Here is a 72,089-nt window from a genome sequence, read left to right on the forward strand (position 1 = left end):
GTGATTTTAGATTTCATAGGTCTTTGTAAACATCATTGGCTCATACTATTATTTTAGCCATAACAGTTTCATACCTTATAGGCATTTTAAAAATTAGACGAATTTATTTTACCTTTTTTAAAAATGGAAGAGTATGACTTTTGAAAATCTCAAAGCCTAAGACCTTTTTCATATTTGTAAGCGAAAATAACACAAATCCAAGATCACAGGAAAAACAGACTCGGTTTAGAAATCTGATAATTTGATGATGATTGGTGATTTGATGCACTCTTGGGAGTATCCACAACATACTTTGCTTGATTTGCTTTCAAAGTTTTTGTAAAATTTCTTCTAGAGACAGAGAATGGAAGAGAAAAGGATTACTGTAATTTTATGAGCGTAAAAATTATCTCCCAATGGAAGTTATGCTAATTAAATAAAGAGGGAGAGTGGCAGTTATCTTTAATAACAATCAAGGGCAAAAAAGGAAATTATCACATATTATGGGTTAATATTGTATTTGTAGCCCTAGTGGATCGGGTCAACCCATCATGGATGGATCGGATCTAATATCTGTCACTCACATATGATGGGGTGATCTGAATCACAATACTCTTCCACAGAAATCTTATAGAATAAAGCAATTCATACTGGTAAATGTGTCATACAACCTTGTAAGCAACCTATACTTGGGAGCTAATTTACTATGCATTGTTAGGAATAATATAGTCGCTTCAACCAATAATAAAAAATAAAGCATTAGTCTCGTAGTATCCTATACTTACTCGATAATACTAGCTCCCTTTAATCTCTCATTTATTATTGTGTTATATTCTTATGTATCAATGATCAAGTCCAATCTTCTATATGAGTGACATAATCGGCGACCAATGGACACACGTAATATATAAGTCTTTATCTTCTACTCGAAATTTTCAATTTAAACTTAGCTGCTTTTTTAGTCATGTTCTATAGACCAAATCATTTAAGGCCATAGGTTCCAAGTTAAGATAGCAACACTAAGAATAAACATCAAATAACAGCAAAGAGTCAAAGGGTCCCATTATGAGATAATCCTCATAAAGTCTTACACAATGAAGGAGTAGGGATTCATCCTTCCACTACTTTAAACGGTTGTCTTATTTATGCACATATGACATGAATTATGTGCTATAATATGTATCTTTTCAAAATGTCATTACCAATATTGTACATATTTTAGTTCAATCGTTGCACTCAGTGTCTAACCTGAATTCTTAATCATCTCTCCAATCTTGCAGATATATTTATTAATTAAGAACTCACATCTGACATTCACAAGTTATTTAGACATAGGGAATCCAAATCTGTCATTTTCAAGTTCATCAAGTCATGACCTTATCTTGATTAATCATCAAAGCGACATATCTAATAACTCGTTTCTTGAGCAATTCTCATATTCTAAGTGCGCTCTTTTAGCGGTCTCAATCTCAATAAACATGCCTCATCTTTGCATTCTCTCTTCAGCGTCAAAGGCGATTGCTCATGTGAGAGAGTCAATCAAACTTGTGTGACATTATCATCTTGTTGAGTTTTCAAAAAATAATATGTATATCTATAAACACTAAGAATTCAAACACATAAATAAAATAAATTCAAATTTTTGATGTTCTAACGTTGTGTTATGAGTATAATATATACTCAATAAGTCATCTATCATATTCTACACAAGCTAAGAGACTTAACATGTGTAAGATATATATTCTTTTGAGATCGGTTTAGTTAGAGGATCAACAATTATTTATGCGTAGAAATATATTGTACCATCACTTTCTTCTTCAAAATGATGTCTCAGACAGTTATATCTGGTGTCAATATGTTTGGTTCTATTTCGGAATTTAAGATCTTTTGTGAAAACTATCACAACTCGATTATCATAATGCATAACTATAGGACCAATTGTTGCGTCCAGTATATCCAAATTTTCAAAAAATCTTTTTAACCAAACAGCTTATTGCATATCAGCATAACATGCTACAAATTCTACTTTCATTGTGGATAAGGCTATACACGTTTGTTTCTTACTACTTCAAGATATGACATCATTTTGGAGTAAGAAAGTATAACCAAAAGTTGATTTACATTGGTCCAAATCACCATCTCAGTTGGCATTGGAATAGCTAACAATACGTAAATCTTTTCCTTGATAACATAAACAATAATCCACAGTGTCTTTCAAATATCTCAATATCTTTTTGATAGCCTTCCAATGTTCTCTTCCTAGATTTGATTGATATCGACTAACCAATCCGACAACGAAACATATGTTGGGGCGAGTACACATCATTATGTATATGAGACTCCCAATCGCACTTGAATAAGGTACTAGGGACATTTCAATGCTTTCGTTTTAAGTCTTTGGACACAAATCTTAGCTCAACAAATCACCTTTTGACATAGGATTATCTATGGGCTTACAGTTTGCCATGTTGAATCGTTCTAGAATCTTTTAGATATAATGCTCTTGTAAAAGAGCCAAAAGTCTCTTTGAATGATTCCTTTTGATTTTTATACCTAAAATATAATATGTTTCACCCATATTGTTCATGTCAAAATTTGAGGATAACCAATTTTTAATGATTATCACATATTCTAAATCACCTTCAACTATCAGTACATCATCCACATAAAGAGATAGAATTGCAAATTTGTCATCAGACTTTTTCACATAGACATAGTGATTTTGTTCTGACATCTTAAAATTATAAGATAATATCGCCTTATAAAATTTTAAGTACCATTGTCTTGATGATTGTTTTAGGCCATATATTGATTTTTGGAGCTTGCATACTTTGTGCTCTTGACCTTTTACTACAAAACCTATAGGCTGATCTATGTAGATTTCTTCATCAAGCTTTCTATTAAGAACATTTCTTTTGACATCCACCTGATGCAATTCTAGATCTAAGTATACTACTATAGCTAGAATGATACGGATTGAAGTAAACCTCATAATAGGAGAAAAAGTTTCTTTATAATCTATACTTCTTGTTGGATATAACCTTTTACTACTAGACGAACTTTATATCTATCTATTAAGTCATCTGCCTTTCGTTTAATTTTGAGAATCTATTTATTCCCAATAGGTTTTCGACCTGGCGCTAAGTCCACTAGACTCCAAACTTGGTTAAGTTCCATGGATTTCATTTCTTCCTCTAATGCTTCTTGACATTTTTCTTTATTAAGGGATAATAGAACTTCTTTGATATTTTTGCACTCATCATCTTTAGGAGGAGTAGTTATGAAAACTTCATTTTTAATTTCGAAACGTCTCTTAGGGATTCGAGAACATTTGCTTCTATGCAATTGAGAATCTTTGCTCCCACTATCCAAAATTAGTTGGAGCATAACCTTATTACTCTTACTATCTGTAACAAGTAAAAACATCGTCTTTTGTGACACAACTAATGGTCGTTAAGATGAACCTTCTCCATATTCCTTTTTCGTTTTATACAGATGAAGACTTTTATCAATATCACCCATTTTAAGAAATTCATCTTCTATGAATGTCGCATCTCTAGATTCTATTTCAGTCATTCTTTCATGAGAGTCCTCTCCTATGAACAGTATCCTTTGGAGTATTCAAAATATCTTATAAAGATACATTTCTTGCCTCTTGGTCCCAATTTTTCAGATTTATGGAATGTGTCCAATTTTTTGAATTTATGGAATGTGTCATGGATATATACAGTAGACCCCCAAGGGTGTATCATATTTAATTCATGTTTTCTAGCTGTCCATAACTCATAAGGAGTGGAAGTTACTAACTTAGTGGGCAAATGGTTAAACATATAAGTCACAGTCAATAAAGCATCTCCCTAATACGAAATTGAAAGATTCGTTTGCATCATCATAGACCTAACCATTTCCAACAGAGTTTGATTCTGTCTCTCTGCTATATCATTTTGTTGCGGAGTTTAAGGAATAGTTAATTGCCTTATAATTCCTTAAATTCGGTAGATAAATATTCACGACCTCAATTAGTTCTCAAGGCTTTTATTATTTTGTCTAACTAATTCTTAATCTCTTTCATATAATGTCTAAAACAATCTATTGCTTCTGACTTATGAGAGATCAAATAGACATAACCAAACGTGAATACTCATCTATTAAAGTGATGAAATAGAATGCTCATTTTCTAGCTCTAACATTCATAAAGCCATAAATATCTGAGTGTACAAGTTGCAGAGGAACTTCAGCTCTAACAGCTTTGCCATAAGGTTTTCTAGTAGTTTTTCCTGCTAGGCAATGCTCACAAATAGACAAATCTAATTTCACGATAGGTCTTAATAAACCTTCATGGCCTAGTCTGTTAATTCTCTCTAGGCCAATATGCCCTAGTCTAGTATGCCATTTATTTGCATCCATATCTAGACTATTAAGAGTTGCAAATAATGAAAAACTAACAGAATTATCATTAATACAATACAAGGTGTCCAACACCATAAAACTTTTAGAGAGAAATCCAGATCCATAAAACACATCATCATAATAAAGTTTAACCAAGTTTCCAAAGAAAATAAAACAATATCCTAGTTTCAATAAAACCATTATAGAGACCAAATTTTGTCAAATTTTTGGAGCATATAAAACATTATATAGGTACAAGGTTTGACCACCACGTAAAGCTAATTTGCATGTGTCTATTCCTTTTACTTCAACTTTGGTATTATTACCTACATATATCCACTGTGTTTCCTTTAGTATTTGACGAAACTCTACGAAAGCGTCTCTGTCATGAGCTACATGGTCTATGACTCCTGAGTCTACAGTTCATATAGGATGAGATTCAGTTAAGAAAACAATATTGGAAACATAAATCTCATAATTTGAGACAAGATAAGGTAATACCTTTTTCGGCTTCATGCATTCATGGGCGAAATGACCCTTGTTACCATAGTTATAACAGGTCAGTTTTGACTTATCTCTTTTCCTAGAGTGCTTGCCTCTTTTGCGCTTGAACCGTTTAAACTTGTTCACAGGTCCTTGTACAATCTCTTTCCCTTTTCTAGGTTTTTGCCATTTTCTTTTATAACCAGAAAACTTCTTTGAACTAGACTCAGCAACATATGTATGAGCATTTGGTCCAACAACCTCTAGGTGCTCAGCTTCCAGTTCAAGATGGCGAGCAATGTCATCAAAAGTCCTGATGTTGTCATTATAAGTCATATTCACTTTTATGTGCTCCTAACTATCAGACATAGATCATATAACAGCTTACACTTGTTGTTTATCAATCAGTTCATGCCCAACTTTCTTCAACTCAATTATCATGTTTGACATTTCCTTCAGATGTTACTTCATTAGCTTATTGGGAACTTTCTTATATGTATCGAACTTAATGGTCAACTACCTTAGTTGGAGATAGTCGTTCCTCCAAACTTTTCTTTCAATGCCAGCCACATAACATTTGTAGTTTCAAATTGCTTATATTGATAAACAATATCATCATTCATTGAGCTGATGAGTGTACCTTTAGCAGTCGAATCTTTCTTTTTCCAAGCGTGATAAACGTCCATATCACGCTTATGTTAGGCATTGTTAGGATTCTGCCTTTCAGCCAGTTGGGCTCTTCCATGACCTAATTAACAACTTCCAAGGCATCTTGTTCATCTACGATATAGTGCATTCTCATTCTCCATATTTTATAATTTTCCCCATTCAGTCTTTCTCCCTTATTCAAATTGGTAATTATGTTTTTTGAAACCATTTTCTATATATAACTACAGAAATACGCAACACAACACTAATAATAAGATATATACACATTTTATTATCGCAATTGTGTATTAAAAATTAAAATATTTCGCATAAGGCACAAGTCAAAAGTTCACTATATTCCCGATCATTGTCTATGACACAAATATTTTATATTTTAACAATTAATCAAATCGCGTCAATGTATATTCTAAACGAGAATAATTAAATTCTACCAGTCTCATAATTCTTACAAATAATTATAATATATATTATATTATATCAACATAGAGTTCAACATATTCATAATTCAAAAAAGTTCAATACCATAACATATTAATAAATGAACTAATAAACATGAAATTCAAACATTTTAATGACTAGGATTATTCTTGACTTGGACTAGAATCTGAACTCTCTTTGATATGTGGTTTATAATTGTTAAAACATGACATTTTAACAATCAATCGTTCTTCAACTCGATAGCAATTCCGGAGACAATAAACCTCTTCAGTTTTTTCAACAATCCTCGGAGTAACTTTATCCAATATAAAGTTTCTACACTGTTTGCGATAGCCAACATGCCATGCACTCGGCTGATTTGGGAAAACAAAAAGGGCTATTGATTTTCTTATATTCATAATAATGTTTTGCTCTTCTACCTTTTGTAACTCATATGAACAATCCCAAAAGTTCAATACATTCTTGTCATCCTAGATAATATTGGTGATTATATTGGTCCAATAATCAGACAACGACATCAATAGTCCATATCCTTTCATTATGAGTTAGGGATATGCCCTCATTTCTCAATTCTAATATTTTCCCAGTCATGGTCCAAATGCGAGTGAAGAGGTTATGCTCTAGATTCATCTTATAGTTCAGATAATAGTCCTTAGTCAACATATTCACTCTATATATGACTAACAAATGGACAATAATCAATTATACATGCATAACATAAATAACACATGTTCACATGTTTAGAAATGTATAATTCAAAACCATGATCAAAATAACACCTATAAGTGTTCAATTCATGTATAAACAGATCACATAGAATAAAATCTGAGTTAATATAAGCGACCAGACGTAAATAGAAGCATGCACGTGCTCCCACTTTCCAAAACACTAGCTCATGCACGACCACACACTGAAAGACACAATTCATGCGCTGTCACGTGCCTCTACACACCAGAACTAGGTCATCATACGCCACCACGTGCCTTCACACACTAGTGTAATTTCTCACGTATCAGTCAAACTTGACTGTTGATTGGTCAATTATTTGATCGTTAACTGGTTAACATTTAATCGGTTTACCCATGGGTTGGGACTTAGGTTGGGTCGACCCAATTGACTAAATCCATTAACCAATTGACCAATCGGGTTTTTCCAACCCGATGGTGACCCGCAATGCAGCATGAGCCCTAATTTTTCGACAGCAAAATTGATCGTCTTCTGGCCACCCAATGACGATGATTTCATAGGGCTTTTGAAGCCCGTGGTGCGCAGATGCATATCCATAAAATTTCCAGCGAGGACGTCACCGAATTTTGGCAAATTAAATGCAAGAAAGTTATGGTTTTTGGTGAAAAATAAGCCACTGAATTTCGTCCAATTTTATGCGAATTCGGTGCAATTTTTTCTAATGAAACATGCGTCTCATATCTAGAATCCTAACATGATTCTAGGCATCAATTTCACAAAATTGCAATGAATTCATCAATAATCAAAATACATCCATATGCATTATTTAAAAAAAAAATAGTGTTCATGCAAATTAGTTTCTAAACATGCTTCCTAATAATGTTTATATCACTAACATCACAATTGCACAAATATAATAAGGCTTTGATACCAATGTAAGTGAAAATAACACAAATCTAAGATCATAGGAAAAACATACCCGGTTTAGAAATCTGACAATTTGATGATAATTAGTGATTTGATGCACTCTTAGGAGTATCCACAACACACTTTGTTTGATTTGCTTTCAAGTTTTCTATAAAATTTTTTTCAAAGATAGAGAATGAAAGAGAAAAGGAGTACTGTAATTTTATGAGTGTAAAAATTATCTCCTAATGCAAGTTACACTAATTAAATAAAGAGAGAGAGTGACAGTTATCTTTAATAACTGTCAAGGGTAAAAAGGAAATTATCGCATATTATAGGTTAATATTGTATTTGCAGTCCTAATGGATCGGGTCAACACATCATGGGTGGACCGAATCCAATAATATTGGAGTTAATCACTTTAATAGCTTAATTGGGATAATAAATTCCTTTCTTTAGAATGGTTTAAAACTTTGAAGAAATCTTTGACATAGATTTACCAGGAAATTCATTTAGAACATACTCAGTCACGATTGCTTCTTATCATGGATTTAAAATTATGACTGAGTTTTACTGCAACGCCATTTTGGAATCCCAAAATCTTGGCAAAATATCCATTATGCGCATATTAATAACTTTAATGTCCACACAATTTCCAAACATAAACATGAACCCCACTTACCTAGCTTTTATCTATTGACCAACTTCACATCTGAAAACCTTAACTTTATTTGGGCAATCAAAACTAGTACTTTTTATTGTTATTCTTCCTTTAGAATTGGGCATCATTTGAACAACAAAACCTAACATTAAAACTTCTTAACTTTATGCTTCTCTTATTCAAGAACATTTAGGAATCAGATTAATAATATCTTATATCCAATTATAAACCATTTCTAGTATTGATTTGACTGAAGTCAAAAGAGGATCTTATGACGCCTACTTTAACATATATACTCATCAATCTTTGACTCTTTTAGGACTATCACACCTTTTCCAAGTCATATAACTCATTAAACTAATAATTTCAATATCATTTCAAGGTTTGACTAATCTTAGTGACAACCTTCTTAACACTTACGGGTTAAGATAAACCTCTAATGAGGTAATCAACAAGAGATTCTTTACGACAAATAACCTTAACTTGATAGATTTCTCTCACTCAACATAGAAATCCTTTTAGTCAATCAAACTTTTATCTTGAGCTTGGATCGTTCATCATCTTGTTGGGCCAAAGATATATCTTAATTAATAGTGAAAATTCAAACTTTATCTTTAACTCTTTAAAGTTAGAGCCAATCAGGACCTCAATTGTGGCTTTATTATAATTGTTTACAATAATGGAGTCTATCAAAGATGAGATGCAATAAGCAATATCATTAGCAATAAATAGCTTGAAAACCCCATAAGCTATTATCCACGAGGGTTCTAAGCGCATCATCATATAATCGCCTTTGGGAAGAAAATATGGCATACAATTAGAGCCCTCAAACATAGGGTTACAAATAAGAAGAACAAATAACTTTTGGAAAGTCTATCACCTTTAGGCAGATAAACCCCTTAGGTTACTGCTCCTTTTCACACTAATCAAAAAAATATATGTCAGTTGAAAAATCACAAGCACCTTTGGGTGAATTGAATTTTTCATGATCGATGTAATTCCACAGACACCTTATTTAACCAACAATTTTAACATATAATAACCATTTTTGGGTAGGAAATTGTATGTGTCAATTGAAGAATGTCTTTTTTACTGAATATAGAAATTTTGCAAGCTTCAATGAATGCATATCTCTGACAGTCTTAATTAAGTATTGCAACAAATCCATATTAGACAATAATTAAGGTACCTTTAAAATTGTATAAGCCATACTTTATATAGATTCTTGGTTCATCATCATTAAATCACCTTTGGGTAGAAAAATAGCATGCTATTAGGATTCCAAACATAAGGTTAAAGTCATATGAGGATCTTCAGAACATGTAGTTTTCGAAAGAAATATCATCTTTAGGTAAATAAAACTTTCTAAACCAAATTTCCTCCTTTATTTAATATGAAAGCACATGTCAATTGAATAAGCCCAACCACCGTATGCATTTCCAAATTAACCTTATGCATTAAAAACTGAAAAAATGTATCATTACTAAAGGGAAAATTTTGTAATTCTCAACAATGTATCCCTTCAGTGACTAATATCATGAAAACCCACAAAATATTCTAATGATATTAAATATGATTGCCCAAAATAAGATTTCATGAAACACAATACGTTATAGTCTTTGATAATCTTCCTTAAATTGTTTCATCTAACCCAATGAATAATAATCTTAACTTTAGGGGGTACTTTATGCCACAATACTTAATCTAAAATTCAAGCTACCTTCAAATAGAGACTTGCAAGATGTCTAATATGGCTTTATATGCCATCACAAGCCATTCAAGTGCTATCGTAAGTCCTTCACGCAGGTAATGGATTATTGCTTGTCTTTCACAAGTTCCAACATGTATCTTTAACCTTTAAACTACTTACGATCACATATCTTTATTGTGTTTCACACGCTATCTTAGACTTTTGCACACTCTAATGTGCTTAACTTACCTTCATGGCCTCACATGCGACCTATAAAACCTTTCATGTGCTTTTACGTACCCCAAGAAAACTTTAAAACCTTATTACACACTCTCATAAGACATTCACACACACTAGTATGTCTATATGATCCTTTTACACATGCACACACACACCTATTAGGAACTGATTACACACTATTATGGGTAGTCATTTGGTATAATTCACTATTTACATGCATTGGCATGCTTTCACAAAACTTTACATGTTATTTCACCTAACATAAACCTATATTTGCCTCTAGGGACTACCTAACATACCAAAAACCATTTTACAAGTCTCATGTGCCACCAAGAAAGGTTTCACACATTTCACGCACCTCAAAGACACCCTACATGCACCCGTATGTGCCTACAAAATCATTTCATGCGTCGTCAATCCATGCACCACCACGTGCTTCCAACTAATGAATACGCACTCTCATGCATGTTATAAGCCTTTTTAATAAGCATGGTATCACGTGCTATCTACTAGGCTAGATCATTAATCATATGTAGGTCAGATCACTAGGCTATGTCTAACTCAGTTTGATTCTACAAGGTTGACTTAACCCATTTGAGTTGGCAGGTCAAGTACATAGGTTTTCCCAACCCGGTATTGACCCACAATCTCTTGAAACCCTAACTTGCCAAATTCAATCACTTCACCATTGATTGCTTGAAATTTCATTAGGGATTAATGATTCTAGCTAGCAATAAACCCTAACAATATGCCATCTTTTGTTTATTTGGTCTCTTCGCTAGAAATCTCGTCGGAGAAAAGCAAAATAGGGCAACCATACTTGATCGACAATTGTAGCTTATCTACCCTATTCTGCCATTGATTCGTAATTTTGATTGAAGAAAGAGAGGGTGATAGCACGACCCAAGCTAGTGAAGGTTCAATCGCCTCCAATTTTGTTGATAATTAGTTAGAAATGGAAGCCTTGTACTATGGATTTCGGGTCAAATTTTGATTGGAAAACCATTTCTTGATCAGAAATCGAACACACCAAACTAAAATTTGACATTCCAAATATAAAATCAAGGTTTATCTAATTCTTATTTTAGATTTTAAAAATTCAATTTGAAACTTGATTTCAAAAAAAAAATTAAAACCTAAATTCCCTAATTTTCTTTTTTAATTTTAAAACCCTAATTTCAGAAACTTTAAATCTTAATAGGATTTCAATTAAACCGTAATATTGAAATTGAATTAAACACAATTTCAAAATTTCAATCCTTAATTTTGAAATTTAAAACCCTAACTCAAAATTAACAAAATCTTATTTCAATAAAGAAAATTCAAATTTTATAATCTAATGCGTACTTGCTCTAATATCACATATAAGATTTATTATGTACGAACAAACATAAAATCATGCAATTATAATTCATAGGATCAACGCATAAGTTATTAAATACTGAATTAAACTTTAGAGTTTTAGGAATACCTAGATTGCCATGTAAATTGAATTTATAAAGTTGCTTAAATTACCTATTGAGATCTCCTCTTGATGCGACTTGGTCTTTTACTTCATAAACATCCTTGAATGATAACTTTGTATGGGTAAGTTATACTACATTAAGTTTTGGAGCAAGGACCTAGTCAATTTATAATAGGTGAATTGACCCCCTATTAAGGTTCAATAAACCTTAAGAGCTATACTTATGTTATCCACACAAATCATAACTTTTAAGAATATTGAGTTTATCCTTATTGATCACTCAAACCTATCTGTAAACTGATATTAGACTATTCAATTACCTAGTTTTATTAAACTAAATCCATAATTAATGTTAGCCCATATCAAGAAATTTATAACAAAATTATGTAAACTTGAGTGAGTGTAAGGAAATCTACCATTAATCACATTCATTAAACATACGAATTCACCAATTATCTTATAATCCTTTTCTTCCAACACAAACTTCATTGTACTTTAATGCAAACTTCATCAACACAAATAAATCATCAACAACTATCATTTAACCAAAGTCACAAAATTCTCCAACAATCATAGATAACAAGTTACAACTTAAGGCAACAACAAAATAAACATATAAATAAGAGCCAAATAATTTTCCAAGATAAAGACTATGTCACCAACTTGGAATCCAGCACCAAACCTTTTAACAAAGTTTAGGGAAAGGAAGACAATTTCAAGAGAAAACTCTTAAGGACAAATTTCATTCAAATTTTCATCATAAACTACTTTTACATAAGAGAGAATGAACATTATATAAGTCTTACATGACAGGGGTTACTTACATAATATTCAAAAATAGATTACAATAGCATATTGCATAAGTTTTTTGAATTATTCTTAGCTATCCAATTTGTTGTAAGCTCATAATTGCATTAATTATGGAGTACAACAATTTTACTAACTATTCCTAAAAATTAGGGAATGTTATGTCATTGACTTTATCAACTTATATATTTATTTCCCTCTTAGTTAATTGGAGTAATACTATACATATTCATTTTGAGTATATAAATAGGTACACACTGTGTTATCACGTGATTGAGTATTATTTTATTCTTAATTCAAAATCATCCAATCATATGATGACAAAAATAAGTGTATACCCATTTTTTTGGCAAAAATAGATATGCATAGTTTTATTAAATTAATTGTATCCAAAGGAATAAAATAAGCTTTTTGGGCTACTTTTTTCATTAGTAGGGTAACTTTGGGCTTATGGGAAATGATTAAACTTGTTTGATCAAGTGGACAAAGAAACATCCAAACTTCATCTTTTGGGACTTTTTGGCATTTTGCTTGATTTTTTATAGAGATTTGATGAGTGCATATTTTCATATATGTATTTCCCTTTGCATTTGATATTTTGAGAGTATTTTATGCCCTATGGTGTTAGTTTAGGTTTATTTTTATGGTTAAGGCATGGTTGGATTGGTTAGAATGAATTGAGCTTTTAATTAGAAAATTCCAACATTTTAGTGATTTTAACCTTGTGTGCTTCTTGCAGGTGTTTAATTAACTTAGAGTTCCAAAATAAGGAAGAAGCCTCTAGAGTTTTCGTAGAAGACATCCTAAGCTTTCCAGTATGGTATTATGGGCAGGAAGTTGAGTTCTTTTATGTTACTAAATGTTGCTTCAAAGGTAAATCTGGAAATCTTAATTAAAGTAGGATTTCTGTCTGAGCACTAAATATTTAAAAAGGGCATATCTGAGGCTTCTGATGTCCAATTGAGTGATTCAAAAGCCCAAATTCGTCTATACATCCTAAGCTACAATACTTATGAAAAGGTCAAAGCCTAGAAAGATCATTTTTGTATCAAAACTAGATTGGAAGTTATGGTTGGAATTTAGGAGCCCTAATCCTTAGCTGAATTGGATTATTTCTGCATGGCTTACATAAAGACTTGGGCCAACGTCAAGTGGGAGTCGAATATAGGTCTGGAAGACTAGAAATACATGTGCCTTAGTTGGAAATTTATTTGCCCTAATTTTGGGAGTTGGTTAGGAAACCATTGTACTTTTTTTGGCCAATAAATATAAGGCCAAAGGACTTATCCCTTTCACCCAAAGTATGCTGTTTTCTCAAGTTTCCTCCCATTAACTTTGAAAATCTCATTTACCTACCTATAGGTAGTTAAAATTAACTGAGTTTGTTAGCTATATCATTTCCCCCCTAAACCCTAATAACTAACAATTTTCCTTCAATCCAAGTTTTCAAAAACAATATTTTTTTTCCTTAGGGTTTCTAATTTTTCAGATTCAATTTTTTGATAATGAAAAGACTTCTCCAATGATCTCCAGACAATGTCTCTTTCTCTTCGATGTGTCCTCCTTTCAGTCATCCTTATCAACATTATCGTCGATAAAGACAAGGTCTTCGCCGATGATGATGACTCTTTGTTGACAATGATACTAAGGAGCATGGTCAGAAGAAGGACACATCACAGAGGAAGAGACGTTACTTAGAGATCGCCAGAGAAGTCTCTTCATCGTCAAAAAAGTGAATATAAAAAATTTGAAACTCTAAGGGGGAAAGTGCTATTTCTGAAAACTTGGGTTAAAGGAAAATTGTTAGTTTTAGGGTTTAGGGGGGAAAAATGAAATCAAATTTAAGTTTATTTTTAATATTAAATATAAAATAACGATTTTACTATTAAAACTAACAAATTTAACAACCCATGAGTGGGTAAATGAGATTGTCAAAGTTAACAAAGAAAAATTTGAGATAATAGCACACTTAGGGTCCTTTGACTAAATATAACTATTAGGTTGCTAGGTTAAAGGCAGGAGGAGGTAGAACATAATTTTTATTTTCTTTCGTGCTCTTAATTCCATAATGTTTGGATAAATTATTTAGTTTGATTTAAGAAAATTTCATTTCGGTTGTCAAAACTATGAGACTCTGTTTGTAATCTTATTTACTTTTCTATTCAAATATCTATGTTTGTTTATTTTACATATTAATGATTGCATGATTTACTTAATTAAGAGACTTGTTAATTAATCAAATTGTGTGGTTTATAACTAAATTAAATCCATAATTTGTAATTGTTATGATGTTTAGTTGGAGTAGCAATTAAGTAAGAATTAGTATGATCCAAGTTTTTGGTGCTTGTTAAAAAAAGACATATAGTGAATTAAATAATTTGACGTTTATTAGATTTTTATTAGTCTTTAACTCCTTCTTGCTTCATAATGCTATCAGTAAATTCATGAGGATTGCTTAATACTAACTGGTTTATTGATAAAAATTAATTTGTGTATTGGACTCAAATTAACGAAATTAGAGAATGTATAGATTGTTTGGGTTTTGGTAATCTACGGTTAAATATTTGAATAGATAATAAAATTTATATGCTAGAGGTTAGTGATCAGTTTGCAACTGAGGTAATTTTTCTTAAATCGAGATTGCCTTTGATTGAATTTTTATTATTCAATTAAGTTTTTAGAAAATGTTTTTCTTGTCTATCAACCCTCTTTCTTTTCGTTAGTTATTTGTGAATTTGATTAATTAGTCTTTGTGGATCAACGTTTACTTACCTTTACTACTAATTGTAAATAGAAAATTTTAATTTTGGTTATACTCAACATGTATCAAGATTGACTGGTGTTAATAGACTAACATTCCCATAAAAAATCCATAACCTTCTTTTCTAATTTGTCGACTAAAAATAACATTCAAAAAACAAAGAATGAATATCAAATGATGAAAAAAGATGTGATGAATGATGAAAAAGGGTGATGAACAATGTGAAAAATGGCAAAATACAATAAAGAAAACCTTAAAATGCCTCGATATTTCTTCAAATCAAAGTATGAACTTCAAAATTGAATTGTAAAGCTTAGGTTAGTGGTCACAGATGTGGCATAGAATTTGATTAATGAGTTAATTATAAATAAAAAGATAATTTTGTTAAACTCCAAAAAAAAAAAAAATCTACTAATCAATTCTTTAATACTATTGCTACATTTTTTAGTTTGTTGACTAATAAAAAATTTCAACAATTTTTTATTATTAGGTGACAACTAAAGATTTCAAGAATTTTTTATATCAAATTGATGTAATAATTAATATTAGAGATAATTTGATTATTACTTTATTATAATTTTTATTTATTTATTAAATTTTTAAGATAATAATATTCTTGTTTTAAATTAAAATATCAAATAATATAAAAAAATATTTTAAAAAATATTGATAATAAAGCGCCAATTTAACAAAATAATTTAATTAAATAATTTTGATAATATAAATTTTTTTCATATATTATTAATATAAGAATATTTTAAAAATATATAAAACAATTTTTAAATATATTTAAAAAATAATATTATAATATTTTTTATTATAATAACTAAATACAATAATTATTTATATAAAATAATTTTCGAATAATTTACCATATTTAATTTTTTTAATAAATAAACTATACAAAACTTATATAACTATAAAAGTGGACGGTGTAGTTATTTTTGTATGAAAAGTATTATATGGATAAATAATATACATAATTTTATATATAAATAATAATACCTCATTATATAATTAAATAATATTAAAATAAAAAAATAATTCTTTATTATATAATAATATACTATTATTTTTATTATACATAATATTCAGACGGTTAGTTTTATTTGGTTTGTATTTTCCCTTAATTTTTTTTTGTCATTCTTAATATTCCAAAAAATTCCTACGGCAAAATTGAGCGAATCGTCCCGCCACTTGTGACCGCGCTATATTTTGAAAACCCCACTCTCCCCACACTTTCTCCGAACTTTCAAGTTCGTTCTCTCCACCGCCGTCAGACCATACCGCTGTAAAGCCACAACTAACAATTTAGGTCCGTCCAATTTCCATTCTCGTTCAATATCACTACTTCCTCCAAATTCATTTCTAGGGTTTGACACACTGTACTTGCGTCTCTACCGCTCCAGTGTCAATACCGTGAATGTAATTCAACTAATCTTTTATTAATTGCAAGTTTTATATATGATCAGTTTATTGTCTACTATGTTGTAGAAAAATTCCACTGGAATAAAACACCTTCGATGCCTAATAATGTGTTGCATTTTATAATTCTCGCATTTTTTGGGTATTGAAAGATATGTGTTATTTTGAAATTATGTTTCCGATTTTCGGTTTCTTTTTTTTAATGGGTTCTCGTTGATTAAAATGATTTCCAATTCATTGAATAGTGTGATGCGGTTAATCGGGGCAATGTTAATCATTACTTCATGCTTTTTCACATGGAAACTTGGATATGTTCTATTTACTTTAATTTTAATTTACTGTAGGATTATGTTTTTGTTTGTGATCTCTAATTCTTTACTTGTTTTCTTCGGTAGGTTAGATATTTTTTTTTTTTTAAATAAATTTTGAATTTACCATTTTATTTATTCATATTTATAAACCTTAGTCCTAATTCCTTCAATTCCTTTGCCGGGTAGCTTGAAATTCACCTTGGGCTTTAATTCCCTCATTTTCATGTTATACGTTGTGCTGAGTTGATTTTACATATCAGGTTATTATATTCAGTTATGAACTTTGAGTGTTGTCCATGAGCAGTAGAAGAATATTCTAGCCCATGAATGAGGAAACGTATATGAGGTAAGAACAATAATTATTTTATATCTATTTCTTTTCTTTTTCTTTTTTTTTTTAAATCTCAATTGGCTAATAGTTTGAGGTGGATTTGAAGTTGGAGTAATTGCAGTGAAGGTGACAAATGTGATAACAAACTTCCTAAAGTTAATTGGTTGCAACATGTCAATGCCCATGATAATTTTGTGCACCAGAATAAATTCTTGACCTCAGGTTTTCTTTATTCCTTGGAGACACAAAAACCTTGTGCTGAAGGAGCAATGGCTGCAAGGTGTGTTATATGTATTCATGGGTGCATTTTCATTATATGGGTGTAATAGATTTCTTCTTATTTTCATATTCTGAGATACTTATTTTGTTTTATATAATGTAGAATTTTATGGTGCTAAATAATAAAATTAAAGTTTAGAAACTTGGCTGGACACTTCTGGAAAATGAATTCAATCTAAATCTCTAAATGAAAAGATTTTGGTTGTTAGTGACTGTAGCTTAATGGGTTAGAGAGCTAATTGTCTGCTGTATTAATTAAGTATCATACATTGATACTCTTTTCTAGTTTTCTGTTACAAATATGGTGCTCACTTTGCTTCTTGCTAATAATTAGACTATGATGTTGACATATAAGAAATATGCAGATTTCCTTCCCTGGAATTCAATGTTCAGCTAGTTTTCTGAAGCTGTTGATTGAAAGATTTTAGGAAAAAAGGTTTTTTGCTTGATTTGTTATACATAAATAGATCTAATAGATGTTTTGAATGATCTGCACTCATACTTAACTGAGCTGTTGATTCTTCTGACAAAGATCTTTTCATGTCTTTTAGGTTAACAACCTGTCAAATCCAGAATTTTCAAAGAGTACACAGTGCTGAATTAGAAAAGGTAAAATTGTGCAGCAAAACTTATGAGTTGCTATTCGTACTTAATGTTGTTTAGTGGGTTTTTTTTTTTTTTTTTCCAGCCAGAATGTTTCTATATACTAGAAAATATGCTATCTATCCTTAGTTTCCCAAAACTTATAGTCTTTCCAATAACTTGCTCTGCCTTTCCTTTATCTTCATCAAATTTTATATTATGATTTAAATTTACTTATAGCTCAATTGCTTTTGGATGGAACACTTTTGGCAGGCTTGGCATACTCTTTCCTGCCTTCAGATATCCTGCAGGACTTACACAAGACCTGGAGTAAGTATTCCAGTTATGAATGCTGATAGTGATTCTTCACGTGATGTCAGCAGACAAGCTACCTTACAGAGCTCATATGACAGTAGTAAATATTCTGAACCTATGCACAAACATCGAAACCTCGGCCACAGCTATGTCAAAGTTAGTGAAACAGCAAGGGATACTGGCAGTGTATATTCATTGGATAAAGCTAGAGGAACTGAAGCTGGAAAGAGTCTTGGGGGGCAAAATGAGATCAAATTATCTGTAGTTAACAATAGTTATACCAAATTTTCAGAAGGATCATTCACAAATCAAACTGAGCATATTAGCCAAATGAATAAGTCTGCAGATTTTGTGTTTGATGACGTGGACGACGAGGAAATACTCAAGGTAACTAATTTTACTAGGTTTATGTATTGATCAAGAATTATTTGACTATATAAATCCATTTCATTCAATTTAATTAACTTAAAAATTCAATTTCCAGAGATTTTTTTGCTTTTGCATTAATTTGATGAGCCTTGGAAAAATACTATTTAGTGATTCTTTTGGATAAGTTGTGAATGAAATTCCACTCCTTTATCCTTCTAAAGTTAGCTTTATAGTTTATATTTTCCACCTAACGGGTGGATTGTTTGCATTTGTCTATCTCATGAATTGCTTTTGTTCTTTTTTCAGAGTATTGACGTGGATCAGATTGTAATGGAATACCAATCATCTTGCACCCCTCAACCATCTTTATCTAAGTTTCCTCCCATAACTCCAATTGCAGATAATGGTAAATTTGCAAGGCAAGAAGAGAATCCTTTGCCTCCTGAATTGTCCTTGAATTGTAATCACGGATTCAAGGTAATGTACTATTTTGCATTTCCTATTGTACTTCTATCTTGGTCTGGTATAATATTTGTTGCCTGATTTTTGGAGACTGATACAGCTAGGGCTTTGCCCAGAAGCCACCAATCATGTACAAGAAATGAAGGATATGTTGATTGCTATATCAAATGAACTGCTTGACAATACAGGCCTGAGTCCAGCACAGACACAAAAGCTTCGGCAAGACAGGTTCCTGGCCTGCTCCCTCTGCCCATACCCTTTATCATTAGTGCTTTTTTTCTCTTATATAAATATTCAATTTAGAATTTTACTGATTTAAAAACAAATTTATAGTGAAAGTACAACAGGAAAAAAAAAGTTGGCTGAAAAAAAAATGATATTTCAAAGGATTTTTTGGTTATTAAGACTTTCATCATTTTTGTTGCCTCATTTGTAAAATTTAGTTCCTTGAGGGATTATAATTATGGCACTGTTTGATTAGTGCTTTGTGCATGTTCATATGTCCATTTTTAGGTTGCATCTAAATAAGCAGATTCAACAGCTTGAGGGATATCTTCCTGATGTGGAAAGACAAAAGTCACATTTTTCTGCATCCACAACCTGCAGTTTTCAATATGAAACACCTCAAGCAGCTTCACTCAAGAGGTTTGATAGCCAGTTTCATATCCATAATGGAGGGGAAGGATATGAAAAGTGGAATTTATCATCATCAGTTCCATTCTCTTCTGTAGATAGGCTTGGGGTTTCATCATACCCTGTGGAGAGGCAACCATATGTCCCAAAGATTATTGAAGTTAATTATATTGAAGGTTCAAATGACCAAAAATGGAGCAGTGGGGATTTCCCATGGACTAAAAAGCTGGAGGTGTGTATCTAAATTAATTTGAATTTAGTATCTGCATTATTTCTTCCTATTGTACTTTGCCTTCTTTTAATTACAGGCCAACAATAAGAAAGTTTTTGGAAACCACTCTTTCCGCCCCAATCAGAGAGAGGTCATAAATGCTACAATGAGTGGGCATGATGTCTTTGTTCTAATGCCAACTGGAGGGGGAAAGAGTCTGACTTATCAGGTAAAGAATTTTTCTTATGTTTTGTTCTTTCTGTTTGGAAAGAAATTTTCTAACTTTGTAACTTGTTTCTATATAGCCTTTTTGTCTCAATCTATGGTCATGTTCAGTTGCATGCCTAGTTTTTTTGGCTGAGCCTGTGCGTATTACTAGTCTTCATACATCTTTTTTTGAACTATGGTAATAACATATTAAAATGTTTGGCAAAAGGCTTTCAAGTTCAGCTTCTTATTAGCAAACTTTGTTGAGAGTGTTCAAAATTTTGTTAATCTCATGAAATAAACTTTTTATTCTTCAAATTTAACGAGTTTCACATTTCTACTTTCTTGTGTTACAGCTTCCTGCACTTATATGTCCAGGGATAACGTTGGTAATTTCTCCTCTTGTATCACTTATCCAAGACCAAATAATGCATCTATTGCAGGTAATATTTGTCGTGTTATTAATCCAAACTTTTATATTAGTATTGATTATTTACCAGCTTCTTATCTAATGGCACATGCTTTTTGTCCTTTGGTTTGTGTCATAGGCAAATATACCGGCTGCATATCTAAGTGCCAATATGGAGTGGAGTGAGCAACAGGAGATTCTTAGGGAACTTAACTCTGATTATTGTAAATACAAGCTGTTATATGTCACCCCAGAGAAAGTTGCCAAGTGAGTGTTGCTTATATCAATTGTGTTGTTCAACCATCATTTGTCAGTATGTCCAATAAAATAACGTCTGCTGCTTTGCTTGCCTAGTATTGCTTTAAAGCCTGAAGCTCTAGATTTGGACAATTTTATTTTAAGTGACAAAATGTGGAGCAAATTGACATTTATAGTATTGCAAAACGACATGAGAAATATAATAATCTAAGTAAACATGAATAATAGATTGTATTTTAATTAAGGCAGTGCTGAGAATTAGTTTTTTGGTTTCTGGTTCAATTCATCATTTGAAGTGGCGGATTTAGTCTTTAGATGCTAACCTGTTTAACATATATGTCAGTGATAAATTTGAAGTACTTTAGTCAGTAAGGTCTCTGTAGTCTGATAAGAGTTTGTTTTGACTTGATTTGACCTTACGTAGGATTGGGATGAGTGATTTGGGTTTGAATTTGGGGTAAAAATTTTGTAATTTATGCAATCATATTTTAAAGTAATTTTTAGTCAATAACATTTATCAGCATGTGGAATGTGAAAGGACTGGAATCAAATAAAGCATGTACTATTTTTACAAACCAGTAATATAATGTGTTGATGAAAACTTGGCTATTGTAATGCTAGATGCTTTTTCTTTGCTAAATCATTTGGAAAATTCTGTTGTTTGTCTGCAGAAGTGATGTTCTGTTGAGACAATTGGAGAATTTAAGTGCCCGTCAGTTGCTTGCCAGGATTGTTATTGATGAAGCTCATTGTGTGAGTCAGTGGGGGCATGATTTTAGACCAGATTACCAGGTTGTGGCTTTTAACTTTATTTATTTTCCATTTGGTGCCGTAGATATTGTGGTTAACAGCAGCTGATTCTGTAAAATGTACAGGGCCTCGGTATCTTGAAACAGAAGTTTCCAAATACTCCAGTGTTAGCATTAACAGCTACTGCAACAGCCAGTGTGAAAGAAGATGTTGTGCAAGCTCTTGGTCTTGTCAACTGCATTATTTTTCGCCAAAGTTTTAATCGCCCTAATCTATGGTAAGTTGTGTATGAAGATAAATTTTTGCTGAGGAACCAATTCTCATGATTAAGATTGCAGGTATTCTGTTGTACCAAAAACAAAGAAATGTGTGGAAGACATTGACAAGTTGATTAAAGAAAACCATTTTGACGAATGTGGTATTATTTATTGTCTTTCAAGAATGGACTGTGAAAAGGTTGCTGAAAAGTTACAGGTTGGTCTTTTTTTATGGTCACTTTTTACTTGTTAAGGGGATTTACTTGCTATATCTGAAAGATGAGATATTATAAATTGGCTGGAATTTTGTGTGCTAATATTTATATACTTAACATATTATTGGTTCATTGAATTTTCTTTGATCTCATTGAAAATATATTTAATTTTAGTTTAAGCTTCTATTTCCTGCAACTATGCTTGCAATGTGAGATGCTAAAGAGGAAATTTCATTATAATTCACTGTATCTCAGATGTGATGGTTTCCACTACTGTTCCTTTTGTTGTGTTTTTATTTCACCGCTTGGAAACTGTAAATCATTTGCATTTTCATTGCTTCTATGGAAGATGTATTCTTGGTCCTCTAGATCTTATACCATGATGTTTAATTCTTTCTTCTTTTAAGTCCTTTTTTCTGGTTCCTAGGGTTAAACTGCTATATTTGTTAACTAGGAAAACATTTAGTTATGGCTTTGAAATCAGTTTTTCATTCATATTTCCAATTTGTATATGCTTAATATGATGCATTCATTGTTCAGGAATATGGACACAAAGCAGCTTTTTACCATGGTAACATGGATCCTGCACAACGTGCCTTTATTCAGAAGCAGTGGAGCAAAGACGAAATAAATATAATCTGTGCGACAGTTGCTTTTGGAATGGGTATGATTGATATTGTTGCTAATTGACATCTTTTTATTTGGTTTGTGAAAAACAATCATATATTTAGCACTGGTTGTTCCAGGTATCAACAAACCAGATGTCCGCTTTGTGATTCATCATTCTCTTCCAAAATCTATTGAAGGTTACCATCAGGTACTGAGAAGAATTTGTTACATTTTCAATTTGTCTCTGTTGAGTAAATAGTTTGAGAACTGATGTACAACTGAGTAAGAATAGCATAAAATTATAATCATTCCTTAAGGTTCTTTTTTGTCTTTTCCATGTCTTAGGAGTGTGGTCGTGCTGGTCGTGATGGTCAGCGTTCATCCTGTGTTTTGTATTACAGTTACAGTGACTATGTATGTTTCTCTTGTCAAACTAATGCATCTCATTCATTCCTGCTAACTCTACTTTGGAGAATGGAAGTTTGCATTTGGACATTTGATAAGCTGACAATGTTGAGCTTGATCACTTTTTCTCCCTATTTCCTTTTGTTTCTTTCCATTCTCTTATTCTTATTTGCTATTTAGATTCCTACTTTGATTTAGTGCTTGTGTATCTATTGTACATTCTTTTTCAGATACGAGTCAAGCATATGATTAGCCAAGGAGTTGCTGAGCAAAGTCCTTTTACAACTGGACATAATCGTATCAATATGACAAATTCGGGAAGGATACTGGAAACGAATACTGACAATCTTCTGCGTATGGTATTTGATATAGACTCTACTGACTGTTGTTACCATTAGTCCCATGTTACCTCCGCATTCAAATCGGATATATTATAATTTATGCTTTTCACTCTTTCAGGTCAGTTATTGTGAAAATGATGTTGATTGTCGCCGTCTTCTTCAGCTCATTCATTTTGGAGAAAAGTTTGATACTGGAAACTGCAAAAAAACATGTGACACCTGTTCCAAGATTAAAGGTTTTACTGAGAAGGATGTTACTGAGACTGCAAAGCAAATGGTTCGATGGTTTTTTTCCATCTCTCTTGATACATTATCTTGTCATGTTGGACCTATATGAATTTGAGTTTTACAATGTTAATGCACACTACTTACAATGTCTATCTTGTCGCCCCTCACAATTTCTATAAATGTGCTTAGGTTGAATTGGTGAAGTTAACAGGGCAGCAGTTTTCATCATCTCATATTTTAGAAGTCTACAGGGGTTCCTTGAGCCAGATTGTATGTCTAAACAATAAATTATTTTAGTACTTTGTTTGCCATTACCTTATATGTTGTCTTCATAAATTGCATACTTTTAATGCTAAATTTAGGTCAAGAAACACAGGCATGAGACTCTCAGCTTGCATGGAGCTGGAAAACATCTAGCCAAGGGTGAAGCCTCCCGTATATTGCGCCATCTGGTCACTGAGGATTTTCTCGTGGAGGAAGTTAAGAAAAGTGATATCTATGGATCTGTTTCATCAGTGTTGAAGGTATTTAAAGCTGTTCTATTTCTCAGTGCTAAGTTAGTAAATTTGATTGTTGTAGCTGAAAACAGGAAATAATTGCTTCTCTAATTTCTCTCTTTGTTTAACTATATACATTTTAAAATTTCCTTTCTTAATTTTATTTGATTTAGGTGAATGAATCCATGGCCCACAATCTCAGAGCTGGCAGGCAGACTATTGTTTTAAGGTTCAGCTTTCAGTACTTTTCTTGTTGAAATTACTATTTTACTAGTCCCATGCAAATTTCCTACTGGAATTATCTATTAGAAATCCTCCTGTATGTGGTTGCTTAGTTATTCTCTTTTAAGGAAATTTAGGTGTTTATAGTCCATCAAGATAACTGAAGGCTTTTGTTGACCAGAATATTAGGAGCTCAGATCTGAAGAACCAACCAGTTTTAGTTCTGTGCTTGGCTTGTTTGAATTCTTTGATTTATTTTCTTTGAATAAATGCATGGTCAGAGTGTGCAAGAATCTACTATTCCAGTCTGCTAGACAAGTCAAATATACCATTTCATGTTCATGCTGGTAACTTCTGTGCTTTGCAGATTCCCGTCCTCTGTAAAACCATCTAAACTGAACAAATTTGAAGTGACTTCTGCAAGAGGCTCGCTTATGGTCGGGAAGCTAAGTCCTCCACAAACTGACTCTGCTGCACAACCTCAAAATGAAATAGACTTGGTAAATTGATTTATCCATCTTCTTGATGTTTTATACTTGACAAGGTATATTTGCCCTGAATCAACCTTTCTCCTTTTCACTTGACAACAGAATCTCTCCGCCAAACTATATTCTGCTTTGAGGATGCTTCGAACTCTTCTTGTAAAAGAAGCTGGGGAGGGAGTCATGGCATACCATATCTTTGGGTGAGTTCAAAGAATCTTCATCTTTGTTTTTGAGATAATTTCAAATTTCTGACAAGATAAAGGAAAAGAAAATATACTTGAAAGTTCATGAGTTATATAGGGTGGAAAACTTTGTCGCTAGTAGACCTGTGTAAGTTTACTTTTCCATTTATATGTTCTGATAAGTTTATTTTTTTTCTTTTGTTTAGGAATGCTACGCTGCAGCATATAAGCAAAAGAGTTCCTAGAACAAAGGAAGAACTACTTGAGATAAATGGCATTGGAAAGTGAGTTTTGCAGTTGGGTAGTGTTTTAATTAGTAGACAAAGTTCTTACACATTTTGGCTTCATGCAGGGCCAAGGTAAGCAAATATGGGGATCGCCTATTGGAAACCATTGAATTGACCATCAAGGATTTCTATAATCCCAACAGAAACAGCAGTAGTAGCAATGACAGTAATGATTCCGTAAAGAGAAAAAGAGATGAAAACATGGTTCCAAATGCAAATAAGGAGGATGACGACTTTACAAAAAGCACTGCTCGATCGAAGAAAAGGGCAGCTAATTGGCAAAACAACAATGCCAAAGCTTTTCATTCTCAGGACACTGATTCTTATAACCAGTGCATAGATGATCCTGATTTTGATGATTGTTTCTATGATTGTGAAATGAATGGTGAAGCAACAAAACCTGATCAAAATATTGGAGGAAGAGTCCTACCTTCATGGCAATCCCCGGGACATGGGTAAACCCTATGACCATAATTTGTTTTAAGATATTCGCCTCAAATGATTATTATTTTTATGCAGCTTGTATGCCTAGCATCTTGTTGTTTCTTATATTGAAGAAAGACGCGCTTCCTAAGCAATCAGAATTAAGTTTTCACATAATCATCAAACATAAAAGTTGAGGCTCATTTTAGTTGATGTTTGTAAAACTGTTTATGTTGTCAATTGTTAAAAGGTTTCGTTTGTTCTTTAGATGTATCTTTCGGCAAGATTTTTTCAGTGAATTAATTAGAAGTCTGTTCAGTGGCTATAAATCATTATGAGAAGGGATGATATGTTATTTATTTTATTGTATATATTAGGGGTGAGCAGGTACAGGTATTTTGTAAAATTTTCAGGAATTGGAACTAGCCGTTTCCTAGAAATAGGAACTGGAACTTGGAACTTGTTTCGGTTCCAAATCTATAGGTTCCAGTTCTTGCCCAAAACCTGTATATATATTGAAAAATGATGCAGCTACGAAAGCACTTGAGAATATGACTCAGCTCTGGAACAAGTTTCAGTTCCAGTTTCTGTTGCATGCTGCATACAATAATTGCATGCATGACATGGGAGTTTTTACATTAATTGCAAACAGTACGGGGTCACAGGGGTGAGTTGAAATCTAAACCAGTTGATTAAAAAGAGAAAGAAGAGAAAAAAGCCGGAGAGAGAGAGAGAGAAGGGCAGCTTGAAATTGTTTAGGTTGAAAATGATAAAAAGAGAAAAAAGATGCCATACACAGGACGTAACAACAAAAATTATGGGTAGAATCAGTTGTTTAACTTGGTGTTGACAGGATATGTGAGGAATAGCAAGGGATTGATGCATCTTAGTGTAACCCTAGTTTTGTGAAGTAAATATGAAAAGAATATGAAAGGAGAGAGTGAGGAACTCGTTGGAATCTTTTAGAGAAAAGGGAGAGCAAATTTTATTTACGCATAAAAATAAAAAATTATATGGGTCACCGTTTTTATATGCGTGTGGTTAAAATATCAAAGTAACACCTTAGTTATTGTCAAATGATAGTTAAACCCACTTCATTTACAAATTGACATCTTAGTACCTTAGGTTTGATTACCTTGCAGTTACACTTTTATATACTAACATCCCCCTTTAAGCTTGACCCTTTCTATAAGTCTATCTTTCACCAACACTTTTTCTCCATCCTTGAGTGCACCTTAGTTTCGAAAAAAGGAACAAAGCTAGTGGAGAGCAAGTGTTGTTTTACCTGCAGCTATACGCAGTGTGCCTTGGATCACAAGCAAACCATGAGCAAATCCTTGTAACTTCCAGAACAGTACAAGTTCATAGAAAGCAATGCTACAGTAATGTGCCTTGGAGTGTAATTTCTAGACCAATACAAAATTCATATGAGGTAAAAAAAAAAAATTGGAGACAGACTCAAACTCTTTTTCCTTTTTTTTCTTTTTTTTTTTTCATTTTTTTTCATTTCTCTCTTGCACTTTTTTTTCTTTTTTTTTTATTTCCCTTTTTTTTTCATCCTCTCTTCTCATTTTCCTTTTCTTTCTCTTTTTTTTTTCATTCTTTCCTCTCATTTTCTTTTCTCTCTCTCAAAAAATTTCACAATGGCAATAATATCAAGAATTATTCAAGTTATATTTGAGAGTTCCAGGGAACTACCTTTGTATACCTTCTAATTAGCAGTGCTTTTAGATTTCTCCAGTTCTTGAATATAAGATCACTCTTTTTTACACCAAACAACTTTATCACACCACCAGGTCAATATGCCATGATACCACAATAATAATGATACCAAGAGTTATTCAAATTATATTTGAGAAGTTTAGGGAACTACCTTTGAATACCTCTTGATTAGTAGTGCCTTAGATTTCGCCAAACAACTTTCTCACACCACCAGATCAATATGCAATAAACTTTTTTTTATATAATCATAGTATCACACCATACAAACAACTTCCAAAAAAATTTATCAGAACACACCAAAAGCACACACTACAAGTTGTGCACAATTCAGATACTAATATTAGAACAATGCAGACCTCATAGATTCATGTTCACAATATGATTACTCAAATAATTGTTTTGTGCACAATTCAGACACTAATGCAGACCAATGTAGACCTCACAGATTCATGTTCACAGAATGATTACTCAAACAATTGCTTGTGCTTATGTCCATACATTTCCAAAGTAGATTAGTAAGTCATATACTATCAAGACACCATAAGGTAATTTTATCAACCAGCAGTACTACAGAAAACACACCAGAAGCAGACACAATAATCTGTACATAATTCAGACAATTCAGACAACAAAAGATTGCAAAAAAAAATTAGCCACTATTCCTAGAGTTTACCAAGGAACTCATACTACACATAATTAAGGAAGTACTGACAAAACTTTGGTAAAAATGTCTGCCTTTTGGTGTTCAGTAGGAACATACTAAACCACAACATTTTTGGTAGTAACTTAGTCTCTTATATAGTGAGCTTCAATTTCAATGTGTTTCGTGCGTGCATGAAAAATAGGATTTACAGAGAATGCATTTGCACTTTGGTTGTCACACCAGATGACAGGAGGTTTGAAACACTCTAAATGCAATTCACTAAACAAGGACTTTAACCAAACAATTTCAATGGTTGTATATGTCAATGCACGATACTCAGCTTCTGTGGAGAATAAGACAACCGCCTTTTGTTTTTTTGAACTCTACTAAACTAAGTTTTTACCAATAAAAACATAATAACCAGTAGTGGACCTTCTATCATGCAAACTACTAGCCCAATTAGAGTCAGAATAACACTTTAACTGAAGATTGGAGGCATTATGAAATAAGAGACTATAATCAAGTGTTCCTTTGATGTACCTCAGTACCTGTTTACAAGCTTTCCATTGTAATTTAGTGGGAGCTTACAGGAACTGACTGAGTTTGTTAACAAAATATATCATATCAATCTAGTAAAGGTTAAATATTGTAGGGCTCCTATCAGACTCTTATACAATGATGAATGTTCAAAATTTTCACTATCTTCTGGATACAATTTGGTTTTAGTTGTAAAAGGGGTGATACAAGGTTTGGACTTAAACATATTTGTTTTTGACAAAAGGTCTTTTGCATACTTAGTTTGACTCAAATGAAGTATAGTATGGTTTCGAAGCACTTCAAACCCTAAAAAAGAAATGCAATGTACCAAAATCTTTTAATGCAAATTCTTGATTTAATTGAGTAACGACTTGAGTGATGATAGAACTATCATTACCAGTTAACAGAATGTCATCCACATACACAAATACATATACAATCACATGACTAGATTTATATATGAATAGACTTGTATCAGAGATGGAAGAAATAAAACCCCATGCCATTAATGCATTTCTCAGCTTCTCAAACCAAGCTCTTGGAGCTTGTTTGAGTCCATACAAAGCTTTATTGAGGTTGCACACCTGCTTACCATTCTCAAAACACTTAAAAAACCCTTTTGGTTGGCTCATAAATACAGTCTTAGTAAGATCACCATTTAAGAATGCATTATTCACATTAATTTGTTTAATTTCCCAATTGTAACTCACAACAACATTCAAAATTATTCTAATAGTGGCAGATTTAAGAAAAGGACTAAAAGTTTCGAAATAGTCAATCCCAGGTGTTTGTTGGAACCCTTTGACAACTAACTTGGCTTTATACCTTTGAACAAACCCATCAGGATTGTGTTTAACTTTAAAAACCCATTTACACCTAACTACATGCATATCGTTAGACAAAAGAACTAAAGTCTAGGTGTTATTAGTAACCAAGACATTATATTCATCTTACATAGCTTACTTCCAGTCTGAATCAAGTAAAGCTTCTATAACTGTTTGAGGTTCAGTTTTGACAACAGAGGAAGTGAGAGACATATGTGCAGAATATCTTGTAACATTAGAGATAATGCATTGTTTTGGTTTTGGAAGTTTTTTTGTTTTAGTTCTAGTTAACATGAGATGTGTGTTGATACTAGAAGGTTTAGATTGTTGACTTTGACTAGTGAAAGTAAGACTTGGTGAATTGGATTGAGTGGCATTTGAAAATGGTAGTTGAGGCATGAAAACAGCAAGCTTAGGCTGACTTGGAAGAGATGTTGATGTAGCAGGGGATAGAATGTAGTTCTCAAAGAATTGCTGAACATTATCAGGTGCATAAACAGATAATTCAACACCAAAATACTGAAATTTGATCTATTTATCTCTAGAGAACAGTTTACCAGGGAACTAAGACCACATGACTTACTTATTTGTGGAGGAGGGAATTTATATGTTGTAGTACACCTATCTTCAGGTTTAAGAAAAACCATTTTAGAAGAGAAGTTAGTTTGTTTAAAATCTAGATCATATAGAAAAGCAAAAACAGTTTCATTAAATTTGGCACTTTGAGTGATGTAAATTTTTCCTAAGAAGGACAAGCATTTATACCTTTTGTGGGCTAGACTATAACCAACAAAGACATATTTTTTTGTGTGAAAACCAAGTTTATGTGACTGATAAGGTCTTATGTAAAGGAAGACTGCATACCCAAACAGTTTGAAGGCAAGATAGTTGGGACTTCTATCAAACAATAATTGAAAAGATGACTGAAAGTCAAGGATAAGAGAAGGAAGTTTATTACTAAGATACACAACTATTTGAAAGGCAAACCACTGGTATTTAAGTGGCATACCACAATGAGCCAATAGAGTGAGACCAGTTTCAATTATTTTCTTATGCTTTCTTTCAGCCCTTCCATTTTGTTGATGGGTGTAAGGACAGGGATGTTTAAAAACAATTCCAAGACTAGCTAAGTATGGAGCTAAGGATCTATATTCCTCTCCCTAACCAGAAAAATATGTCTAATTATAATAAGGTGGTGGAGTTTGATTGTAAGTGTGTTGACCATAATTCAAGGAGCCAAGTGAGACATAGTTTTCAATGTATGGTGATTGTTAACCTCAGTAGGAGTAGCAGAAAGTTTGTGACTATTTATTGTTGGATCAGGTAATTTATCAAAAGGTTTAACCAGATTGACAGAATGGGTACCATGAAATTTAAGAGACACGTTAGATGTGAGAGATTGCTAAGGTTTAGCAAGTCTAAGTTCATGTTTTTGTAACAAATATTGAGCATCTTGAAGAGTAGGTTTGTCATATTTAGATTCAATTATGGAATTGAGAGTAATTACAGTCGAGTCAGAGTCTAATCCATCTAAAATGTGACTTAAAACCTCACCATTAGCAACATTATGTCCCCCAGACAAAGGATCTCAACATACTATTTCATTTTCTCACAATATTCAATGATGCTCATATTGTTCTTTTTTGTGCTTTGCATTAAGTTTTTAACGTGCAAAAGTTGAGATTTAGACTCAGATAGGAACTTATTTTCAAGAGTGACCTATAGATCATGCGCATGTTAACACTTGGATATGACCTTAAACATGTATACAGAGATAGAACACAGAAGCCAACTCATTAATTGTTTATCAATCTTTTGCTAAAGTGAGTACTCAAGATTTGGTTTCTTGATGATTAATTAATCTTTAGTTTGAATTTGTATGTATGAAGGAGGACAGGTTGAGAAACCTAGAAGGTAACTGTCTAGACCATGGGCACCAATAATAAACAGGACTTGGGATTTCCAAAAATTGAAATTAGACTTATCAAGTTTGGGATTAATGGATTGTAAGTGAGATGAGCAACTAGAGGTTCTTACACTAGTGGAGATACCTTCTACAAAGAACTAATTGAGTTTTCCATAGGTATAGAGTTATGTAAGTTTAACAGGTTCAAGAAAACACACTAGGATCACAACTACAATGCACTAACAAATAACAGTAAAACTACTTGAATTATTATACAGACACTGCAACTAACAATAACATAAAATTGCAATTACAGGTGTTATAACCATTATTATAACCTGCATCAAAGTTACAGGACCTTGTTATACTAAAGGGATAAGGTTTTAAATAAACCTTTTTCATGCCAGTAGCATTGCATCCTCAGGTTGCCAGTTTATATAACTAGGAAGCAGATTACACACTGATTATACAACCAAGAGGTAAACAACGCACACGAAATATAACATCACAACGAAATACAGTTTTGAGTAAAACAAGCTTTAATCATGATGTTAGAAAGATATATCAGATACAAAAAAAACTTCAACACGTTTTAATCACCTAGATCTAAAGAATATGAGGGTGTCTTCTCATTAACACATCAACTACTGTATTAAGATTGTTTAAGATTTAAAGAAAAATTAGGTAACAAGTTGTAATAGACTAGATCTGAAAATTTGCATACTAAAATAAAATAAAAAACATTCAAACATATTAGAATCACATGGATCTAATAAAACATTAGCACTGAGATAACAAGTGCATCATCAACACATTAACAACTGTATCAAGATTGTTTAAGATTTAAAGAAAAATTAGTTCACAAGTTGTAAGGAACCATATATGAAATTTTGCATATTAAACCAAAACAGAAGTTTTCAAGTATATCAGAATCACATGGATCTAAGAAGACATCAATATTGAGATAACATGCAAACAAGTTATAATGAACTAGATCTGAAACTTTGCATACTAAAATAGAACAAAAGTATTCCAGTATATTAGAATCACATGGATCTAAGGAGACATCAACAGTGAGATAACATGCAAACAAGTTGTAATGAACCAGATCTGAAACTTTGCATACTAAAACAAACCAAAAGTATTCAAGTATATTAGAATCACATAGATCTAAGAAAACATTAGCACTAGGATAACATGCAAGTCTTACAGACAACAAATCATTCATAGAAATAAGGATCTTCACACACACACAAAAAAAAAAAAGAAGCTTTACTCAATTAGTTTAGTCTAAATCAAACAAAAAAGGCATAAACATATAAAAGGAAGAAGAATCGTTATCACAACGATTGTTCGTTGATACCTCAACACTCTGATACCATGATAGGATATGTGAGAAACAACTAGGGATTGATGTATCTAGGTCTAACCCTAGTTTTGTGAAGCAAATACGAAAAGAATATGAAAAGGAGAAAGTGAGGAACTCTCTGGAATTTTTTAGAGGAAAGAGAGAGCAAATTTTATTAACGCATAAAAATGAAAAATTACATGGGCCACCACTTTTATATACGTGTGGTTAAAATATCAAAGTAACAACTTAGTTATTGTCAAATGACAGTTAAGCCCACTTCATTTACAAGTTGACATCTTAATACCTTAGGTTTGATCACCTTGCAGTTAAACCCTTATATACTAACAGGTGTTGATTAGTTTTGGTTCTATTTGGTTATATTTTTGTTTGGTTTCTTAAGAGGTGAAACTAGAATTGGAACCGGAATCAATGATTCTACAATAATTGGAATTAGAATCTACTCAAAATAGGCTGGTTCTAGGTAGGAACTAAAATTGAAATGACAATTATCCATCGGTTTCGTTTTGATTCAGTTATTTTGTTCATCTCTAATATATTTTAGATAAGGATCCGATAAGCTTCCTTTCCAAAGGGTGGTGAACTAGAGAATGTTAGCAGTATATATATCATTGAGAAGAGGGAAATAACTTGAGGGAGTGAAACCACCATTTCCAATTTCTACTTATAAGGTGTTTTACCATGCATCTTTGTACTGCCTCTCCACATCAAGTGTGAGAATAGATACATACATATACATATACATATACATATAATATACACACACACACACACATATATATATATATATATATATGCCTCTATAATCACATTGTTGAACTTGAACACACTAATCAACATACCTTTACCTAAGCAAATATCTCCCAATTAAGCAGAACTTGATAATAATGACTTCAAACTAAGACTTGATTACTAGTTTTTTTTTGGGATAACTGGGGCTTTATTTGTATTTGTTGGATGGGTAAACTCGAAGTATAATAATCAGACCTATAAACACTACATAAGGTGATGAAGGCATCATAAAAGCATCAGACCATCAAGGAGATCTGCTACACATCTCGATTGGGCTAATTATGAGAAGCAAAGCTAAAAAGATGCAACTCATGAAGGGCTTAGAGACTAAAACTAACTTACTCAAGGATGATTGGATGCTTGCAGGAGCCAACAGAGAGGTCAACGTGATTCAGGCCTAAACCTATACGTAGACAGACTTTGAACAACCATAACTTTTGTTTCGGGAAGAGTTATGGGGCCTATAATATATCAATGCAAAACTCTTTTTGAGCTTTATAATGACAACCAGCAAAGCTGGTTGCATCCAATTTGGAGGCCTAAATAAAAACCATTTCAATGTGTATTATGCAATTTTTGTTTTGCCAAATTTAGGATTTTCGATTTTTATGATTTTGATCTTTTTTGTACCGGGTTAGACTTTATTAAGCCCAACTAACATATTTTCTTTTAACTTAATTAGTGTTTTGGGTAGTTAATTAGGTAATGGGCTTAGGAAGTTTGGAAGTCCATTGGGTCATGGATAATTGAGGGTTAAGTTGACATTGTACTATAAAAACTAAAATTTTCATGATGAATACATCATTTGGCCAACTTTTAGCATAATTTCGCTTACTGTTGAAACTATCAATCCTTTAAACTTTCCAAGCTTTGTCTTGTGGCATTCACCATTATGATTTTAAGGTTTGTTCGATTTCATATTGATTCAGGTCAAGAGTCATTCAGTAATAAAACTGATTCAGTCTTGGGAAAACATCTTCTTGAGTGTTGGCTCTTGCGTCAAATCGTCAAGGTTCGTGTTAGTTGGTATCAGAGTCGAGTCAAATTAGGTTTTGTATCTATCTTTTTTGGAGGGATGTCCTCCCAACTTGGGATGTTGTTAGTCCTCTAATTTAACATGCAAAGGATTTTACCAACTCTCAAGCTCTCAACAAAACTCCTAAGATTTCCTAGAATCTCTTATATTCAAAATTTCAATATGAAAATACATATTGGTTAGTTAAATGATTTATAATGGAAATGAATAGTTAATAAATTCTTACAAGGATAATTAAACGTGAAGGGATGTTTACAAATGGTGAATATCGACAGACAATGTCCTTATATCTATTTTGTATTGCCTACCTCATGGAATCAATCATGAGGTTTCCAAACCGTGCATCCCTTAGGGTAATGATTGAAGCATCGAGATTATCTACAAAAATGTAAAGGTCTAGAACCATTTCCTATTATCTACCCCATTAGCTTGTGATGAAGAAATATTGTACAGCCAGCTTGATTGCATCTTCATCACTGTTGCCCCATATGTGTTCCTTAACAAAAAAAAAAAAAATGTAAGTCCCCATAAGAAACTAAAGTACAACAAGGATAGTATCAACTTTTCAATCGGTTATCCCTTGAGACCAACACACATGACTATATGTCAGTCTACTGACTAAACCTTAATCTAATTACTATAGCTAACTTGAATGGGCTAAATAAAACATCCATTATGTTTAGCATAAAATAAAACTCACGAGTAGGGTTTCCCTAATTAATCTACCTGAAAAGAATCAAATGAAGGAGCACAACATTAAACCTATGCCCTTTTAACTCAATAAATTGACAAAACATTATCCTTGAATAATTGTCACTATGTCCTAGTAAAATTTGCTTGGATCTTTCCAATTGTGTAACACTTTCAAATATGCCTCAAGGACATTATTATCCTTTCCATAAGGTTAAAATTGAATTCGAATTGAATTGGGTCAAAATCAAAATTTTGATATTCATTTTGGCCTGACTCATGGTCATGCTTATTAGACACACACCCATATGTCACTTGAGTAGATGTGCACTTGTACATCATGAGATGTATGATTGTGCGTTGTTTAAAATAAAGGAGTTCTTAATTGAAGAAGGATTTCGAATCAAAAGGGGACTGCATATATATATATATATATATATATATATATATATATATATATATATATATATATATATATATATATGTATGTATGTATATGTATATATATATGTATGTATGTATGTATATGTATATATATATGTATATATGTATGTACGTATGCATGTATGTATGTATGGCCAAAAGACTTATTTCTACCCAAAGTATCTTGTTTTCCTAAGTTTTCTCCCCTTAATTTTGAAAATCTCATTTACTTATCTATGAACAGTTAAAGTTAATGAAACTCTAATCTCTTAAAATTTTATTTCTTTTCCCCATTAAATCATAAAAACTAACCATTTCACCCCTAGGTTAAGTTTTAAAAAATAACATTCCCCCCCCCCCCACCCCCAAGGGTTTAGTTTTCAAACTTTGGTGCCATCATTGGTAGTCTCTCCCTCCCAACTCTTTCTCTCCCTTCGACAATCTCTCTCTTCTCACCTGGACATCCGATTAATGTCGATTAAAGCCAAAAAGATGAAGATCTCATCATCTTCCCAAGATGAAGCTTTTTGTCTTCTCGACTTCAATCAATGTAGATCGGATGTCTAGATGAGAGAAGAGAGATTGTCCGAGAGAGAGGAAGCGTTGATAGGGAGAGGTCATCGGTGATGGTGCTAGAGTTTGAAAACTAAACCTTAAGGGGGGAAATGTCATTTTTTTTAAACTTAGTCTAGGAGAATTGTTAATTTTTAGGGTTTAGGGGAAAAAAGAAATGAACTTTAAGTTTATTTTTAATATTACATATGAAGTGATAATTTTACCCTTAAAACTAATAGACTTAATCACTCATAGGTAGGTAAATAAGATTTTCAAAATTAAAGAATGAGAACTTGAGAAAACAAGATACTTTTGATGGGAATAAGTCCTTTGGCCTATATATATTTATAGAGGTGCCAGGAACCCAAATTTTTCCTTGCTCATTTGCACAAAGAGACACAGAAAGATTAGGGCATTCAACCATCGCACCAGTAATTTTCGACGTCAGGAGAGGGTTGCAATATTGGGCAATGAAAGAAAAACAACATAATCTAGTAATCACATTGTCATATTAATAGATTATCGAAACAATCATAATTTTGTTTTAATTTTACCTCAACTTTATAAATTTAAATGATCATATTATAGATATTTAAATAAAATAATATTATAATATTTTTTTATTACTATCTATCAAATAAATATATACTAATTTATTCAAATACATTATTAATTTATACTCATTAATTTTTAAAATAGTATATATTTATGATGATTTTTCATTTTTGTAATAAAATATTACACTAACCAAACACTCTAAATTTGTATGGTAAGTTCTTTGTTAATAATATTATTATTATGTTTAAATGACTATTAAAAATCAAGAATTTAATATCAGTAGGGTGAGGCAAAAAAAAAAAAAAAAAAAGAAAAAAGAAAGGAAATTAAACTTATATATAATCATTGATAGGTTTATTAAAAATCATTTACATTGATGGTAAATTAATGAAACAAAACAGAATGCAAACTCATTATAATATCAAAATAAAAAATTAAGATCAACATGATATATCCTAAATGTTGAAATTTGAAAAAAGAAATAAAAAACTCCTTAAGGAACAAAATTGAAATTAGTAACGACATAATGGTCAATAATTGTTTTCTAAAATTCAATTTTAAGTGGAAAAAAAAATAATACTTCAAGTCAAGGGCCAAGTGGAACTGAAAAAAATAAAAGAAGGATCAGAAGAAAAAGGGTAATTTAGGATTAAATTACGATATACGTTTAAAATTTGTTTTAGATTTTTATCATAAATTTAAATAAAAAAAAAGCTAGGAAGATAAAATTATAATCAAGATATTTAAGATGAAGATGGGTTCCGAAGAATCTCATTGTGTATATCCAAAATCTTTTCCTTTTAAGTCGAAGCCATTTACTTTCCATTATAAATACACCATTTTCTCTTTTTTTTCTTTATTCAAACTAACCAGTATGCAGTCTTCTTCATTGTTCAGTTTGGTTGTTGCCTTTTTGGCCATTGTCTACGTTTCAAATGCAGCAAATGTTGACTGCACTGACGATGCAAATTTGGATTGCGATGATGGATTTGACACTGGAGGGCTGAGCAGAGAAGCTTTCCCAGAAGGGTTTCAGTTTGGTACTGCAACTTCTGCATATCAAGTTGAAGGCATGGCATCTGAGGATGGAAGAGGACCCAGCATTTGGGATCCTTTCGTGAAAGTTCCAGGTAAATAAATAAATCAAATTATAACTCAATTTTTGTTCTTAAGGAAAGTTATGGTTTTAATTATTTGTTTGTTTTGTGTAAAAGGACACATTAAGGGCAATGCTACTGGTGAAGTCAGTGTTGATCAGTATCACCATTACAAGGTATGCTTTCGATCAAGTTACTGTATATTAAAGATTATTGTTTTTTATTTTTTTTTTTATTTAAAGGGATCGGTGAAGACTCTAGTGTCAAATTTGTACTTTTGAGAGTTTTGGATTTTTAAAGATTATACTTAATATGTTACAGGAAGATGTTGATCTCATGGTAAAGCTTAATTTTGATGCATATCGGTTTTCAATTTCCTGGTCCAGGATCTTCCCAAGTAAGTGTAATATATTTTTTATCATTATTATTTGATTAATTAGCTTTTGAAATTTCTGAATAACTTGATTGATATCTGGAATTTCTAAATTCTTGCAGACGGAACCCGGGAAGTAAATCAGCTGGGAGTTGATTACTACAACAGATTGATTGATTACATGCTTGAAAAAGGTAAAGAAATTGCCAATTAAATCCTGCAAATAAGTGTTAATAATTTGTTCAGAGAAATTTAATGTTTGAGTTTTGTTGTAGGGATTACTCCATATGCAAATCTGTATCATTATGATATGCCATTAGCTCTTGAGGAAAAGTATAATGGTCTGCTCAGTTGTAATATTGTGTAAGTTTTTTTTATTTTTTTGGATGATTCTTGTTCATATTATGATATCTTATAAAGTGATTGATCCAAACCAAAAATTAATTTCAGGAAGGACTATGCGGATTATGCAGACTTTTGCTTTAAAACATTTGGGGATAGAGTTAAGAACTGGTTCACATTTAATGAACCAAGAGTGATTGCAGCTCTTGGTTATGATAATGGCATAAATCCTCCCTCAAGGTGTTCCAAAGAAGTTGGAAATTGTACTTCTGGAGACTCTGGAACTGAACCTTACATTGCTGCTCATAATATGCTTTTGGCTCACGCTGCTGCAGTTGAAAGATATCGCGAAAAATACCAAGTAACATCTCTTTATACTTCTTAATCTTCAATGTAAATTGTATGTATTTATAATTGAGAAATGTGTATTTATATTGTCTCAGAAAGAACAAGGAGGAAGGATTGGAATTCTTTTGGATTTTGTTTGGTATGAACCTCTGACTAGATCGAAAGCTGATAATTATGCAGCTCAAAGAGCAAGAGATTTCCACATTGGATGGTAAATTAATGTTCAGTTTTAAACACTAATGCAATTGAAATGTTTATAAACAAACTCAACTGAATTTAGCTCTAAATTTACAGGTTTTTGCATCCAATTACATATGGCGAGTACCCGAGTACAATGCAAGAAATTGTTAAAGATAGGCTTCCAAAGTTTACAGAATCAGAAGTTCAACTGGTGAAGGGGTCCATAGATTATGTTGGTATTAATGTGTACACCGGCTTCTACATGATGGATCCTCCATGGCCTCAGTCCAATATCTCAAGTTACCAGAATGATTGGCATGTTGGTTTCGCTTGTAAGCACTGGATAATCTTCTCTTGCTGATTGTTTCAGAAATAATTTGTTATTGTTATCTAATTTAGTCTAAATTTTGCAGTTGAACGCCATGGAAAGCCAATTGGTCCATTGGTAAAATTTCAATGAAAATATTTAGCCTATTGGTTGATTAAGCTAGATTTTAATGCATCCCTTTTGATTGTAAGCTCATTTCCTAACCCTTGGCAGGCATATTCTACATGGCTGTACATTGTACCTTGGAGTATGGAGAAGTGTTTGACATATGTGAAAGAGCATTATGGAAATCCAACTATGATTCTCTCGGAAAATGGCATGGACCAACCAGGCAATATGACATTCCCAGAGGTGTTACATGACAGCATAAGGATTAATTACTACAGAGACTATATATCATCTATGAAGAAAGCTATTGATAATGGAGCAAATGTCATCGGCTACTTCGCTTGGTCGCTGCTGGACAATTTTGAATGGTTGTCTGGATACACTTCTCGATTTGGCATTGTCTATGTGGACTACAGTACTCTTAAGAGGTATCCGAAGATGTCTGCATACTGGTTCCAACAATGGCTTAGAAGGGATTAATGTGGGGGATGATTTTTTCTTACATTGTTTAGGAAGTTGTAGGCATTAATAATATTGTCGATGAACTACTTTGTCCAATGAAAAATCTTTTCCATATCCATTTTTTGGAGTAACTGTCTCCCTATGCTATATATTTTTTCAGAATTCTCAAACACACAAGAAGAGTAATAGGTACTTGTGTGTTAATTGTCACCACCTTATAGGCTTGGCAAGTTATTAGAACCTGCCAGCAATATGGCCCGACAAAAATATATTGCTGATGGTTAAACTCATCAAATTCATAGCGAACTCCAAGAAGGAAAATTGGATATGCAACTTTCCCATGCATGCAATTTCCGAAATGAAACAAAAAGTAAATTAAGAATATTCTGTGATTCAATAGCAAGTGAAACTAACTGTTCCTTTCAATTTCATCTATTGCTTTGGTAATCTTTTTTACCTATTTTTGATGCAACCTGGACTATATTCAGCAAACAAAGCTATGGTCCTCACCACACTTCCCAACTGCACTTCTGCATGAAGCTTTGGATATCTCATCATTATATATCTTTTGCCCCCTGTTTGAACTTGTTTTGCTTGATGCCCTGACTTCACAAGCAGCAGTGGATATGTTTCACAGCCAGGTATTAAACCTCCATATAACTGTTCCCACCCCTCATGTTTCACAACCTGACACATTTTTTAATCGTTCCAAGCTTCTTCTTCTCTTTTTTCAAGTCATGCTCGGTTTGTTGTCGTGCATGTCGGTTTGTTGTCTGTGCAAATGGCACATTTAGTGTAATCAATGGAAGCAACTTTTAACCTAAACTTTGGAAGTTCATAAGGAGTGCCTTCACTTCTCCCTAAGCTGCAGTCAAATGAAGTCCAGTTCGATATGTCGCAGCATCTTGGCCAATGCCTCTCACCTCTTGACTTGCTGCCTCAAATGTCAGACGTGGTACATAGCTCATGTCGACGAATGCCCCATAATCTTAAAATAGGAATTCCTTGTTGAGCACGTAATAGGTGAGTTTGTCTTCCTTGCTTGTGGACCATCGTAACAATACCAACAGAAACTCTCTCTTTCTTTTTCTTCACTCACCACAAACTCACCCTTCATCTTATCCTTCTAATAAGCCAACTAAAACAATTTTCTTCCTTAAAGTGAAGAAACTCCAGCCTGGTTGAAAGTCCCCACAGAATTTTCTGATTGAAATTTTCTGTAATGGATTCTTCTCCAGATAGCTCAGTTTTCTGTTCAAAATTTTCTATAATGAAATTCCCCTCAGTTAGTTTTCAAGACCTTTATTATACAAAGTATTAATTCTAGAATCGCATAAACAAGAAGGTTAATTGAAGAAAACACGAATATTCAAAACAAAATGCAAGAAAGATTTACTTGGTTCAGGTTCCCAATTCGAAACCCTACATCTAAGACAGAGATAAAGCTCTAATCCACTATAAATCAAACTAAGAGTTCAATTTATAGTATAATAAACCTTCAACCGAGACATAGAGATGGCAAGAACTACTGACAACAAGAGCCTATAATCAAGTCACAATGCACAAACTTAGAACCTCCATGCTCAATTGAAGAAATCCAAAAGATTTTCTCCCTAACTTAAACCCTAGAAAGACTTCTAAGCAAAACCAGAGGAGTCAAACACGACAAAGAGAGATTAAAACTCTTCAGCCCTCTCTTAAACTTTTCAGTCATCCAAGGATAAAAATGAATAACCATAAGGATTAAACAAAAAAAAACTTGTAAGGACTAAAACACCCTCTGACCATAAAATGACTCAAACAATCCTTGTTAACATTGAACAATTACAACTCCGCCTTTCAGGTTTAAAGCCACACTATATCACAAATCTCCAACTTGGCTTAAACTTGCAAATGAACCCCACTAGAACCTCCACTGCAAATAACAGAAACACTACATTTGACATACTTTAAGCAAGCTTAAAGCTTCTCTAAATTTGCTTATAGGCACTGTTTTGTTAAAACATCAACTGGATTAACACTAGACTCTTTTTTCTCAACTTTAACTTGACTATTAGACAAAATATCTCTAATAAAGTGGAGTCTAACATCAATGTGTTTTGTTCTCTCACTGCAAATTACAGGTGCAACATCTGATTATCCCAGTTCAGTTGAAATTCCCTTTAGCCACAAAGCTTCTTTAACGACTTCAGTCAAGGCTGTATATTTTGCTTCAGTAGTTGACAAGGCTACAATATGCTACAGATCGCATTTCTGGCTTACCACGTTCCCTCCAAAAGTAAAGATATATCTTGTTAAAACCTCCTTCTATCGAATCAACTACAAAATTTGAATCACAATAACCTTTCACCAGAATGTGATTGGTAGCATTAGTGGTATAAAGTAACCATAATTTGATGACCCTTAAAAGGGTTACTCATAAATTTGCTAATCAAACTAATAGCATAGGCAATATCTAGCCTAGAACCAATCATTGCGTACATTAAGCTATCAACTACATTAGAATAAAGAATATTTCCAATAAAATCAGACTCATCAATAGATAAAACAGAAGTAGTTTTTAATCTAAAATAAGTACCTAATGAAACATTCACAGATTTTGCTTCAAACATTTTATAGATTTTAAGAACTTTTTTAATATAACCAGATTGAGATAGAAATAAGTAGCCTTTTAATCTATCTCTCATAATATCCATACCCAAAATCCTTTTAATAAGGCTTAAATCTTTCAATTCAAATTCAGAATTTAATATGTGTTTCAAATCATTCAAGGCAGACTTGTTTTTAGAAACTAGGAGTGTTTATCAACATATATCAAAAGATAAACATAATCATCATGTTAAGATTTCATATAATACACATAATGATCATAATTACATCTAAGAAAGCCAATGGAAAGAAAAAAATCATCAAACCTCTTATACCATTGCTTTAGAGACTGTTTCAATCCATATAAAGATCAATGCAATTTGCAAACATTCTGTTCAGTACTAGGTTTTACAAAACCTTCAGGTTGTTCCATAAATATTTGTTTTTCTAGTTTCCCATGCAAGAAAGTTGTTGTAAGATCCATTTGCTCAACTTCCATATCAAACAATGTTGCAATAGATAGGATAAGTCTAATGAATGTATGTTTAACTATGGGAGAGAAAACCTTATGATAATCCACTCCTTTTTGAAAGAAACTTTTTGCCACAAATCTAGCCTTAAATCTAGGTTACTCTATTCTGGGTATCCAAGAGTTTCTTTTAAACACCCATTTACAACCAAACACTTTCTTATGTGGTTTGTCCACTAAGGACTATGTCTTATTTTTCCATGAAGAAAGCATTTCATTTTCCATGGCCTTCTTCCATTTAGAGCTATACTTGCTTTCACAGGCTTGCTTGTAATTCAAGGGTTCATTCATTTCAATTACATCACCTATTTGGAAAGCATAGTATATTTTCAACTTTTGCAAATCTGGCAGGAGGTTTAGTTTTCCTTCTAGTTCTAACTCTTGCTAATTGGTAATTAGATAAGTCTGGATTTTCATCACTCTATGAACTTTTACCATGACTCTTTAGTGGTGGTTGTTGATTCGAGTCTGAGAGTTTGTACTTTAAAGCATGAATTGCATCCAAACCTAAATTAGGTCCACCATTGGACTCCTAAGACTTACCAGAAGAAGATGACATACTATGAGTACTACTAACAAGTGTCTTCACCTCAAACTAAGGTTGCCCAGTTGATTTATTAACAGAGAAAAGATCTCTATAAAATTTAAATTCATTAAAGGTGGCATCCCTATTAATCACACATTTTTTTTCATCAATTAACCACAATTTATAGCCTTTTATACCATATAGGTAGCCTAGGAACAAAGTTTTCAGAGCTCTTGGATTCAACTTTCCCTGATTCACATGCATATATGTTAAACAGTCAAATGGTCTTAGCTGATTAAGAGATGGTGGTTCATCTGACCATATCTCTATAGATGTCTTAAAGTCTAATGTAAATGATGAGGATCTATTTATCGAATAACATGTAGTTGCTATAGCTTTTATCCAAAATCTTTTACTTAGACCTGAATCAGACATTATGCATTTAACTTTATTAAGAATTGTTCTATTCATATTTTTAGCAAAACTATTTTGTTGAGGGTTTTCAGTACAAGTTTTATGTCTAAGAATGTCATGCTTTTTACAAAAATCAGAAAACAATTTATTGCAATATTCAAGCTCATTATTAGTTCTAAGAACTTTAATTTTTTTACCAATTTGATTTTCAATCAAAGTTTTCTAGTTCTTAAAACAATTAAATGCTTCAACTTTTTATTTCAAAAATTAAATCCATACTCTCCTAGAGTAATCATCAATGAATGTGATAAAATAATGTGAATTTGATAAAGAATTTGGGACTTAAGGAGATCCCCACAAATCAGAATGCACATAGTCTAGATCTATGAGTGGTAGGTGGAAATTTCATTTTATGAGATTTACCAACCATAAATTTTTCATAGAAATCAAGATGAGATATGGTCTTTGAATCAATCATTTCTATTTAGTCAATTCTTGCAAACCAGCAATACTACTGAGTCCTAACCCCTTATGCCACAATGGAGATTCATTTTGAATGTCAACATCAGAATTCATAACATCAGAAACTACATTACCATCCAAGATATACAAACCATGTGACAACTTTCCTTTCATCACAACCAAAGATCTTTTGAGTACTTTTAATATGCCATTTTCTGATTTATAAGCAAAAACATTTGAATCCAGAAGACCCAAAGAAATTAAATTTCTTCTTAATTTTGGAACAAGTCTAACATTCTTAAGAATTTTAATAGAACCATCACGCATCTTGAATTTCACATTACCAATAGCAATAACATCATAAGAATCATCATTTTCCATTAAAACTTTCCCCCTATTTACATACTTCACATTAGTAAGCCATTATTTTCTTGGTGTCATGTGAAATGTATACCCACTCCTTAACTAAAACATTTTCAGATAGAAGTAACACTTCAACACTTTCATAGCCATCTAGAAAATTTACCAAATCTTGCTTTTCAGAATTATTTGTATGCATTTTCTTTTTCTCAGGACAATTTATTTTAAAATGATCTTCCTTATGACACTACCAACATGTTCTCTTAGTCCTAGACTCGGACTTAGCATATTATTTCTCTTATCAGATCTGCCTCTAACTTGAGATCGTCACCCATTGACTTTTTCTCAAATTTTATTTCCAAATCTTTGAATCTTAATGCATCTAGAACTTCATCTAAAGACATTCTCTGTCATACTTGATTGCTGCCTTTATATCTTTAAAAGATTCATGCAAAGAATTCAAAATTATTATTACTTGATTTTCATCAGATATTTTCTCATCTATACTGTTCATTAAATTCATTAAGATTATCATTTACAGATTTTGTCGAGTCCATTTTAAAACCAAATAACTGTTTTTTCAAATAAATTTTGTTTCTCAAGGATTTAGTCATATACAACGATTCAAGTTTTAACCTTACTTTAGCAACAGTGTTAGCACCATCACCCTTTCTTAAAACATTATTAATTAAATGCAATATAAGCAAACTATAGGCAGTTTCCATTACCTCTTATTTCTCTGCATCAGCCATGCCTTCTAGAAAGTCAGATTGACTTCCAAGAGCTTTGGCACTTTTCTTGTGTACCAAGACTGTATACATATTTTTCTCTCCACATATTAAAATCTCCCTTTCCATCAAATTTGTCAATATCAATCCTAGTCTATCCTATATCCTTTAGTTACATAATCTTTTAATTCTTACACACAAAAAGAATGTTGGTAGTATCACAGAAACACAAATACACAATCAAAGAATTTATCACAGACAGAGAATCGATAACGTAATGAATGACGTTCAACAAAAATACTTAGTATAAACCCTAAAAGGGTTTTGATACCACTTGTTAGTTTTCAGGACCTTTATTATACAAAGTATTAATTCCAGATTCACATAAAGAGGAAGCTTAATTGAAGAAAAAATGAATATTCAAAACAAGATGCAAGAAAGATTTACTTGGTTTGGGTTCTCAATTCGAAACCCTACATCCAAGGCAGAGACAAGACTCTAGTTGAATCCATTATAAATCAAAATAAGAGTTCAACTTACAGTACAATAAATCTTTAACTGAGACACAAAGACGACAAGAACTACTGATGACAGGAGCCTATAATAAAGTCACAATGCACTGACTCAGAACCTCCATGCTTGATCAAAGAAATCCAGAAGATTTCCTCCCTAACTCAAACCCTAGAAAGACTTCTAAGCAAAACTAGAGGAGTCAAACACGACAGAGAGAGATTAAAACTCTTCAGCCCTCTCTTAAACTTTTCAGCCATCCAAGGATAATGATTAATAACCTTAAGGATTTAAAAGAAAAAAAACTTGTGAGGACTAAAACACCCTCTAACCATAAAATGACTCAAACAACCCTTATTAACTCTACACAATTACAAATCTACCATTTAGGTTTAAAGTCACACTTATTACACCTTTTATATCTTTATCTGTATGTTGAAGGCTCAACCTTCTAATCAAATTTTTGAGCTTGTTAGAGGATTCTTTTAGTAACCGATTAGAACGCTTTTTTGATCCATTGCAACACTTCCTGCCTAAGATCCTAGTCTGGTGTTTCTTCAACCATGGCAAAGGAAGATTACTTTGATTCCAATTGATGCAACCTGGACTATATTTAGCAAATGAAAGGATTTGAGAAGTATTCATTCATTCCTGCATTTCTTCACCTCACAACCAACTTATACCAATAATAAAAATAACATGAAGAGACTTGAAATGGGTTCGTAGTAGACCAACCCTTTGATCAAGTCAAAACTTGATCCAGGTAGAGACCTAACATGCCTTCAATAAATCTACAACCTTTTGATGGAATTGAGTGCTAGAGGACCAGAGTTGCGGGTCATTGAAGTTGTTAGCTAACTTGAAGAACAACGATGGGATCATCCCATAGAATGGTTGCTTCATAAATTTACAACCTTGATGGCATTGACATATACATGAAATAATGCTTTTATTATATTCCAAACACTATTTACACAATGTTCAATTACACGGGAAATATAAAACAGAAAGAGCAATATTTGCACAATTAATCAAATCAAATAATGTGCACTCTACACACTAAAGTTAAAAAACAGCTTTACACACTTTCTTCACAAATTCACAATCCCATCAAAAGTTATCAGTTAGGTTTATATACCATGGCCCATGAACACTAACAGAGACACAGGCTGCCACCACCAAAACTTCAGCAGCTTCCACCACCCTTTCAGTAAGGCTAATAGCCCCAATCTGCCTGAGGGCCATTTCTGCCAACTTTCTTCCATTGGTTCCACTTCCCCCTAGCACAACACCCCTTGCAGCTAAATATACAGCTTGAGATACCTTTTCAAATACTGCATCTCCAGCTTGCCAGGATTTTACTAGCATCCTGGCCATTACCAACTTTCTCATTTGAAGCTTATCAGAATCTACTTCAACAATTTCTTCAGTTCCTGTGTCTTCAATGTGGTCTAATTGCTCAAAGAGATTTGCAGTGCAGTTGGACACTAAATTGTCCATGTCTGTAGGGCTGGCTACTGCCTGCTCGCTCAGGAGGGTTTGCCGGTAAACAAGAATGCTGGAATTGGAACAACAGAATTAGTATGTGGCAAAGCAGGTACGTCATTAGAAAATTATGTTCCTATATCAAGACTCAGACAAAATTCATGAAGCCACAAACCTGGTGGAAACTACAATTATCTTCTGAATCTCAGCCTGAACAGCTCTCAACCTCAAGAGGTTAAGCATGAAAGTCTCAGGCAAAGATTCTTGCGTTACACCAGATATTCCACTCACTAACTTCAACAAGCCAAGCCTCACTGACAAATCAAGTTTTTCTCCCTTACATTCTGGTTGCTGATTTCCTGGTCCAGAAAGAAAAACCAAGAGGATGATTTAAGAAAAATGTTTATTCCACATTTTGAGTGACATTTTACTGTTCAACTCTAAACTCACTCCTTCAATATGATCCCTGAAAATCAAATTCTTACCAGTAAAAGTGGTAGCAACAGATGTATGAGGGGAAGATGAATTTTGACTTCCATCTGTTTTGACCAGAAAGCTTCCACCAGTTCTAAGGGTGGCAAAAGGCAGATGCATCCCAGATGCAATTTCATGTCTTGTCAAAGCTGAAAGAGAATTCATATGTTCTTCCCATTCCTGATCTTTGCAAGTCCACACAGATGAAAGCCACTGTAAAGTCAATGGCAAAGAGCTGTAGGCATCAGAGGGGGGTCCATATCGCCTTGCAAAAACTTTTCTAAGGTAGTCAAAACCAGCAGGCCCCTTCAACAAAGGTTCTGTGAATCTTACGTGTGCCTTGCTGATATCTCGTTTAAGAGCCTGTCAGAAAATAATCCATGTTACTAATTAACGAGATCCATCACAGCTCTCATGCATCAATTCAATGAAACCTATAGAAGCCAGACAAAAATAAATAAAAACTCACCTGAATCTGTTCTAAAACAAAGCACAAACCCTTGATCATTGCAATAACAGCTGAATAATTTGATCCATCTCTGGCCTGACATATCTCAGGTAACTCTTTCAGTAAATTCTGGTTATTTGTCTTCATTTCACCATTCTTGGCTTGAAAGGAGAGTTTCTGCAAAGTGCTCAAGGCAAACTCCAGAATCCTTCCAATATAATTAATGTCCAGGTTACCTGAATTGAGAACCTGAGGAAAAAAGACAAATTAGAACAAATTAGAATGCATCGCATGTTTGGTATGTTGCAGTAATGGTATAAGGTGCTGTGATGGCTACTACCTGAGCAAGAATTTCCAAATCAATGGCTTCAGCAATCTCTTCTTTCCAGCTCTGAGGAGCCATCTCACAAATTTCTTCCCTCACTTCCCACACAAGTAGAATAACTCGGTCATAATTAGGCTGATCCTGTTTCAGGGATTCCATGATGCCATCCCAGAAAGCCTTCTCCATCGTCTCTCTTATCTTTGCCTGCCAAATGCAACAAATCAATGTAAAACTTCTAGTGGTAACAACTACATAGATCCCGACAAACCAGTCATCAAATCAAAGTCAGGGATAATCATATATAACAATAAAACTGCACTAACCTTGACTGTGTTTTGATTGTCATCATTGATGCTGAAGCGATCAATAAAAGCTCAGTGATTATGGACAAATTCATTAACTATCAATTCATTCTCAGTAACCTGCTGTTTTTCAACTGACAAACCCAACCAAACATCTTCACAACTGCTACTATGAGCAGAGGAATCAATTCCATTGGTTAGGGATGTATTCTCCTTAAACAAGGAGCTAACAACACTGCTCGGCCTTTCAAAACCCACAATCAGATTACTTCTGCTATCCACACTAGCAACATATGAAGGAACAGCTGGAGAACTAGCTGGACTAGGGGTTAAAACGTTTGTGATTGGAGACCTGACTGGGCTTCCATTTTCCTAGATCGTGTTTCAGATATTGCAGATTCCATGCGCTTGATCCCAGCTGCTCCACCAAGATGATGTACTTTTTCCCTTAAAAGTTTTTGGTCTTCTGTAACCTGCACAAAGCAAAGTTGATTAAGGGGTATTAGTAAGCAGTAAACTTTATAGAGTTATGCTATCTCTATGAAAATGATATCATTACCTGTTTCTGAATAGCCTTAATATCATGAGTAAGAGCAGCATTTTCTCCGTCTGGAGTTACCTTGCATTTTTGAATCATAGAGAGTTCAAGCTGGCAAAAAGCTCTCACCAAATCATCTTCTAATGACTTGGCATCCTTAACTTTCCACATAACAAAGCATTTCAAATAGGAGCACCATGCTCTATCAAAAGCAGTAAGCTGAGACCTGAAGGTCCTATGTTTTGGTGACAAAGAGTCAGACTCTTCATCAGAACTCTGTATTGCCCCTCCAATATAATCTTTATCAATATCTCAAACTGTCGAACAAATTCTTCTGCAGACTTGGCCAGATCAATCTTGACCACTGAACACTGCATCTGGATGACCCAAAATCATGTAAGCACAAAGAACTACTCTCACTGGATATCTCAGCATTTTCGGGAATTAGGCCTTCTCTTGGGAGAAGCAACTCTTTTAAGAAGGTGATCAATGTTATTTAAACTGAAACTGAATGTATGATTGTCAACAGCACCAACAACCCTGGAGATTTTGAGGCTGGTCTCAAGCCGGTCAAGTAGAGCTTTCACAATTTGAAGTGTAGCAGTTGATTCAATCAAAAAGGCCAACTGTTCAAATGGCATTGCCTTGACAGAAGTCTCATTAATTTTTATGGAATCATAAGCTTTTGCCAAGTCCAAGGTAGTTCTCTGATTACGAAATTGCCTCCAACACCTAACAAATACAACATAACTATTAGGGTTAAAATCTTATGTTCAAACTCAACAGCTAAACTGCACCTAAATGACATTGCTGAGGTCAAGAAGCTTATCTAAGGATTATAGCTAATGTATAGAACTCTCAATAAGTATATTCAAAGTTGTATACCTTGCTAATTTCTGGAAAGGCAATCAGCCTGTTTGAACATCCTAAAAGTAACAGGACTATTTAGCCGTCCTCTCTGCCTCAAATATTCTGCTCTTTGTACCTTTGCCTGTTATCATGAAAACTCAATAAGAATACAGAAGGCTATGAGATGGAGAGGAGAAGGAATACGACAATATATCAAGGAAAATAACCAAGAAATTTAGAGAATCAGATCGAAGAATAAGAACTAAAAGGGTAAAAAAGAAGGTAGACTAGGTTAAGAAGAGAACCTTGAAAAGAAAACAAGGGGAGATGGCACACTCTAATGTTTCCCACAAAAACAAGATGTATTTTAGGCTTGACAATCCAATTACCAATTAAAATAAAAATTCTACTAATCCTAATCCTAAAATCATATGAAAATAAGAAAGCCTCATAAAACAAAAAAACTAATAATCCAAATCCTAAAAAATAATGAAATAAGAAAGCCTAATCCAATAGATCAACTAATTAAAAGACCAAACAAACTAAAAGAATTAATCCTAAAAATAAATAGATAAAGGATTAAATAGCCCTTTGCATCCTTCCTACACATTCTAACATCAATATTATTAAGAAAGCTATTTGACAACACAAAATATGCATACCCTTTGCAATCAATGTTCCAACTGATCACTAATTCTCATCCTTTCAACCTCACATTGGTGAGAGACAATCTTAGCTACCCGCCTAACTTGCAGCAACCGAGCATCTGCCCTCTTCTTCTCAGCTTCCAACAATCGCAATCGATTCTTCTCAGCAACTGCTAGCTTATGGTGAATTGCAGCACACACACGCTCCTTATACTTGCTCTCCTGAGCCATCCTTCACAGCAATGACTGAGATGTCCTCTCCCTTAATTTGGCTCTTCTTTGGCTGTAAGCCTTGAGGATAAGCATTCTATTTGCCTCCGCCTGTTGAACCCTAGATTCCACTTTTGAGCCAAGAATCTCACGTTCCCTCTCATAACACATTTCTACTCCAGTTTTTGCTGCTTGTCGCAACTCATCCAGCCTAGCCAGGCGCATTTGAGCATTTGCCAGAATGCTTAACCGGTTCAATTCAACAATGAGTCAGCTTGCAAACTTAAATTGATCATATTACTTATTGAGGGAAATGTTATTGCCACAACAACATCTCTAGTTCACAAGGTAACAATCAATCTGCTACGGTGATTCTGCTATGGAAGAAACAATTGCTCTCATCCTTACCCTACTTAAAAAGATATTGCTTTAATTGACCATATTGTTCTGAAGAATCTCAACATCATAAAGATACATATAATAATCGCTCTAATCCAAGTAGCCTTTATACACAGAACAAGACGGCAGTCACAAAATGTGGGCCTCCTCATTGATTTCTCAGGGAAAACTTGGTCAATATCAACATATTACATACTCATTGGACTATTAATTCTAAAAACGCTTGAAGCTTTTACCTCTTCTGCTGGGCTGCTTGACGCTTTGCTTCAAGACGCTGACCAAGGTCCTCCTCATAAGATGAAGACAGTGAGGGGCTTCTTGGCTTCGGCCTTGCCTTGCTGATAATTTCTCATAGAATTGCTGCAACCGGAAGCAGAAAAAAGGCTATTAGACAAACATTAATTGCAGTTTAAACTTATGTAGAACGAAATCACATAATACCATGCGGGAAAACCTTTCAAACTAAATCTTACAACCCAACATAGAAAAGAAAGGAACCAAATAAATTAGTAAATAATATTCAATACAAAGAGGTAAAATCTTTCAAACAAGAGAACCAAAAGATGTTATTACCATCAAAAGAAAGGAAACAAACTGAACATAAAGAAGGAATTTTTTCAAACAACAGAACCAGATGACCCTATTACCGACAAAGAAAGTAGAAAAGCCAAGATAAATTAGAAGAATATAACATGTGAAAAGAATGCTCAAAATAATAATAATAATCAACCATGAGTTTCACAGGGGGAGAGAGAGAGAGAGAGAGACAAGCCCATGTGCAAGGCACACCAAATAAAAAAAGTGTAAAGAAAATTTCAAAGACAAGGAGCGCCCACCTTACCTAACGCAAGCAAAAGTTCGAAAACCTTCAAAATAAAGATTTTACATACTTTACCCCAAACAAAAACAACCATTTTGAGTATTGAATCTTCCAATTTTCTCATAATTCAAAACAAAGAAATAATTACAAAGATTCAAAAGCTAAACTAACACTCCATGAAGCCTAACTTGAAGTAAACCATGCACAGTTTACTTTTCAAAAAAAATCAGAAATTGTATCACATAAAAACAATCACCAAAAATTTATTCTGGGTCTCTTCTTATATTTGAAGGGTTATACTCTGTTTAAAATATAAGGAAATCATTAAAATATTTTCAAAAATCAAACTTTTAATCCATATTTAATAATCAGCAATAAAAAAAAAAACCTGGGTTTTTTTTTTTCTAATATCCCAAATTCATCAAACAAATTAAAAAAAATGAAAATGGAGTTAAACCTGTTAGCGAAGATCAGCAAGTCGAAGCTTGGCTTCAATTTCTTCAACTGTACAAGGAGTTTTACTCTCGTTCAAAAGCCTCTTCCGTATCCTCCAAGGGACTATGATCGGCGACGAAAACGACGAAGTTTCGGCGGTTTCATCACTCAGAGAAAATTCCATCGTAACACCTGCGACTCTCTCCATTTCAGCTAAGACAACAACATAAAAAATTAAATTTTCGTTCAAATATCACTAAAATGAAAACGTAAGAGGCGGAAATACTGAAAATCGATTGTGGGTAAATGAGTTCAGAGAGAGTTTTGGAGAGAAATTGAGAAGAATTTGGAGCTTTTTTTTATGAAGTTGATGATGAAGACTGATGAAGCGTGTTGTGCTTTTGTTGGGGAAATTAAATAAAGGCCTAAAACTAAGGGGTGTTAAGTTATTACCCAAAACTCTCAGGATTAAGTAAAAATACCCTCAATTTAATATATATTAACTGGTACTTTTTAGATTTTTGAGCGAATTTTTTACTATTAACATTCTAGGGTATTTTCACATATACAATTCAAATTTCAATTTCGTTTTTCTAATTTCTAACATTTTAAGGTTTTTAGATGTATAGTCTTCAAAATTACGAACAATTTTTTTATTCTTATTATCATAGTATATTTCGACTCATTCTTTTCATATTTTTCAGTGATTTTTGATTTTTCACATTTTAGGTTGTACGTGTAGATTTCAAATTTCATTTCCGTTTTCAATATTTTTCAGTTTATGATATGTCGATTTGTATTTTTTTATTTAACCCTCTTATAATTATCTAACATTTTATTTAATACCTTTGTATGTTGTCTCATATCAAAATGTATCTATCTATTTTTAACATTTCATTTAAAATGTTCTTACAATGTTTATTATCAAAATACCCTCATATTTTTATAACTTTTTTTAGCTCTCTATAATTATCTAATACCTCATTTAACACTCTTATATATTGTCTTATATCAAAATATATCTATTTATTTTTAACATGTTATTTAAATCTTTTATATATTGTGTAATATCAAAATACTCCTTATATTTTTCTAACATTTTTGTAACCCCTAAATTATTATCAGATATCCAAATACCCTCTTTACATCATATACTTTTTTGTATGAATTAATTATTTCGATTCAAATTCAAAAATACAACTTTTTCCTTCTGAACGAATTTGTATTAATTGATATTAAGTAAAAATGAGAGTGAAAATAAGTATTTAAGTTATATGAGAAGTATATATAATGAGAGTGAGAGTGAGAGGATTTATATAGATGTGGTAAAAGATAATTTTAATATTTTAAAAAAAAATTATAACATTTTTACTTAAAAATAAAAAAATTAAATATATTTACTTAATAAAAGAATAAAATGATCATTTAATTTAATTTTCCTTTTTGTTGTGTGCAATTGAATTTGTTTTTCTGGGTCTTTGACACGTAAGCCTTTTCGCCAAATGGTACGTTTATTTAGGTCAAGTGAAGGTTTTATTTTGTTTGGACTTGAATTCCCCACATAGACCTAGCCACGGGCCAGTTTGGTTAGTGAATTGGACTGAAATCGGTTCGGATAAAATTAGAACCAAAAGCAGACTAAATGAAACCGAAATTAGATTTTAAAGGTTCAGTTTTGGTTTACCTAATTTTGAATTGTAAAACCGTCGGTTCACATCCGATTTATGAACTGACATATAAACCGGTGGTTTACTATGCTGAATTGAAAATTTTAAAATTTTTTTGAATTTTTTTTATTTTTTAAAAATTATTAAAGGAACCAACGGTTCCCTATGTAGGGAACCGTTGGTTCACTGAAAATTGCAGGGGACCAACCAGATTTGTAGGGTCCCTTGCAATTTTCAAAACTTTGCAATTTCTCTTAATCTCATTTTCACCCCTTATTTTTTAAAATGTTTTTAAAAATTTTTTTTCCTAAATATATACCCATTCAAAATTCAATCTCTCAAATTTCAATTTCTCAACTCTCTCACTCAATCCTTCAAACTCTCATTCTCATTCTTTCAATTCTTAATACTCAATCTTTCAATCAAATTCTCTCAATTCTAATTAAATTATTTCTTTATTTTTTATTAATTCTAATTTCTATTTCTATGATACAATTTATAATTAATTATAGAATTTATAAAAACAATTAATTTTATTTATTATCAAAAAATAGCAAGTAGTGGAAATTCTTCTGGTAATAAGAGATTTGGTCTACATTCACATATATCAAATGTGAATGAAAATTAATTTATAGATGAGTTTTCAACACAAGAAAGTGAAAGCCAATATGTAGAGGTGAAACAACAACAACAATATCAACAGCAGATGGAGATGGAACAACAGTCTCAAAAAATTTCTAAATCCGACATTTTCAAGATTTATTTCAAGAAAATACAGAAGGAATATGGTAATTTCAAAGTTGCTTGCAATTATTGTAGACAAATTTATAAATTCAAGCAAGGAGGTGGATACGGGACGTTTAAAAGGCACTTGGAGTTAAAGCATCCGAAAAAAATAGGGCAAAGTCGAGGCTAAACATAAATAACCGGGTATGGTTTTACACACAAATCTTTATTTATGTATTATGATAATAAAAGTAAAAAAGAATTTGCAAAAATAGTAGCAATAGATCATTTAGCATTTAGTTTTGGTGAAAATTTAGATTTTAATAATTATTGTAAAACTGCATTAAACATTGCACATAAAACTATTCCAAAAAACACATTAAAAAGAACATTATTTAGTTTATATAAAAAACAAAAAAGAGAATTAATTCAATTTTTTACAAATTTTGATGGGCGTATATCTACATGTAGTGATATTTGGAGTGACCATTGGCAAGTTCACTCTTATATGGGTATAACTTATCATTGAATAGATGTCAATTTTCAGTTACAAAAAAGAATTTTAACATTTAGGGTATTTGATGATTGACATACAATCGATAATATTTATAGAATAATTAAAGGAATATTAGAAGAATTTAAATTACTTTATAAAATTTTTTTAATTTCATTTGATAATGCACGTTCAAATACTGCCTCAATAAATGATTTAATTAATATTTGCATATCTAATTTAGATAGTAGATTTTTTCAAATTAGATGTGCATGTCATATATTAAATTTATGTGTACAAGATAGTTTACATTGTCTTAATAATTATAATAGTCCAATAAAAACAACGATTTCATTTTTATGGACACATCCCCAAACTATGAAAGAATGGGATAAATTTTGTAAACAATATAATAGAAGACCAAAAAGATTTCCTAAAGACGTGTCGACTCGTTGGAATTTAACATATGAATTACTCAACAAGTCTTCTGATTATAGGGATTTATTATGCTCATTTATTTCATAACATGTGCCACCACAAGTTACATTATATCCCCAACATTTGGATATTTGTAAAACAGTTTTAAATATATTAAGAAATTTTAATAATGCAACTTATACTTTAAGTAGGGTTTATTATCCCACTTCTTATTTGTTTTTAAATGAAGCCGTTAATATTATTGGGACTTTACAAGAAGTCGAATAAAATATTATTCTACAAGAAGCTATTTTTTTAATGAAAACAAAATGGTTAACTTACTATAAAATAATTTCAGAACTTTTTCTTATTGCATGTTTTTTTTATCCTAGATTTAAATTAGATGGTGTCACAGATTATTTGACATTATATTATGAATGTTTGCAATTAGATTGTGAGGATGAAGTTAATATTCTATTAACTATAACTAACATTATGAATTTAATTAAAGAAATTTATGCTGAATATTCATTAATTTATGGTAACCAAGGTGGTTCTTCTTCCTCTCTATCACCTATTGCCCTATCATCAATCCAAAATATGAGTTATGAGGATCGTATTATAATGCAAAGGGGCAAAAGACCAAGAGGAACATTAGACTCCACCTCGAAGCTTGATATTTATTTAACTACTATTTCTAAGTTTGGTGACAGCAATATAGGTAAAGACTTTCTCGTTTTAGAATGGTGGAATTGATATGCATCAACTTTTCCAACATTAGCAATTATTGCTAAACAAGTCCTAGCAGCACTAGTATCAACTGTTGCAGTAGAACAAACTTTTAGTCAAATGAGTAATATATTGGATGAGAGGCGATCAAGTTTGACTCCCGAATCTATTGAAGCCCAAGTATGCGTGGACGATTGGACAAGAGCCGAATTACGCCAATAGGAAATAAAAGTGGACTTCAATGAAGAATCGTTTGATTTAACTACGGATAGATCGATGACGAGAAATAATACTCAAGATAGTGGAGGTGAATGATAAGGTAAGGGGGTACTGTCAGCTATTAGATATGCAAAGTGTAACATCCGAATTCAGGTGTGTCAGTAAACTCCACTTCCAAAATTACCCCTAGAGTTGATTTTATAACTTGTTGTGTAAAGAAATTGCAAAAGAATTATAGAAAACTACTAAATGAGCAATATTTTTCAAAGGGGGTAAAATGGTCATTTTATAAAGATTCAAGGGACAAAGTGAGAATTAAAATTGAAGGGCACACTTGAAATTATATGGTGGTGCTAAGGGTTTTTGGTAATTGGCTAAGGATAAAATAGTAATTTATGGAAAAGATTAAGGGCAAAATGGTCCAATAGGCTTATAAACTTATTTCTATTCATTTTCTCTTCCATTTTGCCGAAAACCTCCATTGTTTGAGCTAAAAACTTCCCTTAACCAAAATTCGTCCAAAAACCTAGCTAAACCACCTAATTTCCAGAGGCCCCAGTTATAAAAAGTGTAGATCTGTCAATTCTGGTCAGTTCTAAGGTAAGAAATTTAATTTTTAAGATATGTGAAATTTGGGAGTTTGATGGATGATCATATTTTTGGTTGATTAAGGTTGCCAAGAAGAAGAAAAGAAGGTGAATAAGCTTAAATCATCTATTTAGCCAATAAAAGATAAGAATTTCATACTTTACATACTTGAAGTAAATTTGAGTTAGGTTATTTAAATAACCTTTACTTATATCAGTATGTAAGGTATTAGAATTAAAGTGATTTATGCTTAAAAGGATAAAGAAATTCATTAGGATTCATGATGTAATTTTTGGCCATAAGGGTAAAAAGGTAATTTTGGCCATAAGGGTAAAAAGGTCATTTCATGTGATATAGGTTAATTTTGCTTAATTATGTGCATAAAATGTGTGAAATAACCCTTATATTAAGCCTATATTGTATAATTGAAATTAATTTGAGACATGATATATATTTATATATAAATGCATGAGAAAATAACATGATATTTGAGAAGGAATGAAAAAAATAAGGGAAAATAACAAATGTGCATATTTCATATTATGGTTATATATGCATACATGAGGAATCATAACATATGCATGATTTAGAAAAAAATAAAGAAAGAGGAAAAATATTTTCTAAGTCATGCATGCTTTCAGAAAATGGAAAATAAGTATTTTTGGTTTTATAATGACTCATATGGTACAGGAAAGCAGAAAACATACTTAAAATCCTTACACGCGAGCTGTACTGTGTGGACAGCAAAGAAAATAATCGGTTGTACTGTGTGGACAACCAGCTGTACTGTGTGGACAACAAAGAAAATAATCGGTTGTACTGTGTGGACAGCAAAGAAAAAAATCAGTTGTACTGTGTGGACAACAAAAGAAAAATATCAGCTGTATTGTGTGGACAGCAAAGAAAAATATTAGCTGTACAGTGTGGACAGCAAAGAAAAAAAAAATATGCGTGTAAGAGAGAATTATACTTTATATGGTGACTGCAAGTACTGTCATATGTAGTCTAGATCGGTCAATGAGAAAGAGAGAGAAACAAATTAGTAAATATTTTATGAAAGTCATTTGCATTAGAATTATGCATACAAGTCTGTGTGGCTGATAAAGAGTTGAGAAAGATGTACGATCAGAAAATAGAAACGTCATGACACTTACACATGCATAAATTATAACGAATGAATCATATTTGTATAATAAGAAAATGAATAAATTGGTGAAAGAAAAGAATTCTAATATGTGTTTAATGCGTGTTCGTGTCAATAATTTTATATATGAATAGCCCAGACACGCTGAGTATGAAAGAGATTAATACTGGTATGAAATACTTTAAGTGTTTAGTATGATTTTCTTACTGAGCCATAGTCGCTCACTCCATTTAATTTAATATTTTATAGGTAAAGAAATGTAGCAAAGTTTCCCGGGGAGCACTAATAAGACATGAGGCTGAGGGAGGGAGGCACCATATTTTTATTGATATATATATGTTTTGATGTATATGTGAATATATGCCTATATATATATATACTTGATGTAGATATTGGTGGATATATATATATATATATACAACTAGTTATGAAAATTGATTATAAAGTTTCTGTGGGTGATAATTTTTATAATTGTTATTATTATGTATTTATTTTACTAATTGTGATTAAGTTGATAAAAATCCAGTTGATTGGTAGGACTGGTTTGTGTGAATTATAAATTGGGAGTGTTACAGGGCATAATGAAAAAGAGAAAAATATTCCCCGGGCCCTCTAAAATAGGGGAACTCATGCCGTTTTTCTGTAACACACCCAATGGTTAGGAGAGGTTACACAAAGGTAAGAGAACTACATAGGTTTTGATTCTTCTAAACCCCAAGAAGATACGTAGGAAGCTTAATTGAAAAATTAAGTCTAAGTCTTTCTTTTAATTTTCAATTATTATAATTAATAATTTAAAAATTAAATCAAGATCATGTATTATAATTTACAGTTCAATGTCGGTTTCAAACTGAAACCGTCGGTTCCGAACTGATTACAAACCGTTCTATTACGGTTTCGGTTCAGGGTCCTTATTTTTTTTAACCGTGAACCGACGGTTTCAAACAGAAACCACCGGTTCATGAACCGTAGCCAAGACTACCCACATATCCTACATACTTACTATTATGCCCTTTCTTCAATTTGATTATGTTAGGAATTTGAACATGAATTCTCCTATGGTCATATCAATGGATAGAAAGACAAATTTGAAGATATATATATTTTTTATTTTATAAAAGATTAGTTTACATAATCTGAATAGATAATTGTAACATCTTTACTTTAGTTCATTTAATTTATCTTTATTTTTAAGTAATTTATTATGTAACATTTTATTAACAATCCTACTTTGTATAGAAACGGTTAAATATTAATTCCTAACGAAATAACATTAGATTCGAACAAAATAATATTACAAAATTAATAAAAATTAAAATTTTAAATTATTTAATCACATAATAACATATATTAATAATAAAAATTATTTCAATGAACAAGAAATACACTCAATCGTTTTATGTGTTATGTGCACGAATACAAAGTGACACAACATAAGAAATACACTCAATTGTTTTAAATTGATTAAGATATTTTTTTAAAAGATAGATGCAATTAACTCAAATGAAAATAAATTTGAATAATGTTATGTGTACTAATTCAGAATCTATTAATCATATAATGATATATCCTTAAATTAATACTTGTACATAATTTTATGAATAATAATTATACGTATAAACAAATTTATTAACTTATCTATACAAACCAGGTGGCAGTTTGTGATTGTATGATATGATTATTTATTTTCTCTCACTTCAAAATTATTTAATCAAATATTAGAACATCATATTGTATAATTTATTTGTGAGTAATGCTATGTGCACAAATTTATAAATAAACAAATATATGTCATTATATGATTAGATAGTTAAAAACTAAAAACAAACAAACACCCAATTACAACGTGACATGTCATTATTTATGTATAAAGTTGTGCATATAATTTTATTGTTTAATTATTTATATAGTATTACTATAATTTTATTGAAAAATTTTATAATTCAATTTAATTTGATTTATAATAAGCATGTATTAAATGAATTTTAGAAACATGTTTTATTCATATAACCAGATCATGGTTCTTTTTATGCTTTAATATCAAACAGTTATATGCCCAACAACACAAGTTTAGAAAGAATGTTAAATGATTGGTAACATTGCACAATTGATATGAAAATTAAATAAGTAACCAAATTATGATAATTTCAATAATTTGTGTATATTTTATGGTATATTTAGCACCCATTTGCTTATTCTCTTTATCTCATGAAAGATAAGACTGAGAAGATCAAGGTAGAATCTTCTTCAATCTTAATTATTTACTTGTAAATATTATTCTCATTAATTTAACATGCATTAAAGTACCAAAGAGAAAAAAAAAAAAGCTTATTGGCTTCATCATAGTGTAAGTTTGTGCCCCTCTTGTTAATGTTACTTTGATGTGAGTTATTTTGAACATGTTTGGTGTTGTTACCACCCAATCATGTAACATGCTCTATGTGTTGATAGTTATCTTCGTTATGATATGAGTTAAGGGTTGCATGTCTCTGGCACGTGAAGTGTTAGTGTCATGATAAGGCATGATAGGTCCATTGCATTAGTTTTGTTTTTTTTTTTTTACACATCCAACATGGGACAAACCCCTTACCTTGGGGGCTTCCTATCATTGTTTATTAGGGAGACTTGAAGTACTCATACATGAGGCATGAGACCTCATGCTAATTGTTGGTAGGGAAATCGATGCCCCAATAGATACTATCAAGGTAACATTATCGAGTTGTTAGATAAGTCTTTTGATTATGTTTTTCAAACTACCTAGTTGTGTCTCCACCTTTAAGGCTATAGAACGTTGGCTTCAACCATTGCATTAGGTAGTTTTTCAACAATGGGGTTGAGTTCTTGAGGTGGGTAATTATGACTAGCACTGTTTTTGTTGATGCAATTGGTGATAGTTATAGATGTGGTGGTTTTTCTTATGTGAGATGCTAGTGGAAAAAGTTGTCTATAGTGAGATAAAAAATGTTATTATTGGAATGTGGGAGAGCTTTCGATGGTGCCTACCCAACGCCAAATTATTGGTAATAAAAGTTATACCAACGAGAAGTAAATTAAACTATTATGGGGTTTAGTGTAAGAAAGCAAAGAGACATGAGACAATAAATGAACAATTAATTTCCAACATGGTTTTGTTGAAAGCACCAATAGCCTACGTCTGTAGTAGTAATTTTATTTTAGTAATGTAAACTAAAAATTGTATTACAAGGCTACAGTGTTGATCAAATGCTAAAGGTCTCTTTTGCCTTTCCACTGTGAAGAATTTATATTAGTGGGAGCTAGAGTTACATGTATAATTGTTTTTGTTTAGTGTGAAAGTTTGTGGTTTGATAGGTGTCATCATGATCTCAATATGGTAGGAAAGCAATTACTTTTGATTATAATTGCTAAACTTGTGGGAAATGGTTCCAAGATGATGGAAAACCATTATTTAATGTTTAGGAGATTATGGGAGTCGTAGTGGATAGTGACCCATATTTCCTATTTGTAGCTTCTAGACAAGATCATGCCTTATCCAAATCCTTTTTCTCAACATACAATCTGACGTAGTGTTTATCCATTAGTTATTGATTGTCTTCATCATTGTCATATCCATGAGTTTGACCAAGGAGTTTTGACCGCATGACAACATATCTGTTTGACAATTTGTTTATACTTGTTAGTACTTATCGCATGATCATGTAGTATTGACATTGAAGTTTTTTGTTGTTTAGCTCGATTATCAAAATACTTACATACATGGTGTTCTATCTATTTATTTATTTTTTTTTTGTGTAGTAAACTATATAAGAATGATAATGCTATTCTCTTTTCCCTTTTCTTTCTGTTCTTCAAATAAAGATTTTTGGGAAGGAAAAAGGTTCTTTGAATCCTCGTTCTTCCCAGGACTTAACCCATAATTTTAAATTTAAATGGATGAATTTGCATCTATATTAATGATATTACATTAATATGGAAGTTAACATTTCCACTAGATAATTATTATGAAGATGTTATAGCATGAGATTTGGTAAGGACATTCTTTGACAATTTTCAAAGGATCTCCAACAAATTTGTTTTTACATAGTTGTTGGTCATTAGTCGCTTGTCTTGAGGGCTTCAAGTTGAAGAGTTAATTATTTACTATTTATTGTTCATTATATCCATTTGACCTCAAAGGGTTGACTTTGTGCTATTATTTTTTTATTGTATAATATTTGCCTCTAGTACTTGGAGTTCATGGGGGAGTTTAAGAGATTTGCTACTGGATGAAGATCTTATCATATATTTCTAGATAATTTAAGCTAGTACTATCATAATCTCATATACTTCAAGTAGTGTATCAATTTTTTTACTTCACTATTGATACATATTGGATATGAATTGTTTACATCATAAGATAATTGACATGTACTCAATTGTTATTGAGATGGGTTTTTTATTTTACTATAAAAGAAAGAGTTTTGGGTGCAAATCTTTAATGAGTTTTTATTTCAAATGCTTCAAAAATTGACTTTTATTTCTTCTTAAGCCATATAGGAGGAAAGTTCAGAGTCTAATGCTTATGTCGAAGAAGATAATGTAAGGAGTGCCCTTTATTATGATTTTTTATGTCCTTTCGTATATAAATTAGGTTTGCTTGCTGCTATGTTTGTTGTAACTATCCACCTCCCCAGGTATGATGGTGGTGTCATTCGTCATGTTAACATTCGTTATGTGGGCGTGTCAACATTCCTCGATGAACATTACAATCATGAGCCTTTAGACGGCTTTTGGGTTTAACATTTCCTTAGACCCGTTTCTCCCCTTCAAGAGTGTGTCCATAATAAATTTTGTTCATTTTTACTAGAAAATCTCTATTTAGCTAATTTATTTTAATCATTTTTTAGTGTATTTTGCAAGCCACGATATTTTATTCTTTTGTTGGATGAAGCAATGGTTTAACACAAAGTAGGCTCCTTGATATGCTAGAAAGACTCTTCTTATAGAGGAATTTGAGTAGTCTTTGGGACTATCAACGTGTATTAGGCCTACACGGGGAAGAAACTCCATAGGAGAAGATGATACGAAGATCATCTATTTTTCCTATGATCTTATAGCTTTTGTCTTCATTCAAGGAGATTTAGGCTTGTACAAAGAAAATATGCACCAATTATACTAGGTTTTGTAACTTTAGTCACTTGCGTACTTGCAAACAAAGGGTAGTTGCTTTTTGTACTTGTGGTCAATTTAAATGAACTAAAACTTCATTTCTTATTTATATTTCTCATTTGGTCCTATGTTTTTAAGGTTTGTAATAATGTATTCCTTGCATATTGAATGAGTAAAAAATTTGAGAGATATAAAGAAATTTAAATGAGAACAAACTACTCAAGTCAATAGGAAATTCCTATGCTTAGTAATAAATAACAATGCATTGTGTTTTAGATCATTTTCAAAGATAATACATGTGGCCACTTTTTGAATAGCTACTATGAATGAGAATATATCATCAACATTAATCACATCATGGTTCCACATTTTTCTTGTATAAACATAATCTATAGATATTTACGTATTCTCATTTTCTCATATTTTAAGAGTTTGTTCCATTTTAAGGGCTTTATTTTATTTTGGGACCTAATATCATTTGGAGAAATATCAGCAAATATGGATTTTTTAATTGTTTAAAGATCATTATAATTGATATCTGTTTAATTCCTTGTCTTTCATTTTCAAGGAATAGTATCCTTGGATTCAACATATCTACCACACTTCTGGCTTGCAATAAATTGATCAGTCACAGGTTAAATAGACTATTTAGTAGTTATATTAATTCTTGTTAATGTCTTGGCAGTCGATATGTGTAATCTTTTCTTATTTTTTGTATCCACAAATGCATCATATGTTTAGTTAACAATAATTTGTTAACGCATGATCTTTTGTACTTCAATTTCACTTTGGGATATGTAAGGATTTAGATGAGACATGGTAGGTAAGTGTCAAGTGAGTTTATGTTTAACTTCAAAAGACATTTTTTCCTTTAAAGGTGGAAATATTGTCTCATCAAAGTGATAATCTGTCAAGCAGACAATTAAAATATCACCTGTCAATAGTTTAAAATACTTGATAATAAATGATGAATTATATCTAACATAAATTCTTAAAAGATGTTGTGGTCCCTTTTTTGTGCGTTAAAGAGACATAATAAGGGATATACACAATACAACTAAATATCCTCAGATGAAATATATTAGGTTGGTGATTAAGAACCAATTGTAGAGGAAAATATTGATATAAAAAGGTCACAAGAAAATTAATATTGTAACATATAATATAACATATCCCCAAAAAGAAGTTGGTGATTGAGTTCTTAGTAATAAAGTACATGCAATTATCTAAAGTCATTTGATAAAAGACCTAAATAATCCATTTTGAGTATGGACATCCAAGACTAGATGTTTAACATCAATCCCCATAGATATACAATAATTATCAAATATCTTAGATATAAATTCACTGACATTATGTAATTGTATTGACTTAATCAGATAATTTGAGAAGTGTGATTTCAATTTGATAATTTGAGTTAACAGTTTAGCAAAATAATATTCCGAGTTGGTAATAAACAAACATGAGATCATTATGCAAATGCATCAATTAAGACTATAAAATAACAAAATGACCCATTTGATGGATAAATGAGTCCACATTTATTCTTTTGAATCCTATGTAAGAATGGTGAAGATTTGACTCTAACTTTAGAAGGAGATGGGGTTATCACTAATTTATCTTTTGAATAGGCAGTGTATAATTTCTTACTAAACAATAGAATTTGGAGATTATTTAATGCATGTTTATATGACTCTAAAAATTACATTAGTTATAACGTATGTAAAATAATGTTATAAAAAAATACATAGTATTAAATATACAAAATAATATATATGACTCCCCAACTTCAAAACAAGAAATTGAGATGAATTTTAATCTTAAAAATCTTGGATGTTTATGTCATTATTAAGTGACTTACATTTTTATTCTTGAAGAAACCCTGAAACATCAAGATTGTCTCAAGAGTCATCGTATCAATATGATTTGAATTATTAACAAGATATTAATTGCACACTCCTAAGTTTTTAATCCACCACCAAAGCAATAAATGCACACTTTATTTAATTAATGTATAATCCAAATATTTATTATTTTCATACTGTGTCAAAGTCATCTAATATATAATAGTTTAAACAATATTGAATAGCAAGTTTTTGATTCAATAAAAGGGTAGGCGACATATTCAAATGATGCTTTGAATTTAGCTAGTAATAATTAAAACTTTGAATTAGATATTTGTGTGAGACCCCGCTCCAAATCTTTTAGTTGGCAGACAATTCATGTTACTCTTCTTTGTTTTTTCAAAATATACAAAAGAATTAGGTTCCTTGATGGGATTGAATTCAAAGCCTACAGCTACCAAAATTCAACACTTCCATGGCATGCTTTTATAATTTATTTGAAGTTTTTCTCCCTTTTTATTCAAAATTTTTTATTGACATATAATTTACCGTGCTAATTTATTGTATAAATATTGATTCACAATATAAAAGAACATATTTAAATGATAACTTTGCAATACTATTTGAAATGTATTGATATTAAAGGTGAAAATCAATCAAATTGAGACTAATAGGATTTCGGTTGAGTTTGACTAAATTACATTAATAAAAAGCTTAAGTTTACCATGTTGAAATGATCTTAAATCAAGCTTGAGATAAAAATAGATTACTCAAACTAGACTTGAAAAGTTATTTAGAACTCCTTAATTTAAAAAAAAAAATTGTAAATTTTATATATACATACATATATATATTAATTCTCTTCTATATTAAAAGTTAAAAAGTAAATATTTAGAGATTTATTGTATCTTATTCGAATTAAGATATGCGACCAAACCAACCAACAAAGAGTTTAATAAACAAACTAGAGCCTTCTCAAGTTCAATTTGATAATTCAAATCAAATCAAATTATGAACAAATTGTGAGTGGCTTGATTTGTTTGTAATCATAATTAACCCCATCAATTTAAATTATTTAATTTAAAATATGTTAATAAAATTTTAATTATTGATTGATTGTGTTCTAATAGTTGTTTAAATTAAAACAAAGCCAATCTTTGGAGTTTAAATACTTTTCAATATACTTTTATATTAAAAAAATACAAAAATATACTACAAAAACTACACATACATTGTTTTTTTTTTAGGTCAATCATAATCAATTATTGAAATTTTATCCTTCGAAGTTAAAGCGGAGCATACAAGCAGCCAATTAATTAATTAATTAATATAAGTGTAAGGACAATATTGTCATTTCAACCATTTAAGAACATAAATTCATAAAGAATGATAAAACTAGACTAATTTTATAAATGATGTTAAATATTTAGAATCAGTTTTTAAAGTGAATTCTTGACTGATGAAAAATAATCGAAATCTATCAATATATTATTTAGATGCTAAAATTTCTTTTTCATAAACAGGATAATTTATTTTAGTAGGTGAGAATTTTCCTGATGCATACCGAACTATTCTTTCGATATTATCAGTACCCTTGACTTTCAGAACTCTCCTCAATAATAATTAGATGCATCACTCTCTATAATTAGAGAATCAGAGTTTATTGGGAGTGTTAGTGTTTAAAGGTTCTGAGTTAAGTTTTTGGTTTGGATAACACAATTGGTATTTTCTATGGACCATGACCATGACATCTTAAAACTAACCTTTTTCGTTAATCCATTTATTACCTTGGCCAAATTTGGGACGTATTCCCTCATTTGGTTTGTAAGTCCAAAAAATGGTTGTAACATATGCTTATCTTCAAGCATATCAGGAAATTCTAGTAGTTTCTTTACAATATGATCCTGGAGTTGGATTCCTCCTTCTCCAAATTCAACCCCCAAGAATTTAATCTTGGTTTGGAACCAGTCTATCTTTCTTTCGGATAAGACCATTCCATGTTCAACGAATTTTCTGATTACCTACTTTAGATGATTTTTATGCTTTTCTTTAGTCTTACTAAGACTAGTACATCATCTACATAGATAACATAAAAAATTAGATAAGTCGAAGAAGACTTTATCCATTTCCCTTTGAAATATAGTAGGTGCTTGTTTTAATCCAAACGAAAACACCAACCACTCAAGCTGTCCTTTTTGGGCACATAAAGGTCGTTAAAGGAATGCTTTGTTCCACCATTTTGATTTGCCAGAATCCTGACTTTAAATTAAAGCGTGAAAATATTTTTCCAAATCTAGCTTTATTTAGTAAAGCTGATTTGTTAGGGATTTTATATGCATTGTCTATAGTTTTTGTAACATCCAGATTCAAGTATGCCAGTGAACTTTACTTTCAAAATTACCTCTAGAATTGATTTTATAACTTGTTATTTAAAGAAATTGTAAAAGAATTATAGAAAACTATTAAATGAGTAATAATTTTCAAAGGGGGTAAAATGGTCATTTTAGAAGGATTTAAGAGACAAAGTGGGAATGAAAATTGAATGGCACACTTGAAATTATATGGTGGTGCTAAGGGTTTTTGGTAATTGACTAAGGATAAAGTAGTTATTTATGGAAAAGGTTAAGGGTAAATTAGTCCAAAAAGCTTATAAAACTAACCAACTATTCATTTTCTTCTTCCTTGGCCGAGAATCTCCATAATTTTAGCTAAAGTTTTCCTTCAAGCAAAAATTTATGAGAAAACCTAGCTAAACCACCTAATTTCCAAAGCCTATAGTTATAAAAAGTGTAGATCTATCAATTCTGGTAAGTTCTAAGGTAAAAAGTTTAATTTTTAAGATATGTCAAGTTTAGGGTTTTGATGGATGATTATATTTTTGGTTGATCAAGGTTGCTAGGGAGAAGAAAAGAAGGAGGGTAAGCTTAAATAACCTAATTAGCAAAGAAAATGTAAAAATTTCATACTTTACATACTTGAGGTAATTTGAGTTAGGTTATTTAAATAACCTTTACTTATATAAGTGTGTAAGGTATTAGAATTAAGGTGATTTATGCTTAAAAGAATAAGAAATTCATTAGGACTTATGATGTAAATTTTGCCATAAGGGTATTTTAGATATTTCATATTCTTAGGGTTAGCTTAGTGGATTTTGTGTGTTGAATATGTGAGAAATGATGAATTGATGAAAGAATTTGCACTAAAAGTAAGCATGTAATTTTTCACCATAAGGATAAAAGTGTCATTTTATGGGATATAGGTTAATTTTGCTTAATTATGTACATGATATGTGTAAAAACTATCATAATAAATATTTATATTCATATGAAATGCATGAGATATATATAAATGCATGAGAAAATAATATAATGTTTGATAAGGAGTGAAAAAAATAAGGGCAAACAATGAATGGACATATTTCAATTATGGTTATACATGTATACATGAGGAATCATAACATATGCACGATTTCAAAAAAATAAAGATGGAGGAAAAACATTTTCTAAGTTACGCATGTTTTCAGAAAATGGAAAACAAATGTTTTTGGTTTTATAATGACTTATATGATACAGGAAAATAGAAAGCATGCTTAAAATCTTTACACGCGAGCTATATTGTATGTACAACAAAGAAAAAAAAATAGAGAAATATGCGTGTAAGGGAGGATTGTACCTTGTATGGTGATTGCGAGTACTGTCTTATATAGTCTAGACCGGTCAATGAAAATATTTGAAAAAAAAAAGAGAAAGAATTAGCAAATATTTTATGAAAGTCATTTCCATTAGAATCATGCATGCAAGCCCGTGTGGCTGATAAAGAGTTGAGAAAGATGTACGATCAGAAAATAGAAAAGTCATGACACTCATATATGCATAAATCATAACAAGTGAATCATATTTGTATAGTAAGAAAATGAATAAATGGGTAAAAGAAGAGAATTATGATATGTGTTTAATGCATGTTCCGTGCCAATTATTTTATATATGAATAGCCTAGACACGTTGAGTATGGAAGAGATTAGTACTGGTATGAAATACTTTGAGTATTGAGTATGATCTTTTTACTGAGCCATGGTCGCTCACTCCGTTTAATTTAATATTTTACAGTTAAAGAGTTGTAGCAAAGGTTATCAGGGAGCACTAATGAGACATGAGACTGAGGGAGGAAGACACCATATTTTTGTTAATTTATATGTTTTTGATGTATATGTGAATATATGCATATATATATATATATATATATATATATATATATATATATATATATATATATATACACACTTGATATAGATATTGATGGATATGTATATATTTTGTTTCTTATATGTATATATGTGATTGTATATATATATTTCTATATATGTATATATATATATGATTAGTCATTGAAATTGGTTATAAAGTTTCTATGGGAGGCAATTTTTATAATGGTTATTATTATGTACTTATTTTGTTAATTGTGATTGAGATGATGAAAATCCAGTTGGTTGGTAGGACTGGTTTGTGTGAATTGCTAATTAGAAGTGTTACAGGGCATGGATAAAAGAAAAAAAAATTTCCCGAGCCCTCTAAAATAAGGGAACTCTTACCGTTTTTCTGTAACACACCTATTAGTTAGGAGAGGTTATAGTTTTGCTATTTAATTGCCTATAGTCGATTACCATTCTAGCCTTTCCTCTCATCTGCTCAGCTTTATTCATCACCATAAAAGCTGGAGAAGAATGAGGGCTTTGACTCTTTCAAATTAATCTCTTTGATAATAATTCTGGGATTTGCTTTGTAAATTCCTCCTTTGTATCAGAAGAGTATCTACGGGATTATGATTTTACCCTATCATTTAGATCTCATAGTTTTATCTGAGCAAATATTCCATTCCTTTCCCATAATTTAAAGGTAAATCATCAAAACATGGATAATGTTCTTTTTTAAATTCTTTTATCCTTTCAAGAATCCAAGAGTTTTCATGATTATCATCCTTTAAATTTTTATCCTTTTTGACCGTATTCTCGAGGCATGTATTAGAGACTTGAATCTCCTATGATCTACCTAGAGCGATTTGGTGTATTTGATTTTGAGGATCAAATTTTAATTGACATGTCATTTCATTTCTAATTGTTTCAAAAGCATTAATCCACCATTTCTCTTTTGTTCTAACAGAGAATATGATGTGTTCCTTTTCAGGTTGTAATCTCTTGGGCCTTAAGCCATTTCTAACTTTTGAGAGATCTGGCCTTGCTAAAATAGGAATTGTATGTCCTCCAAGAATGATATAATCATTATCTTAGATAAAGGGCCTCACCTCTGCTTGTCCACAGAGAAATAAGTTTCCAAGAATGAAATCCACTTCTAAGTAATCTAACAAAAGGATTTCTCTTTGAACAAATTTTTTCTTGTTTAGCAATATGGTTACGTCCTGGACAAATTTCGTGATCATATTTTGTCCTCCGTCTATAATAGTGTCCATGATGGGTTTTTCAAGTCCTTTCCATATTTCTAGTGGAAAGCAAAACTTTTGTGCTATATATTTTGTTGCTCTTGTGTCTACTAGAACATCTAATGTATAAGACTCATATTCTAGGAAACAAAGTTCCGTTGTGATACAAGTGTCAATTATTCCTTGTACCAATGCATGATAATGAATTTTATGATTCATTATCATTTATGTTGATGAAGTATCTTTTTCTTCATATACTAGTATTTGAATAAATTTATAGCCGACTATTCTTCTTATAAAAGAATTCTTTGAAATATGGTTTTCTGTATCTGAGTTGTCTAATCTATCTTTTTCCAGTATGTTAATCCTTGGTGCACTTGGTCCAACATCCTCTTTTTTTTTCAGAAATTAAATTTCTTCATGAAAATATAACATTCCTCGAAACTAAGTTTCTTGGAATAGGAAGAGTAATATCGACCTTGTCACCAATC

The 72,089-nt window shown here is 31.8% G+C and overlaps 2 protein-coding genes and 2 pseudogenes across 5 annotated transcripts; 2 read left to right on the forward strand and 2 right to left on the reverse strand.

Annotated features, from left to right (window-relative positions):
• Positions 1-16,309: 16,309 nt before the first annotated feature.
• LOC123230269 (ATP-dependent DNA helicase Q-like 4A) lies at positions 16,310-26,135 on the forward strand. 4 transcript variants are annotated; one of them, XM_044656410.1, is made up of 26 exons: positions 16,310-16,600; positions 17,172-17,257; positions 17,349-17,522; positions 18,073-18,130; positions 18,377-18,805; positions 19,094-19,264; positions 19,350-19,477; positions 19,763-20,114; positions 20,191-20,322; positions 20,657-20,743; positions 20,849-20,976; positions 21,639-21,759; positions 21,843-21,994; positions 22,056-22,191; positions 22,730-22,853; positions 22,936-23,006; positions 23,144-23,212; positions 23,434-23,562; positions 23,663-23,821; positions 23,962-24,042; positions 24,135-24,296; positions 24,443-24,498; positions 24,859-24,991; positions 25,082-25,176; positions 25,365-25,442; positions 25,511-26,135. In XM_044656410.1, the coding sequence occupies exons 2-26, from the start codon at positions 17,235-17,237 to the stop codon at positions 25,902-25,904; spliced, it is 3,642 nt and encodes a 1,213-aa protein (XP_044512345.1). In that variant the 5' UTR covers positions 16,310-16,600; positions 17,172-17,234; the 3' UTR covers positions 25,905-26,135. The 4 variants fall into 4 exon arrangements, with proteins under 4 accessions (XP_044512345.1, XP_044512346.1, XP_044512347.1 ...); XM_044656411.1 differs by having other exon boundaries at positions 16,310-16,490; XM_044656412.1 differs by lacking the exon at positions 23,144-23,212.
• An 11,563-nt stretch (positions 26,136-37,698) lies between these two features.
• On the forward strand, positions 37,699-40,279 carry LOC123192333 (beta-glucosidase 44-like). The gene is made up of 10 exons (XM_044604843.1): positions 37,699-38,053; positions 38,138-38,196; positions 38,342-38,417; positions 38,516-38,587; positions 38,669-38,756; positions 38,844-39,096; positions 39,179-39,294; positions 39,378-39,595; positions 39,677-39,708; positions 39,805-40,279. Exons 1-10 carry the CDS (start codon positions 37,798-37,800, stop codon positions 40,177-40,179), a joined length of 1,545 nt encoding a protein of 514 aa, XP_044460778.1. The 5' UTR covers positions 37,699-37,797; the 3' UTR covers positions 40,180-40,279.
• Positions 40,280-47,211: 6,932 nt separating this feature from the next.
• On the reverse strand, positions 47,212-50,659 carry LOC123193113 (annotated as a pseudogene).
• On the reverse strand, positions 50,102-53,590 carry LOC123193413 (annotated as a pseudogene).
• Between the last annotated feature and the right edge of the window lie 18,499 nt (positions 53,591-72,089).

This window comes from Mangifera indica, chromosome 12 (assembly GCF_011075055.1).
Source record: "Mangifera indica cultivar Alphonso chromosome 12, CATAS_Mindica_2.1, whole genome shotgun sequence".
Lineage (NCBI taxonomy): Eukaryota > Viridiplantae > Streptophyta > Magnoliopsida > Sapindales > Anacardiaceae > Mangifera > Mangifera indica.

What these genes read in the sequence shown, in the direction of transcription:
- LOC123230269 (XM_044656410.1), top strand. Translation starts at nt 17,235, where the DNA reads ATGAATGAGGAAACGTATATGAG. An exon ending in ATTGTAATCACGGATTCAAG is followed by an intron (nt 19,265 to 19,349) that starts GTAATGTACTAT and finishes AGACTGATACAG; the next exon opens with CTAGGGCTTTGCCCAGAAGC. An exon ending in CATGGACTAAAAAGCTGGAG is followed by an intron (nt 20,115 to 20,190) that starts GTGTGTATCTAA and finishes TTTTAATTACAG; the next exon opens with GCCAACAATAAGAAAGTTTT.
- LOC123192333 (XM_044604843.1), top strand. Translation starts at nt 37,798, where the DNA reads ATGCAGTCTTCTTCATTGTTCAGTTTGGTTGTTGCCTTTTTGGCCATT. An exon ending in ATCAGTATCACCATTACAAG is followed by an intron (nt 38,197 to 38,341) that starts GTATGCTTTCGA and finishes AATATGTTACAG; the next exon opens with GAAGATGTTGATCTCATGGT. An exon ending in TGATTACATGCTTGAAAAAG is followed by an intron (nt 38,588 to 38,668) that starts GTAAAGAAATTG and finishes GTTTTGTTGTAG; the next exon opens with GGATTACTCCATATGCAAAT.